This window comes from Chelonoidis abingdonii, chromosome 1 (assembly GCF_003597395.2).
Source record: "Chelonoidis abingdonii isolate Lonesome George chromosome 1, CheloAbing_2.0, whole genome shotgun sequence".
In the NCBI taxonomy this organism is placed as follows: Eukaryota; Metazoa; Chordata; order Testudines; family Testudinidae; genus Chelonoidis; species Chelonoidis abingdonii.
The window spans coordinates 98,107,302-98,168,433 of NC_133769.1; the positions used below are offsets into that span (position 1 = coordinate 98,107,302).

The 61,132-nt window shown below is 44.4% G+C and overlaps 1 protein-coding gene across 2 annotated transcripts; it reads right to left on the reverse strand.

Moving 5' to 3' along the window:
- Positions 1–16,795: 16,795 nt before the first annotated feature.
- On the reverse strand, positions 16,796–55,680 carry GRAP2 (GRB2 related adaptor protein 2). 2 transcript variants are annotated; one of them, XM_075068156.1, is made up of 10 exons: positions 55,632–55,680; positions 55,481–55,552; positions 37,339–37,598; positions 30,820–30,922; positions 28,108–28,199; positions 23,727–23,846; positions 22,335–22,503; positions 20,218–20,343; positions 18,580–18,699; positions 16,796–18,129 (listed from the first exon to the last, which is right to left on the reverse strand). In XM_075068156.1, the coding sequence occupies exons 3-10, from the start codon at positions 37,404–37,406 to the stop codon at positions 17,950–17,952; spliced, it is 978 nt and encodes a 325-aa protein (XP_074924257.1). In that variant the 5' UTR covers positions 37,407–37,598; positions 55,481–55,552; positions 55,632–55,680; the 3' UTR covers positions 16,796–17,949. The 2 variants fall into 2 exon arrangements, with proteins under 2 accessions (XP_074924257.1, XP_074924258.1); XM_075068157.1 differs by lacking the exon at positions 37,339–37,598 and having other exon boundaries at positions 55,481–55,666.
- Positions 55,681–61,132: the final 5,452 nt, after the last annotated feature.

Consider the following 61,132-nt stretch of genomic DNA (forward strand, 5'->3'; position numbering starts at 1 on the left):
GGGTGGAGTTATGTAGGACCCCAAAGGCAAGGACCAGAAGTCCAGTGTTCATGTGATGGATAAGGGGAGGTAGTCTAGGGGAGGTATTCTAAGAGAGAAGTGATGGGGTCAGACGTATAAGTGCGGGAGATAATTTTAGCAACCATGTTTAATGGATGGACTGAGAACCAACAGGGATGCTGGGGTGGACAAGGCTGAAGAAATCAAGACAGGACATTATCAGGGCACATGTGGAAGTTGGTTTTCAGGATAGAGAGGAAATGTCAAAGCCTCAATGTTGGAGGAAGAAATAGTAAGAATATGACATGGCTGGATGTGTGGGGAGAAGGGGTCAAAAGGGAGCTTTAGGTTACAACCCTAGACAACAGACCGGAGGGTGGTGATATCAAGAATATCAGATGTAGGGATGTTTTCTAAGGAAAGAAAACAAGACCCATTCAAGAGGTGATATTGGAGAGACAGGCTGAAATACATGCTTGGCCAGAGACCAAGTGGGTGGAGAGGTAGATTTGTGAGTCATCTGCATAAAACCTGTTCATCTGTCATCTTGATGAGGCCAGGGGACGTATTTCAGCTTTGCAAGGCATACCAGGTTCATAGGGCCAGGATCAAGAGACTTTGCCCATAAGATATGTGTTCAGTTTGAAAGTGAAAGTGCCGAAGAGGAATTCTGAAAGACCAGAAATCAGCTGGCCAACTTATATGAGGCAATCACTATGTCAAAGGCACTGTTCACTCCAGCTGAGAAGACTATGGACCCCAGCCAACACTGGAATAGAAACCTTAGGGAGTTGGTGCAGGTCATGCCTGAGTAACAAACAGAAAAGGCAACAGTTTTAAAGTTTTTCTGTAAGCCTGTTTCAGAGACTCCACAACCACGGGATAGGGCCTTACGGGTTACAGCTAATACTGTTTATTAATTTAGATGGTTGCGCGTTTCATGAGTGTCAAGCTGCATCACAGGAATACAATGCTATAGGATCAGGATCGCTCAGCTATCACTTAAGGCACCCATATGTTCATGGAACTATAGCAGCTGTTTAACAGTACACAGCAACAGTAGATAGGCTGCAGGATAAGCTCCCACAGTAGAAACTGCAAGGGAATTTTAAAGTAAATAAAATATCATTAAAATTTGGACAAGACACTATGGCTAGCACGGTGGGATTTCATCTTACCTTATGCCCACATTATGGTTCCATACACAAAAAGCAAAACTCTAACCCAACCCTGCTTAGCATCTAAGATCTCATGAGACCATAAAACCCCCAAAATGGGTTATGGCTTATGACAGTTTAAGTCTAGGTCAGCACTGGTGGAAAGATCTGGTTATGAGCTTTCTGAAAACCAAAATCCCTTTGAGTTCTGGACTGATGGACTTGAGAGACTTTGGGAGTATCCAGTTCATCCTGTGATTGTTTGTGCAGAAATTCTCTTTGCATGTCAACTAATACAGATTTGTTGGTTGTCTTTCTTTAAAGAAAGTGATATGTCTTAAAGTAACCAAGCTTTTCAGCTGGTGGAGTTCAAATATGCATCAAATTAAGAGGTTGAACCAAATTGTGCCAAACTCAATGGTATCTAAGCATCTTAGCTGTGACCATTAACACTGACAAACTGGTCCAACAAGAAGAATTTTTCCCATGGAGAGTTCCTTCTTCATGGTTACATCCTTCAGACAGCTTATTCCTCATAATTTTCATTTTTGGGGCTGGTGACAGATCCCAAACTGACAGCCTGTGGAGACTGCACCTCTACACAGAACAGGTACAGTAACACATACTTGGGATCTGTAGCAGGACCTTACCCAGTCTGACTTCAGGCCCATCCATTGCTTCAGTTTCCCCTCTGACCTGGGGAACCACCAGCTGTTCCTAGCATTGCTGGGTTGCAGAGGTGACATAGATCTCCACCAATGGCTTGGAGTTCACTTCTGGAGTTTATCAAAGTCCTAATCACAAAAAACACCTGTCCCACCCCAGACTCTTAGCAGATATAACTATTCCTCTCAGGGTTTGTCTTGTCCCACAACAGTCTGTAGCCCTTCTCCTGAGTTCAGCTTCCAACCATCCTGGACTCCAGTCAGCACTGTCTTCTCCCTTTTGACAGGGATGGCTGCATCACCTCACAAGGTAATAGTATGAGGGAAACCACCACCTCGTGTGTTCCCAACCCTGGGATTCTCAACAATTCAGCTATCTGCCCTATAATCCAATTGGCCTTATCTTCCCTTCTCAGGACCTCTTCTTATCTATACAGCTTGATCACCTCACTTACTCCTTCCCATCAATTCTCCCACCCTTCCTAAAGTCTCTCTCTAGAATGTCCATCACCTTTCCATTTATCTCCCAGCAGGCCTGGTTTAGTCACATGCTCCTCCTTGTCATGTGACTTCCCCTCATTTCCTTCTCCTGGGGAGGTATCTACGCCTGGTAGGGCTAAGCACCCAGCACTCTTAAAGGGCCAGCTTATCGTATGATAGGCCCCACCACTCCTCCATAATACTTTTTTCTCTGCCAATTCAGGATCATTTCTAGGGTGAGGCGAGAATTCAGCCTTCATGGCCACACTGAGGCTGCCAATAAGAAGGCCAGTTAGTGCAGAATGTTACAGTGGTTTTTATGATGTAGGCTCCTATCTCTTTGGAAAATGCACTCAGTCTGCACAACTGATTTAGCGCAGGCAACTGAACAAGCCATCGGCGGGGTCTGGAAAGGATCAGAACTAGTGACCTAACACTTTACACTTCAGTAGCACCTTACATCCAAGGAACTAACAGCACTTCATGAATGTTAATTGCACAGCAGCCCTGCTGAGGGATGCATAGGGATCCTTTCACCCAGCAATGCAATGCGAGTGCCTCTAGAATGGAAGGCACCAGCTTTTTAAATACTATATCAACTGTATAGCAACACTAAACAACAAATTACCACAGAAAATGGATGGCCTCCAGCAACGGGCTCTCAGAGCACAGCACAGTTTCTGGACTGATACGGTGATACAATGGATATAATGTAGCTGTAGCCCTGTTGGTTGCAGGATATTAGAGAAACAAGGTGGGTGAGGTAATAGCTTGTATTGGACCAACTTCTGTGGGTGAGAGCCAAAAGCTTGTCTCTCTCACCAACGGAAGTTGGGCCAATAAAATATAGTGACAATATCACAAAGCCACTCCAGATGAATGTGCAGTGCTGAGGTTTTATTCAACTGGAATATGGCTCCTTTGTGCGGGTTTGTTTATTTGCCCAGCTCCAGATAACGTTCATAGACATTACCCTGGTGAATAAGTTGGACACAGCTGATTCCCTGCCTCTCTGAGCCATGTTGGTGATACCTGATCTGCCCTACCCTATTCACCTCCACTTACTTCCGCTTCAAAGGTAAGTAAATGGTGCACCTGAGATGACCTTTAGAATTTTTAATCTTTTTTTTTAATCACTTTAGGTTCATGCAAAGTTATGCAATAGCTATGCTAGATAAAGAACAGCTTCCTCCCCCAAAGAACTACACCAATGTGAATGAACAAGCACCTTACAAAACAATTCAGACCAAAGACAGGATAGTATGCTTGGAATGCTTCACAGACTAGTCAGGGGATGCCTGGGGGGGCATGCTGAATGAAGTGCCCCCCCCCCCCCAATTGGCCTGCCGGGGGCAAGGAGGGAGAGGGGCTCTGAGGAGAGAAGATAAGAGGAGTGACACTGAGGTGAAGAGACTTGTGTTGGAAGGGGAGGGTTGGAACAAATAGCTAAGCACAGAGAAGTGAAAGTCCAGTCAAAACTGTAGAAAGTTCTCTGAATGTCCAGAGGCTCTGGCTTTGGCTGCTTCTGTCCCTACCAGCTGGAGTCTCAAGTTTTGTTTCTTTTCTTCTCCCCCCCACCCCCCTTCTCCTCTGTCCTTTTCCATTGTAGTTTTTATGTTTTGTTCTTTTAACTCGTAATCCTTATTAACTCGTAATCCTATATCCTTATCCTATGATTCTTCTCTCTTTTTCACTCTCTTTCCCTTCTCTTCAGCTAGGAATATTTGAAAGTCAGAAGATGGAAAGGTTAAAAATTCACTGTTCACCTTTTCTCCTCTCCCACTACAAACAACCCCTCCCCTGCCCACCATGTTCCACAAACATTGTAACACACACACATACACACCCCTGCAGAAACACAGCCACCCCTGTACCACACGTCAAACACTAAAATTGAAACAAATACAACATCCCCTACAGCAATATTAAATATTCACCTTGTCTCTCTGATATTAAATAATGACACCTAGCCCTAACGGTAGTGCATTTCTTCTTCAACCCCCCCGTGCAAATGTTTATTAATTTGTCCTCACAATATCCCTGCAAGGTAGGAAATTAAGTATTATTATCCGCAGTCTACAGCTGAGGAACTCATACGCAGATGTTATGTCATTCCTGACAAATACACACCCACAAACCTAAACAAGAACTCTATCTCCAGTACACCTCCCCCAGCCTATGTGAACATATACCAGCCCGTGTTAAACAATGGCTTAGCCAGCTCAGTTTAAAATAAGGGGACTTCTAGAGTTTACTCCCATTAAAAGCAGCACGCTATCACATGCTGCCTGAGAACACAATCCGTGTCAACAGTACAGTCAAGGAACAAAAACCCACAGGTAAAACCGGAGTCCTGTTCCAATATTTATGGGGTAACATTTGATAACTTCTCCCACCCACTTGATCAGTGAAAATACAGGGCATTTCTACTTCCTGTCCCATATAACCTGGGCATCTCCTGCCTAGCAGCTTCAGTAGGCAGGTTATTGAGAGGGAAATGAACCCAGACATGTGCATGGAGAGAGTAACTTGCTGGCTGATTAAGAAAGCTGGGATGGGCAGGGGATCTGATAGAAGATGTGGATGCTGAGCGGAGAGAGGAGGTAATAAATGTGAGTGCTGGTGTCTGAAGGAAGGGAACAGAGCTAGATATGCTAAGGCTGTGAGCAAGAAGCCCCAGAGATATCTACAATGCAGAGGAAAGAGGTGTTACTGAAAGATCCTAATATTTTCAACAATATCTATAATTTTTGATTTTGCATTTGCAGTATTATCATAGTTGATCTGCCTTGCACTATAGCTTAATCCAAACACTTGGTTTAGTCAAAAAGTTGGGAAAATCCTGCCTTTCACACACAAAAGTGAAAGAGCAACTAACCTATTGGAATGTTTTATTGAATTATCTTGAAGTGAGACAAGGTGGGTGAGGTAATATCTTTATTGGACCAACTTCTGTTGGTGAGAGAGACAAGGGTTCCCAGCAACAACATTGACTTGGCTACAGCTACCCTGCAGTTACTACTAAGTGTTCTTTCTGGCTAGTCCTAGGTATTGCGCTGTCTCCACGGAAAGACAGTACACCTCCTTGACCTTGGACAACTGCATTGACAAAGCCATTAAGGAACAAGGAAGAAACACTGCTGTGGGAGCCAAGGGAAGTAAAATGAAGACATGGATAATTAAGTTGGTCTAGGCTGTAAGGCCTAAATACTTGTGCCTAAATACATTGGGTCAGATAATACCTTATGCAGAAAACACCCACATAGGAGACAGAAAGCTCCATTCTTCCTCCCGCTCCAGAGTTTCCACCTCAGAACACGTAAATCAGGCCCCTAAATCTGAGAATCTCCTGAGTTCTATGCAAATTTTTCAGATCACCAGAGGCTTAGGAAGGCCAGGAAGCTTTGTGGCTGCACAAAGTCACCAAGGCAACAAAGTTCTCAAATGAGTCATCCTCCCATGGGCTCCCCCTGGCTGCTGTCCCTGAACAAACCACTTCTTCTCTCAGGATGGGTAGCATAATGCTAAGTAGGTCAGCACAGTATTACTGTCTGGAGTTCTTGGGGGTTTCTGGGAGTGGGGGGCAATGCTGCAGGGTACGAGGTCTCCAAGTTCAGTAGACTTTGTTTTCTTCATACAAAGTAAAGATTGATGTCGGGGCCATGTTAGACAATTCTGCCAAACCTGCAGCCTTAGTGTCCCCATGTCATCCCACCACAGACATTAATTATTATTAACCATTTATATTTTGGTGGTGCCCAAAGGTTCCAGTCAAGATCAGGGCCCGTTGTGCTAGGTGGTGTACAAACGTAAATGAAAGGACAATCTCTACCCTACAATCCAATAGACAAAAGAACAGATAAAGCAGGGGTGGGCAAACTATGGCCCGCAGGCCAGATCTGACCTGCCAGCCATTTTAAGCTGGCCTTTGAATTCCTGCTAGAGAGTGGGGTCTGGGACTTGCTTTGCTCTGGCGCTTCAGCTGGGGTGCAGGGTCGGGGGCCACTCCACGCAGCTCCCGGAAGCTGCAGGATGGTCCCCCTCCAACACTCCAGTGGGAGCTGCAGGGGTGGTGCCTGCAGACAGGGTGGCATGAAGAGCTGTCTGGCCGCACCTCTACATAGGCACTGGAGCAGGGACATGCTGCTGCTTCCGGGAGCTGCTTGAGGTAAGCACCACCCGGAGCCTACACCCCTGAGCCTCTCCCCACACCCCTGCCCCAGCCCTGATCCCCTGCCTGCCCTCCAAACCCCTCGATCCCAGCCCGGAGCACCTTCCTGCACCCCAAACTCCTTAGCCAGCACCTCCAGCCAGACCCTTCATCTTTTCCTGCACCCCATCCCCCCTGCCCCAGTCCTTATCCCCCTCCCACACCCAGAACTCATTTCTGGCCACACAACCAGAGCCATCAGCTCCTCCCACACCCCAAACCCAATTTCATGAGCATTCATGGCCTGCTGTACAATTTCCATTCACAGATGTGGCCCTCAGGCCAAAAAGTTTGCCTACCCCTGAGATAAAGAGTTGGGCCCAGGGATGTAACAGAACCATCAATGAACATGGAGATGATTGGCACAGATTTGCTAGTTTCATCTGTGACTAGTTAGGGAGAAAGGGCGGGAGGCAAGGGGAGGTAGAGTAAGGGAGCAGGAAAAGAAAGAAAGAGGGATAGTCACACCCAGCCAGAGTCAACTGGATGGGTTTTGTAGATTTTGCAGCAAGGGTATCTTGGATTTAAAGGAGGACAGAGTAGTGGGTTTATACATTTTGGGAGGGGGCGGTGTTAAACTTGGCAACGGTTAGGCTGCTGGTGCACTGGTACTGCTGCCTGTCATGCTGACCAATATTGTCTCATTTCCTTGTGCTCCCCCATCTGCCTGTCTGTACCTAGCTGTTGTTCCTTGTCTTATACTTTGCTTATAAGTTCTTTGGGGCAGGAATTCTCTTTTTGAACTAGATGAGCTCTTGAGGTCTGTAACAGGATGGCACCCACCAGCACAGGTGCCCGTTGGTCGAGCGCATGTGTATACATTCTCTGTCTGTGATTGTGGCAGGTCACATACAAACCCCTTCTGGGTAAACAGTCTAACAAGGGCCTATCTCACTACCTCTCTATTGGAATGTCTCTGTAGCCCTCCCCGGGCTCAGTCCCACAGCCCCTCTGGGCTAGCCTTCAAATAGTCCCTTTACCCTACTATGGTGCTGTGCTTCCAGGGCTTCCTCCCTGGAGACTATTCACCTCGCTGGGCCTTTCTGGCCCCAACTCTCCAGCTGGACCACTAAACAGTTCAGTCCCCTTCTGTGGGGAGGGTGGAGTGTCACCATCTAAAGTTCAGCCCCCTTCCATGGGCCTGATGCTACTTCCCTAATGGTTGGTGGGGGGGACCAGGGCTCGCCCACCACTCCAGGTCCCAGCCCAGTGACCCTACAAATAGCAACTGACTGCTGCATTCCTTTAACTAGACTGTAAAAGCAGCAAAGAATCCTGTGGCACCTTATAGACTAACAGACGTTTTGGAGCGTGAGCTTTCGTGGGTGAATACCCACTTCGTCAGACACAGGTAGTGGAAATTTCCAGGGGCAGGTATATATATGCTAGCAAGCAAGCTAGAGATAACGAGGTTAGTTCAATCAGGGAGGATGAGGCCCTGTTCTAGCAGTAGAGGTGTGAAAACCAAGGGAGGAGAAACTGGTTCTTGTATTGGCCAAGCCATTCACAGTCTTTGTTTAGTCTTGAGCTGATGGGTGTCAAATTGCAGATGAACTGAAGCTCAGCAGTTTCTCTTTGAGTCTGGTCCTGAAGTTTTTTGCTGCAGGATGGCCACTTAAGGTCTGCTATAGTGGCGGTTATGTAGTTTGAGAATTCTACAACCGATTCTGCTCTACCCCCTCAGACAGACTAACACCTACAAATCACCACAATGCATTCTCAAACTACAATACCTGCCTTCCTACTGCAAGAACAAACCCAAGAAAGAAACAACAGGACTCGACTGGCCATCACATACAGCCCCCAGCTAAAACCACGCCGCACGAGGAAATTAGGAAAACAATCAACAGAGCCAGACGTGTACCCAGAAGCTCCTACTGCAAGACAAACCCGAGAAAGAAACAACAGGACTCCACTGGCCATCACATACAGCCCCGCAGCTAAAACCCCTCCAACGCATCATCAGGATCTAACAACCCATCCTGGACAATGATCCCACACTTTCACAGGTCTGGTGCAGGCAATCCTTGCCCACAGACAAGCCTGCCAACCTGAAACGTATCTCACCAGCAACTGCACACACGTACCATAGTACTATCTAGCTCAGGAAGCCAATCCATGCACAAACCTCCATGCCAACTCTGCCCACATATCTACACCAGCGAACCATCACAGGACCTAACCAGATCAGCCATACCATCACCGGTTCATTCACCGTCTGCACCGTCCACCAATGTAATATATGCCATCATATGCAAGCAATGCCCTTGCTATGTCATCGGCCAAACTGGACAGTCTCTACGGAAAAGGATAAATGGACACAAATCAGTATTAGGAATGGCATATACAAAAAACGTGTAGGAGAGCACTTCAACCTCCCTGGCCACACTATAGCAAGACCTTAAGGTGGCCATCCTCAGCAAAAAAACTTCAGGACCGAGACTTCAAAGAGAAACTGCTGAGCTCAGTTCATCTGCAAATTTGACACCAATCAGCTCAAGACTAAACAAAGACTGTGAATGGCTGCCAATTACAGAACAGTTTCTCCTCCCTTGGTTTTCACACCCTCAACGCTAGAACAGGGCCTCAATCCTCCCTGATGAACTACTCGTATCTCTAGCTTCTTGCTAGCAATATATATACCTGCCCCTGGAAATTTCCACTACCTGTGTCTGACGAAGTGGGTATTCACCCATGAAAGCTCACGCTCCAAAACGTCCGTTAGTCTATAAGGTGCCACAGGATTCTCTGCTGCTTTTACAGATCCAGACTAACACAGCTACCCCTCTGATATTTAACTAGACTATATCACTGCTATGATTCCCTGGGCACTTCCCTGTGGCCCAAGCACCTTCACAAACACTTCACCTTTATCACAGGGTGAAAGTCTCTGAACAACAGCTTGTTTCAGTCCCAGCAGCTAGCCAGAAGCTCCTTCTCTGCTCCCTGAGTCACTGCTGGCAATTGAGGGTTCTTCTTGCTTCAGTCCCAGCAGCCAACCAGAAGCACCTTCTTGCGCCCCTGGTCCCAGCCAAGAACTGGCTTTTCTCAGTCCCAGCAGCCAGCCAGGAGCTCTTTCTCTGCTTCCTGCCAGCAACTGCTCTGGCCACAGTCCTGTAGCTCCTTCATCTAGCCAGGAACACCATCCACACTCCTCCAGGCAGCAACTGACTCTGGTTCTACAGCTCCTTTTATCTAAGCCTGCTGGGCCCTGATTGGCTGCTCCTTGCAGTCTCTCCAATTGGCAGCCTCTCCCATGCAGCTGCTCAAGACAGCTTGGAGGGCTCTCCTCCACTGACCTTTCTGGGATGGGATGTGGTAGGATTGGGAGGCCTCTAGCAGGGGGCCTCTGGACTTAATACATCCCATCACAAGGTTCCTTCCAGGACTACATTTCTATGATTCTATGACAAGGGCTCCTAGATGCTACAATAATACAAATAATAAATAATAGTAAAAGAAAGCACAAAGGTGTTTGAGGGAGAAGCTGACTGGTAGGTGGTCATGCCTAGGTAGCTGCAGATGGAAGTCAACATTGTACTAAGTTACTAGAGCTATGAGGTAGGACAGGCTATGTTGCAAAGGGCCTTAAAGCCCTTTTGTTTCAAACAGTGGTGAAGGGGGAGCCAGTGGAAGGACTCAGAAAGAGGACTAATGTGGTCATAGTGATGATCCAGCGAGGCCTTATCTACGCTAGGAAAATGCATCATATTGGAAAATATGTTCACACACACATTTTAACTAACATGATGTTCAGCACAGTTTTGGCCTTAGTGCGGGCAAAGTCAGTTGTGTTAAAAATGTGCTGTAGTTAATTCATCAGGTTAACATGTTTAAACATGGCTGATCCCTGTCTACACTAGGTGCTAAGGTGTGTTCACCCTCACATTATTTAAAATACGTTAGTTAACATGTTTTCGAATATGCTGCATTTTCCCTGTGCAGCCATGGTGGGAAAAGATTGTAGCAGTAGCATTTTGAATGAACTTGAGGGACAAAGATGCAGAAGTCAAGGCTAGCGAGGAGGAGGGAACGATAGTCCAGGCACAAGATGATGAAGGCCTAGATGAGCGTTTTGGTCGCATGGACAGTTTTGCCTGAATAATGACAGAGTAAAACACTCAGGATATGGCTCTTTTAAACACTCTTCTACACACATACATAAGGCTCTTTAAATAAAGTGTGTCATTGTTATTTCAAAGAAGAGGAGTAAAGCGCTACACACACCCTTTGCCTCTTTACCTGAAGCTCTTATCAAACTAGATGATGCCTTTCTGGAACAACAGGCAAGATTCTCAGATGGTGTAAATCAGCATAGCTCCACTGACTTAATTAGAGCGACACCTCTTTACACTAGCTGAGGATCTGGCCCAATGTCCCTTCAGGACACAATGCCCACATGTTTCAAACCTGGTTGTGCCTATAGCTGGGCAGGTAAGGCACCTACATAGAAGAGGCTGGTGTGAGATGGCTTCATCTAGAGCTGCGGGTGCTCAGCACTTCAAAAAACTAGGCCATTTACCTTTAAATCAGGGGTTCTCAAACTGGGGGTCAGGACCCCTCTGGAGGTCGCAAGGTTATTACATGAGGGGGTCACGAGCTGTCAGCCTCCACTCCAAACCCCACTTTTCTGCCAGCATTTATAACAGTGTTAAATATATAAAAATCTGTTTTTAATTTATAAGGGGACTTGCACTCAGAGGCTTGCTATGTGAAAGGGGTCACTAGTACAAAAGTTTGAGAACTACTGCTTTAAATGCTTTCCTCTAAGGGCAAACTCCTGCATGAGTATTTTGTGTTAATGAGGGTTATTTAATATCGCACAAAGAGGGCTGCAATTTGCAGATAGCTTCAAAAGTTTTTAAGGTCACCAGGGACTATTATGCACATCTCAGCTGACCTCTCGCAGAACAAAGGCTATAGAGCTTCACCCTGTGTGGTGGAACTAGAGCACATCTTCCAGACAGGCATCCGGTCTGGCTTTAATAATCCCAGCAGCGCAGAATCCACCATGTTTCTTGTTAAGTTGTTCCAGTGGTTAATTTCCCTCACTGATTAAAAAAAAAAAAGTGTGCCTTATTTCTAGTGTAGCTTCAACTTGGACAGCCCATGTCTGTGTCTTGATGGTGCTGTAACTAGAATCTTTTTTTTTTCTGTCCTAAAATCAGAGGGAGATGTGTGATCAGTGCTAGTGTCCATTTTCTGCTTAATAAGTATGTATGAAACATCTGCACTCCGAAAATTGTGCACGTTCAAAGGAGAAGCTCTAGCTGTAATTTTGGTCAGCTGATGTTAAAGATTCTAATGTGTTAGCACTGATGTGCTCCCAGACCTGATTGACACAAACGATAGCTGCACCCAATGCAAAAGAAGCCGCATCAACAGCAAGAGTTACTAATTTAGCTGCGTCACAGGACATCAAGAAATTTCTGGTTATTAATTAATTCTTCTGAAAACTTTTGGGCGTGTTGAATTTACCTCCTAGGTAACATTCTTTGATAATAGCTTCTTCAGGAGATTTACCAGTGTGAACACACTAGAAATAGCTCTTTTTCTTGTAGTAAATTCCAGTACAAGAAATGACTGTTGCTCTTTCATATTTGTGTTTTAATGGACAAGTTTTCACCACAGCTTCCACTGCTGAGATGTTGGGTGGATTCTTTGATTCAGCATTTACAGCAAATTCAACATCATCAGTGAAGAGTTTTATTAAGCAAAATCCTTGGACTTCTCAAATGTTATTCCTATGCATCTAAATGTTTTGAGCCTCCCTCAGATTGTGGTAGTGCTCTTCATTTGTCCTAGTCATTGTTACGTTCTTAACATAGTGTTGCAATAATAGACTTTGTTCATCAATGACAGGAAAACAGCTGGCACCAAAATGGCACCCTATGATATACTGATATAAAAAGTGCAAAGTGGGTGTAAGAAGCAACCAGTGGAAGCACTGTATATCCACTTTGCACTAGTAAAAATGACTGCACAGGTTCACACAGCAGTGGAGAATCTGGCCTCAGGAGCCTATGCCAAAGTTATTGTATTTGTGGTTTTTATCCAGTTTTCGTGTACAAAATTGTAGAATTATGTTCTGCTTCTAATTCAACATTGCATAGCCTAATCAGTACTGCAATGTCTAAAAACATTAGCTCATGCCAAGGTTCATTTCCAATTCCATTACCATGGACTAGTTCTCACCATTTATAATTACTTGTAAATATTGGAGCAATGACAGTGTAGGCACTTCACAAGCAGAGAGGGTGGCATGATCCCTACTCCAAAGAGCTTGCCTGAGTCAGACACATTCATTACAGTACAGTCATAGAAGATACACCAGCTGAACAACCTTTAGAGCAATCAGGCAGGTGTCTATTTTTTTAAAATTGTATTTGTCTTTGGCTGGTTCACTGAAAATCTTCTTAGAAGTGCTTTTTAAATAGGGCTTTGAACTTCAGTTCTTACTATTTTACATGCTTCAAATGTACAGCTGATTCATCTGTTCTGAAGTGCTTTCTTCACAGAGTTGGCCTCTCTTTCATTTGCAGGTCCAAATTCACTGTGGCCACATCTTCATGGACTGTGACGGAGTTCCACCTGCTTGTGCCAGTGATGAGTTTGACTGTAGTCTCTGTTAGATATTTTAATATCTTTTATTTTTGCTTTTAAGTTACTTTTTTTTTGCATAATTTTTTGGGGTTTCTCCTTCTTTTTGGGACATCCCCTTTATTACCCAGGCTGCTCTTCCTTTTGTATTTCCAGCCAATGTCCTTAGCCTCCTGCCATTTGTGAAATTTTCCATTTTCATACTAGCATGCGCTACGTCAGCCGAATGGCTTTTGTTTGCATGATGAAACATAAAATGTGCTTTGAATCTCTCTTCCACATTGAGGTGAGTGCACATTTTTTTACCCATTTGTCTGTTTCTCTCCAGGCCCATAGCTGACAGCTACCACAATCTTTTCCTACTGTCAGTTCCGCTTCTGCAAGTGACTTCTTTCATGCTTCATGCAAATTAAACCCCTTCACAATCCACGTGGGGGTAGGATCCCAGAACTTGGGCTCCTGCCAGAGCCTGAACTTTTATGAATTAAACAGCCCCATAGCCCGAGCCCTGCAAACCTGAGACAGCTGAGATGTGGTGTTTAATTGCAGTGTAGACATACCCTCTGAGTACATTTCCAAGACCTGAAGAAGAGCTCTGTCTAAGCTTGAAAGCTTGTCTCTCACCAACAGAGGTTGGTCCAATAAAAGATATTACCTCCCCCACCTGGTCTCTCTAATAACTTGGGACCAACACAGCTACAACACTACTGGATACTGGGGGGAAAAAAGGGAGATCTGGTCACTTAAGACCATGGTACACCTCTCAGAGGTTACACTTCGGAAGAGGTAGTCCTGGCATTCTACACAGGTGCCCCTAGGAGCAATGGCAAGCACAGTCTCTCTGTGTGCCCTTCCTCTAGTAGCTGCCAGAATGTAACCATCTGTATTCTGTTGTTTCTAATGCATGATATTGTGAGTGCACGTGCACACACTCTCTCTCTCTGTTCTGTTTTTTGTGTTAAAGCTTTTCATGTACTGTGTTCACTCATTAACCACAGAGACATTGTATATAAAACAGGCATTTTCACCCTACTGAGGACAAAAAGCTAGTTCAGCCATTAGAGTGAACCCAGCTGAGCTCTGCTTAACCACTTGCACTTCTGTTTGTTAGCCCTCCAACTGCAATCTGGATTCTTCAGTATCATTTGCTTAAAAAATGGTCTTGCTTTTCCATGCACTCTCCCTGCTCCTGTTCTTGTTTATAATCTATTTTCTTGGATGCTGTCATTTTTGCCTGTGAAAAATACTAAACCAAATACTTCACTGGATTTTTTCCCCTCTTTCAGCTCCACAGTAGGATGTCATCCAGATTATATTCCTGGATTATTGGTTTATAAAATATTTACGAACACCAGGAAGATGTAGCATATGAGATTCTAAGACATGCATGTGCATAATCCCTTTGATTTCATTGCTTTACATATTATTTCTTTAAAATACGTGTGGAGAGCTACCTCTTACACAAGAAATTGTCACTTGCCACTGGAGTGCTTCCAATTTACTGCCAGTATTAATTACTTAATCTTTGTAAAGGGACTTTAACTATGTAAAGCGCCATTTGAGTGCTAAGCAAATGATCCTCAGTCTAATTTGTTTGCAACCACTTCTTCATCACCTGGACAGACTTTAGGAGGCTGAGCAAAGGGGAAAAAATCCTCAGTTTAAATTTTAGTAATAAACGTAAACACAACAATTAATTGAAAAATAATACAACATGGTGGGGATAAATTTGAGAGAACCATTTTATCCTCTTCAGGCAGTTCCAAATCTGAAATTGCTTCTTTCCTTTTGTTGGGCTTTGATTTTTTTCTTTCATCTTCCTCTGCCTCGTTCTTCTCTCTTTCTTGATCTTAAACCTTCCCTCTTCCAAATCTTCTCCTTGTCTTAAAAAGAACCTTGTGAAACTGTGGAGTCACTTAGGGTTAGATTCTGACACCCTTCCATTGAACAGGAGACCTTACTCCATGAGCAGTCCTGTTGATTTTCAAGGGGACTGCTCAAAGAGACAGGATTACTCTGCACAGGGGTGTCAGAATCTAGCCCATATAGAAACACCAGGACCAAAGCCAGCCCAGGTATAGCACAAGGTAACTGAGGAAAATGGAAATGCAACTATTTGTACCACAGCAAAATTTCATTCAACAGAATTGAGCATGTCCCTCTGTTTTGTGCTGTGTTGTAGCTGTATCAGTCCCAGGATATTAGACACATAAGGTGGGTGAAGTAATATCTTTTACTGTATAAAGCTTGTCTCTCTCACCAACAGAAATTGGTCCAATAAAAGATATTACTTCACCCACCTTATCCCGCTATTTCCTGAAACTCATTGTTCTAAACCTGGGTAACCAAATTTAGGGGCATCATTTCAGATTTCAGTAGGGGAGGGGGCAACTTTCAGTGGGGGTCCAGGGACTGTTTAGTTCCTTCAAAACTCTTGGATAAAATGTAAAAATCCATAATTAGGCTGTCCCCTTCACAGAGGGGAGAGACCTCATTGTTCTTTGCCTGGAAAAGCTGACACTCTGAAGCAGAAGACATCAGCCCCCAATCTGCTACTGGGCTAGAGCATTGCAGTGCAACACAGGGGGGCTGGGACCAGTCATGCCCTATAATCTTCAAGGTGTGGGGGAAATGTTGGCTTTGGTTATGGGGATGATTGGGCTCCTCTTAGCCACGGTACCATGAGCCAGCCCTCTCGCCAGGCCCACAATAGAGGAGTCCTGCCTACATCCATTAAACTGAGCACTTTCCACTTGTCACACGTGAGACAGAAGATCCATGGCAGATCATCTGCTTCACTGATTCTCTAGCAACCAATACTTCTGGTCACAAATTTGCCAATCACAGCTTCTGGCCCCAAGTGCTGGGGCTAGTCAGTGGCAATGGAGTGTGACGGCGGATATGGTAGGAGCAGAGAGCTGCAGTCAGACAGGTGGGTCCCTGCAGCTGGGCTGCATAGGTTGGGGAGTGGAGGCTTCAGGCTGCCGACAGGGCTCCAAACACCAAAGGTTTCAGAGAGCAGAGCCGGTCTCTGGATCTGGTGTCCGAGTTGTTCACACATGGTAACTGCTCATACATTTCAACTCTCCCTCCCCCATTTCCCCACCCTACCTAAATGATGCCCCTGACCAAATTCCTGTTATGCTCTCAATACCTATTCCTGCCTCTATAAGCAATATTCTTCTTTATATTTATATTTTTTAAACTGTACTTCATTTGTTCCAGTTCCCTCAAGCATTCCAGGAAAGCTCTTTACTACTCAAGAACAGCAAATGTCGCACATCTTGTGACAATTGGATGCCATTCAGCCTGGCTTCTCTTTTCTTTTTTCCTCATTGGTTTTAATTCTTTATCAGGTCCATTTTTACTGATGGGTCTCGTTTGTGTTTTCTTTCATGCCACATAAACTGAAATCAGCACTTCCTTGCTGACTCCTGAGGTCTTAAACATAGTAGGAAACTATTTTATTCAGGCAGCTTGCTAAATTTCAACTTGCATGAGTAGCAGTTACCCAATGCTCTCACTCAAGATTTTGATAATTTTAAATGTGTATTTACAATTCATTTATATCACACTTGGTGATTTCTACAATTCTCTCCTTTTTAAAAATTTCAATCTTGTTTTCAGTGTGTTGGGCATTTACCTTATTTAGTTCAAAGGAAACAGGTATATAGAGGAGACTGTTCTTGACTGCAACTTTATTCACTGCATTTCCAGAAGTAGAGTAGTAGCCCTGCCTGGAATCTGGCATCAAAATAGTGCTAGGTAGAGATTGCTTCTGGCACTATAGTAATATTTGTAACAAGAGACCTGAGAGATGGATACTCAGGAGGGTTAAACAGAAGCTAGGCATGGGGAAGCTGGAGGCCATGAGAGGGGTGGGTGGAAAATCAGGGATGTGAAATTGGGACAATTTCTAAAGATATCATGGTGCTACATAACCATATACAGTTGTCTTCTGCCCTCCCTGCAATAATCAAATACCTTTGCAGGAAAGTGTGTGCATGTATATTTGTGTGTGTGTGTTCACATAGATACACAGAGGTGGATGATACATGTTACCAGCAACTCAAGCTTATAAAAACAGGGATTCCAGATTTCCAAAAATATAGGAGGAGGATTTTTAGGCAGCAACATACCACAAAAAAAATTCCAATTTAACCAAACTATTGGTGACATCCACCATATTTCCAGCTGGTGACTATTGGTTTGGCTGAAAAGCCAGGCCCCCTTACACAAATGTTTAATGGAAAGTGCAGGATATCTCGGAAGGCAGCTTGGACAGTGGACAGGAGGACATGTGGTATGGGCAGGAGTGCATGAGGGCAGATCTATAAGAAGCTGCAAAGAACTTGGTTTCTCTCCCTCTCCATATATTGGTCCCACATTGCTCTGTACACCACTTTACAGGACCAGTTTACCAGACCACATCCCTTCCTTTGCTAGATGGCATGTTGCAAGGTCCAAAAGGTGGTGCTCAGATGTTGGAGGAGGTGGGGCTGCCTACAAGCTGAAACCTGGCTTGCTTGAGATCGGTTCTCATGTGACTTATCTAATTTAGCAAAGTCTGAGTTAGCAACTTTTTCCCAAAATGATGGCAGTGCAGGCAGGATCCAGCAAGACCTCATGGACGATCCAGGATTCTTGCTCCCTCTAACACTGGGGTGTAAAAGGAGAGAAAAATCCCACCCCTCTACAGAAGTCCCTTTTATATTAACTAATCAATAGGTCAACTGCCAATAAATTATTATTGTAATAAAAACATGGTATGTTCCGACTGCATGGAAGATGCTCTCCTTGCCCCCGACTCGCCAGAGCATCTTGGAATGCTGCAGAATCACCGGGTCACTGGTGTAACATAGTTGGAAGGGAAGAGACCCAATTTGCCCCGCAGGCGCCCTTTCCACCAGCATGGGTTAGAGTTATCCAGGACTTCTATGATGTCTCCACTGCGGAATCCTAGCTCATCACACTCCAATGCCTCAAAGTCATACAGGGCTTGGACCCATAGTGTTTGCTGAGGAGGAAGAGACAGGAGAGGTCAGACACAATTCTTATGAATCTCCCCCTCAACACGAACCAAAAGGAGCAAGAAATGTAACACTGGGATATGAAAGCATGATACCAGTATGGAATTCAATGGAAGAGCCATCAGGACCCCAGAAAGTAGAGCCTGAATAAGAGAGACACCTGAGGGTAAGTTCAAGTTATCAGGAACCCCCAGTATCCCTCTCAATATATTCACGCCCCAAAGTAGCACTCAAGTGGCTGGGGCATACAGGAATGGAGCACACGCCACGGAAACACCTTCTAAAGTGACAGGGATGTGCAACATCACATCAGGTATAATACACCGTTCCTCCTTCTGACCTCTCACAGAGAACAGTAAACTTCCTAGCCTCTATGGTGGTTTCCTTGAGAGAAGAGATCATGTAGATGACAGGGGCATATAATGCAAACCATCTACCTGTGAATGTTGAAATGATGGTTCTGTTTGTCTCCGGTACATGGATGCTGCACTCCCTTCTCCATGGTCTCTGAGACGATGAAGCCCATCCTTCCTGTCCAGGCTCCCACTACCTCTGTCCTAGAAAGTGAGGTGCAAGAGAAGCCATTAATATACTCCGATGTGCAACTGGACTGGGGTAGGGATTCAGTTACTGGGTACCAAGGTTTCAGGATCCAGCCAGTGCATATGTCACCTAATACCTCCAAGTAATTTCTTGTCTTCATTATAAGGTCTTTGTTTCCCAGGTGTTCATTGGGCTGCAAGCAACACACCTGACAGGAAAGGACTCCTTAGTCTGTGCCCTTTGGTTTGGACCAAGAATCTCGAGCTGAACAGTTGGGTACAGCTTCCCAATTTCCTCTCTCAGTACCTAGCATTTCAAATGTCCCTTTGGTCATGCCTGCACTTTAGTCAGCCTAAAAGGTCAGTGTGACTGGATCCCACTTTGCATGTCAATTGTCCCTAGCTGGAAGTGTCAGTGTGAGTCAAACTCAATCTGGCTTTAGAGACACAGGATTCATTTTTTGTTGTGGTATACTTTTCTCTTACAAGTATTTCTGCTCTGTATCAAATATGACTCATTGACAGATTTGTCACAAAGGGCCCAATTTTGTGACAAGTTGTATTATTCTGCCAACAGTCCCCTTCCTATATAACGTTGCTCTTGAATGATGGGGTATAGAACTGGCCACTCGCAGAGTGTCCTTTGCCCTCCTTTATTAGGACTCTTTTGCCTTGTGAGGCTTGGTTTTGGATCTCTTCCCCTAGTGGGACAAGTCTTGTCCTCAGATGAGGCCAACACTGTTGCAGCATCTCCTGCTACAGACAGGAGGCAGCCCCTCCTCCCTATGGTAGCCATTTCCTACCAAAATTAATATGGAACAATTGTAGAGGAAACACCATGCACTGCTCTTTCCTCCCATCCCTACAATAAAAGCATTTTTTGTATTCACCTTCACCATCTCTGCCCAGGCCCAGGACTGAAGGATGACACACTGGGAGCTCCCAGCAGAGAAAGAGAGAACCCAGGACTCACATCAGAAACAGGAAGCATGTGGAACGTGCTCAAAGAAACCAAACTTTCCCAGTGGTAACCAACTCATTTCCCATTCCCAGAGTGCACCATAGTGCCGAATCTGATCACCACAACACAGCAAAAGAAACGGGCTGCACAGCTGGGCTTGTCTGAGAGACTGCACAGACGTTCCTAGACAGGAGTGTGAGTGAGTGTTGGTCTGTGCTCCCAGTATGACTTTCAGTCTTGTCCCAAGCTCAACATTTTGCCATACGTGGCCATTCTTGCAAGACTGGGTTTGCTGTTCCCAGCCGTCCAGTTAGAGTGTCACTTGCCTGTTGAGTTCGGATTTTTACAGGTCCATCCCATAAACTCTGATATTTAGAGGACAAAATAGAAGTTCACATATTTATTTCAGTCCACCAGATGTCACCATACGTTGATGCTACATCACAATGTGAAGAAGCAGTCATGGCAATGCACTTAAACAATTAGGTAAACAGCCTGGCTCCTAGTGAGCAGAGACTAGCATGTTCTGCAGTCCAGGCTTATCCCAGCTAACCCCTCTTTCCCAGTGATACCTGTTGCTGCACGGGTGGTGAGGGATCTGTATATCTCTTGGACATTGATGCTCGGATTTCTCCAGCTGCTCCACTCAGACGGAGTCCTTCCTGTGCCCCCCGTTCCAGGCTCCCACCACGCCTCTCCTGGGGGGAAGAATGATAAAGGTCAGGCCAAGTCTGCTTCCCAAAATGCCCTTGCTGCTATCCTGGCAATCAGTACTCCTTCCTTTCCCTCTCCAGATCTCTGTCCTCCCACTACTCTCCCTAAACCTAGGGCCTATGCAAAGGACGACTCCTGCTCCTCTGAACAAACTGACAAATCTGGGATCCTGGATTTTGTCTCTTCACCACAGCCACTCCCCCTCAGAAGTGCAAGTGGGGATTTGGGGCTCTGAGTCCAAATACATGGATGGGTTTGGGGCCTGCATTTGTCCCCTTATTACATACACAAGGTGAGTTGGGCCCCAATATTCCCACCAGTAAACAATCATGTGTGGCTGAGGCCCCACCTCCCCCTTTACAGAAAGAGAAGAGCATGTCTGGGGCCTATTTACCCACTGCAAATAAGAGTGGTTGTGAGACCTTGGTTAACTGCCCAGACCCAGACTTTCAAGGGCTCAGCACCCATAATGAAGCCAGATTTTTGGTAGAGCTCAATATCCAACATGCACCCGCAGGGCTGAGCTCTTTTGAAAACTCTTGCCTCAGACTTAATTTGTCTCTGCACCTGGTTCTACTTATTAATTCTTATTATCATTGCTGAAGTGCCTATGAGCCCCAGTCGTGGCCCAAGTCCCCATTGTGCTAGGTGCTGTACAAACCCTCATCACAACAGCAATGGAGTGGAGCATTGGCTGCAACCTCCCCTCCCGTATTCTTTCATTTACCTGTCTACATCTTGGCACAAATATCATTCCTTTCCCCTTCCTCCCTCTCTCTGCTCTGAGCCACCTTCAACAGGTTGTTTTACTAGTACAATATCTCCTGCCCTGTGCAGGCTATCCTCTGCTGTCAGCTCTCTCCTATATGTGGCCTCCCTTACAGCTAGGTAATGCTTTTTAAAAAAGCCAGATAAGTGGTCTAGAGGGAGTTAACAACACAGAACCCTTTATCAGATTGAAAAATGAATGCTGTTGCCCTTTTGGAGCTGAAAAGAATGTTCCACACGGAGCTGATAAAACTTTATTGCCACAATGAACAAGTCATGCATTTTCTGCTTTGTCTCTAACCACACATCCTGGTAATTTAATGCCAGAGTCCGCTTCCTGGTTAAGCAGCACTGCAGTTACTGTAGTTACCATGTGTTTTCTCTCTCAGCATTGTGTGTGCAATGACGGGCAGCCTGTGCTGCGTCATTCCCTCATTTTCCTGGCACAGAACCACCAAATGGGCATTTGGTGAACAGGGATTTCCCTGCTTCCACAAACATCTTTTGCTGCTTCTTCCTTTAACTCACAAACTGTACTCACATCTCTGGAATTCTGGGACAACTTTATGACCCTTTTTTGCCACCCCTTCTACATCCTGTCCCCAGTTCCTCCACAATACCCTGTTATGTTCCATAACTAATGAGAGAAGCAATTCCTCAATGCAGCCAAACCTTCAGCTATAACAGTGGCAGCACTCTAAGTCCATTCAAGGAGGGAAAGGAACCAAATTCAATTTTTTCTTACAGTTCCACCAATAAACTCAGTCTGCCCTGTGATCCCCTTCCTGTTCTATCCCTGATCCCCTAAACACAGCAGTGTTCCTGCAGCTATTCTGTACCACCCCTTCCTAAAGTTAGACCTGGCTCCCCTTATTCATGCTGATTCACCTCAATCCTGACCTGCAGCATGTCCTGCAGTTCAGTCCTTGGGCCCCTACACAGCTCTGGCAAAGCCTCTCGGTCCTGATTTTCAGCATTCCCTGCTGCAGTCTTCAGCTTGTCGTAAATGGAGACAGCGAATCTCACTAAGTTATGTAATGTGTTTATGATGCACTCATTCAAAAATCTAGGCTGAGAGGCCCTCCAATCTAGAGACCTGACTGGGATTCTACTGAAGGTCTCCAGAGGCAACATTCTACCACTAAATTCATCCCATAGGATGGCTTTCTCGTGTTCTTCGGGGATGGTTTGAGAACCCTGGGCATACCTTTTCTTCTTGGCTCTCATCTCTTAGGAATATCAGCTTCTGCCTAGAGATAGAGGAGGTCTTATAGTACTCCACCAATTTGTTCAGTGACTGGAATTTCTCTGTCCATAAGTAGTAGTTCCCCTTTGTATCCCTCATCACCCTGAAGTGCTGGACATCATCCTCATGCCTGTGATCAAGGGGAGAAATGAACATCAGATGATAATTTGGTTTTCCTCAAATACCTTTAATCCAAAAGCCCTTTGCAGGCTCTGGAAAGTGAAGTCACTGGCATTGCACCTGGACACACTGGATCTGAACATAACCCTGTATGTAAAGGAATCACTCACCAACCAGAAAAATGCAGCCACTTTGAGGATGCATGGCCAAATGGGAGAATCAGTACAGGGCACTGGGGTTCAGACCTTTACTTTCAAAATAAGGGTCATGGGATCTTTTATGACCACTCATGGTTAGAAGCTCGATTCTGCACCTTATTTAAAAGAGGGTAAGGCAGCAGCACGGTGCCCATTAACAAGTGGATCTATGTTGGCTTTAAGCAAAGAGTGCCACCAGATTATAACCTTACCTGAGGTATTTTTCCTCAGGTTAATCCCTAGACAAGATGGGGTGAAGGACTGAGATTTACCCCTTCATACTTGTTGCATAACGTCCACCAGCGCCCAGTGGAACAAGGGATTCCCTCTGAAGAACTGTCTGCAGTCCCAGTGCCATGCAGGGCCCTGCTGGGTTCACGCAGAAGGGGACAGTGTTGGGTCTGAAACAAAGGCCGAGAATGGCTGGACTAGAATAAGTGGCTGAAAAGGGAAACAAGCATAGGGAGTAAGAGGCCCAGGGGGCTGGGAAATGGGGTCTTTTTGATTTATTAGTCAATGTTCATACAGCATTTCAGTATTCCAAGTTGTACATAAATGCTAAGGATTTTTATTATCATAATTGTAAAGCGGCTGGTTCCTGTGCAATTTGGTCAACAGTGATTGAAAGTCATTCCCGTCTGGTGGCTGCTCAGTGGCCTATGTGAAATTGAATTAATGGTGCAAGTCACCTCCTAATGGATATTAAATAACATTCTTGGCCAGTAACTAAAGCCATTAGGCAAAAAAAAAAACATACCTGAAAGGCACATTTTGCATGGTGGGAGATGGTCCACAGAATAAGCTCTGCTCTGCTTCAGAAGGAGCAGGACAACTGGGGTTGTGATTTGGGGATAGGGTATTTGCTGTGTCACTTTAATGGAAAAAGAAACATCTGAGAAGCAGATGCCTCCCTTGTTCCCATTGACTGTCACTGGCACCACGCAAGCTTCCCAAGGTACTGCCATCCTGTCAAGGGGAGGCTAGGGACAGCAGCATTAACCAGAAACAGCAGGAAGACAGTGTAAGTAGCAGGTACCTGACAGAGATGGAGAAGTCACCAGGGGAGTTCTGACTGGCTCGGATGATGAAAGAGCCAACTTCTTTGCTCATGAGTAAGTTCTCTGCCTCATGGCGGGATATCCCTTCATTAAACCAGCTGTCAAGGGGAATAAATCACATGCATGTGAATAAGGAAATGGGTTGGAGAAAAAGAAGGGAAGAGGTGAGAGGAGGGTTGGGAATGAGAAGGGAAAGGGACTAGAGGCTTAGGTAGGATTGTCTCCTGCTAACAGTGCATGTTCTCCAAGTATGGTGTATAGAAACAGAGATGGAGAAAATGGCCCTTTATGAAGACCAACTTCCTTCCCCCTTCCCCTTTCCAGTGTCCAAAATGAGGAGCTGCTGCTGCTCAGAAAAGGATCAAAGTGGAAGTGTTTCAGCCCAGCTATTACTCTGTGTGTGTGAGAGGGAAAGGTTAGTGAAGACCTAATTCCTATGTGAGATGCATAATGAACGGGCTGATTCCAGCGCTCCAAGTGTGCCAGGAAAAATCTGCTAGCGTAACACCCTGTGGCATAGGCACCTCAGCAAACTCTGTAAATGCAGCATGAAAGGAGAGGACTTTGGTGCCAAAAATACAGGCCTGTATTTGCTTGTTGAACTAACAGAGCAAGTCCCACAGCTCAGCCAGTAGATGGAATTGACACATACAGTATCACCAACTCTCAGGATTTTTTCCACTAGTAACATAATTTTGTCTGGGGCTGGAGGAGCCAGTCTGGGAACGACCTTGTGTGAATTTAAGCCCTCCAACTGGCTTCCTGCCCCACTTGCCTGCCTCCTGATACTGAGCAAGCAATCAAAGCTACTACAGGAAGAGCTACCCTCTACCCCATAGCAGTGTGAAGTCATTCTCACAGGAGGGGAGGGGAGAGGAGGGAGCAGAAGCAGGGCCGGCTCCAGGTACCAGCGAACGAAGCAGGTGCGTGGGGCAGCCAATGGAAAGGGGTGGCACCTCTGGCTTTTTGGTGGCGGGTCCCTCAGTCCCTCTCGGAGGGAAGGACCTGCCGCAGAAGAATGAAGCGGTGGGGTAGAGCTGCTGCTGAAGTGCTGCCGATCGCGGCTCTTTTTTTTTTTTTTCCCACTTGGGGAGGCAAAAACACTGGAGCCAGCCCTGAGCAGAAGCCCCTAGCAGTTCCGGATGGTGCCTCTCCTTCCTCTTCCCAGCCCTCCTGTAAGCAACTGGCACAGAATAGCGCTTCTGCTCCTCCCCCGTATCCCCTGCCACCGCCAGCCGGGTAACAGTGGAAAGGGCAGAGGGGAGTGACAACCCCACGGCAGACCCCCAGACCTGGGAGAAGGGGGTGAAGAACACCAGGAAGAGAAGAAGTGAGGCTGAGGGGTTGAACTGACAAGGTGTGGGTCTGGAGGAGGTCTGAATTGATGTCTGCTGAACAGAGGAGATCTGAATTGATGGGAGTGGAAGATAAAGTGGTGGGAGGGGCACAACTGATGAGGGTGGAGGTGGAATTGCTGGGCAGTGGGTGGGCAGATATGGAGGTAAAAGCTCCTGCAGCAGGTGCCAAAATCACCTTATTTAATCCATTTGGGAGCATGGGCAACATTAATTGTCACACACACCCCGGGGATGGGCAGGGGCAGTTCAGAAATCAAAGACAGACCAAAACAGGAGGAGCACAGGCAGCCGCACAGCTGAGAGAAGCGGCAGTTTCTGTTTCAAAGCGCTGCTTCTCTCCGGCTGGCTGTGCGGCCTCCTGGTGCTCCTCCAGAGTCCTCTGGCCTGTGCTTGCGGTGCTCCTGCTGCCCACACCACCTGCCTGCTCCCCTGAGGCTGCGGGTGAGCCTCCCTCCCTGCTCTCCCCTGCCCCCACCCCCCGCAGGGGGTGCGCAGGTGCTGAGCTGCCCGGTGGTGCAGCGAGCTGAGTCTGTGAGGGAGGGGAATAGCGGGGGAGGGGCCAGGGGTGAGCCTCCCCAACTGGGAGCTCAGGGGCCAGACAGGATGGTCCTGCAGGCCGGATGTGGTCTGAGGGCCGTACTTTGCCCACCTCTGATGTAGCTCCTGCCATATCCTAGCAACAGTAGCAAGAGTTTTGGGGCTGTCAGGACTAAAATAGCAGGGGGTGCTGCAGGGCAGGACTAATGTGGATTGACAGGCAGGTGCGTGGAGTTTTGCCACAGCCCTTGTCAGCTTTAATCTGTATCATGCTTTAAGAAAGCATGAGAGAGGAAGCGCTGACCAAACATACAGGCTATCTCTGTACTTATGGCAGCATGTAGAGTGCAGGCACTACAAGGGTAACTGCATGCCACATGAAAAGCAGTCTGCACCACACTTGTCACTGCAGTGTGTGTAGGTGCATGCTGCAGTGAAAGGCTCTGGCAAGGGGGAAGGAAACAGGGACTGGGTGGCCGGGCAACAAAATGGCAGATGAAGTTCAATGTTGATAAATGCAAAATAATGCACATTGGAAAACATAATCCCAACTATTCATACAAAATGATGGATCTAAATTAGCTGTTACCAATCAAGAAAGAGATCTTGGAGTCATTGTGGCTAAAACATCTCTGAAAACAGCCGCTCAGTGTGCAGCGGCAGACAAAAAAGCTAACAGAATGTTAGGAACCATTAGGAAAGGGATATATAACAAGACAGAAAATATCATATTGCCTCTAAATAAATCCATGGTACACCCTCACCTTGAATATTGCATGCATTTTTGGTTGCTCCATCTCAAAAAAAGGTATATTGGAATTGGAAAAGGTACAGAGAAGGGCAACAAAAATAATTAAGGATATGGAACAGCTTCCATATAAGGAGAGTTTAAAAAGACTATGACTTTTCAGCTTGGAAAAGAGACTGCTAAGGGGGGATATGACAGAGATCTATCAAATCTTGATTGGTGAAGAGAAAGTGAATAAAGAAATGTTGTTTACTCCTTCACGTAATACAAAAACTAAGGGTTATCCGGTGAAATTAATAGGCAGCAAGTTTAAAACAAACAAAAAGAAGTACTTCACACAATGCACAGTCATAGACGCAGACTCCGTGGGTACTCTGGGGCTGGAGCATCCATGGAGAAAAATTGGTGGGTGCTCTGCACCCACAGGCAGCCAAGCTCCCTGCCCAGCCCCACCTCACCTCTGCCTCCTCCCCTGAACACACCTTCCCTGCTTCATCTCCCAGCGCTTGCCACCACAAAACAGCTGTTTCGCAGCGTAACAAGTTGTGGGAGGGAGAGGGAGGAGTGGGAATGCAACGTATTCAGGGGAGGAGGTGGGGCCGGGGCGGGGATTTGGGGAAGGAGTCCAATGGGGCAGGGACTTTGGGGAAGGGATTGGAATGGGGGTGGGGCAGGTCTGTGGGTGAGGGAGGCATGAGCTTCCACCAGTGCCAGGAGAAGTTGGTGCCTATGTGCACAGTCAATCTATGGAACTCTGTCAGAGGATGCTGTGAAGGCCAAAACTATAACAGGGTTAAAAAAAGAACTAGATAAATTCATGAAGGATAGGTCCATCAATGGCTTTAGCCACCAGGATGGGCAGGGATGCAAGACTATACTCTGAGTGTCCCTAGCCTCTGTTTGCCAGAAGCTGGGTGTGGACAATGGGATGAATCATTCAATGGTTGCCTGTTCTGGTCATTCCCTCTGAAGTACCCGGCATTGACCACTGTTGGAAGATAAGACGGTGGGGTAGATGGACATTGGTCTGATCCAGTACGACTATTCTCATGTCCTATGGGAAAGGCTTTGGCACGGGGAAGGCAACAGGACACTACACTGGTAAAAAACAGCAGTTTAGATATGGGCAGCATTGCTTGGGCATGTAGAGATAGGGTTACCATACGTCCAGGTTTTCCTGGATAGGACTTCTTTTTTGGTTCTCCAATCTCTGACCAGGCAAATTTTTGAAATCTGAACAAATGTCTGTGATTTTGAGCTAGGGAGCCAGAGAGCAGCAGCTGCTGGCTGGGTGCCCAGCTCTGAAGGCAGTGCTGCTGCCAGCAGCAGCGCAGAAGTGAGGGTGGCATGGTAAGGTATTGCCACCCTTACTTTTGTGCTGCTGGTGGTGGTGGCGCTACCTTCAGAGCAGGATGGCTGGTGAGCGGTGGCTGCTGTACCCCATCCCAGATCCTGGCAGTATCCTCTATCTGAGAGACGTGAAATATAGTAACCCTATGTGAAGAGCCCATGTAGGGTATACACCCTGGAGGTTCAAGTGTGTAGGGCACTCTCCTCTCCTCATCAAAGCCATGCCTCACCTTCTACGCTGCTCTTAATGCCTGTGCTAGCGGAGTGTGCAGTGTCTGTACATGCTGTCATAAGTGTAGACTTACACACATGACAAAACTCCCTGAAATTTTCAAGGGAAATGCACCTGATCCCAGTTGTACTTACATGGGAATGTGAATATCTATGAAGTTCTTGGGGACATATCCTTCGTGACTTCTCAGCTCAGCCCTGTACCACTCTTCCTGGGAGCTTAAAATCTGCAGCAGAGACAGAATGAATGAATGAACCACCTTGGGAAAGGCAAGGTAACCAGAAGGAGAAGTTACTCACAAAAGAAAGAAAAAGAGTTTGGAATTATTTGGAAGGATAAAAGCCGACTAGACTGGGTTTGTTGGTGTTGAGAGCTGTGGAATCCCATGGCACCCCCCGTTTTCTTCCCCCCACATACACACACTGCAGCAGGGCTGAGAGCTGAAGGCCAGTGCAGTGCAAATAAAGCAATGAGGACGATATGGAGGAATTAGAGGGACTGCTTGTTAGTTTTATCTGTATTCCTGGATAAATGTTCAGGAGGCTGGAAGATGTAAGCTGCACAGCTCTAATACCTTCGTGATGGAGGAGTTTGCTATGAAGGACTTAGTGGGGGTTTAAGGAGTTCTTTGTGTTGTTTTTAATGGTTTGCCCTGGTGGGTCCCAATTTGACAAGAGATGAAAAAAGCTCTGAAAAATTCTGCTACATAGGAATGTGTGTGTTTGTGATTGCGTGTTTGTTACTGGATATCATTGCATGTGCTAGAATTAGGGGGTTGAATCTTCAGCTGTGCAGAGCTCACACCAGGGCATTTGAAGGGAGGAGGCAAAGGTGGTTCAAAGCCAGGTTTCTGCCTCCCTAGATCCTAGGTGTTGCAAGGGGCCAGCCTCAGCAGTAATGCAAATTGGAGTAGCCTCAGGGCTATATCTACTATCGCTACTAGGGTCATTCCACTGATCAAGGATTGCTGGACTGAATTATGCTCTTTCTCCACCCCATGGTGCCCTTGACATGGCCTGAAGGCAGAGGTGAGAGAACAGGTGGCATATAGCTACCTGTGTTGCCAGTGGATATGATTTTATTGCAAGCTTTGTGGTATATGGTGTTTTTCTTAAAATTCCAGTTCCAGGAGGCAAGTGAATATGTGAGAATCTTAGCTTTCATTTTTTTTAAAAAGAAGTTTCTAGCCCTTATGGTTGAAAAGCTTGAAGTATGACCCTTAGGGGCTCAGGAAACAGAAGGCAAAAAAAAAAAAAGTTTCCAAAATATGTAATTAAAAAAAAATGGTTAAGCCTTGTTTTTAAACATTCGGGGTTGACAGTACTGAGACCTCTGGGACTCATTCTCCACTGCTTTGCCCCTTGTGAAACCTTTACACCTGTGGACAGGGAAGGAATGGGCAGCTGAGGATTTCTGAATGGGTAGCTGAGGATTTCCTGGTTTATTGCCAGTTGATTCCCCCATACAGCGGGCCTGATTTAAGGTCCCTTTGTGCTGCTCCAAACAAACCAAATGGGATACAACTCTTTTCTCCTCTATGGCTCAACAGCTACACAGGGTACGACTGCATATCAGCAACCCTTTCTCCCCTCCTGCCTGGAGTTTGCTCTGCTAGCAGCTAGGTTTCCGGTGCAATCCACCTGCAAGCTCTTGGTGCGCAGAGGGCAGGCCCCTCTGTGTTGGTATCTCACAGCAGGGGTGGTGGGGACGTGGATTTCCTCCTGTCTCTGCTGGTTCAGGGCCTCAAACTTCCTGTTCATTTAATCTCCACATCAATACTGTTTACCTTATCTCCTTCACCAATCAGTTAAGATAAACCCCAGCAGAATGCACAGGCAGGGTAGGGAGGACAGCTGGGTGTGTGTATGCGTGCATGTGATGTTACACACTTCGATTTGTCAGATCTTTGACTCTTGACTGCTAGGGAGTTGTGTTGCCTCAAAGAGAAAGATCTAATGAGAGGACAATCTCTGGCTTTCTTGTGAATTCCCAGTGAAAATAAACAAGTGAGTAGAGAGATACAATCAACCCAGTGCAGAGGTGGAGGCAGCAAGGGCATGGGGACAGAGTTTGAGCTGAGGAAGCATCAGGAGTACTGTGTAGGGCAAGTGCTCAACCATCTGAAAGGGGAGAAGGGGGATTTGTCCATAGCACCTCTCATGTTACTTTGGAAAGATCTCTCTCTTTGACCAATGTGAGTCATGTTCAGGCATCTTTGGCTGTAGCAGAGTGACTATGATGCACGGTGTTGTAGATTGAGGAATGGGTAAAAAATATTATGTGGGGTTGTGTGGCTTCATCCTCATTGCTGATAACAAGAACAATTCTACCATAACAATACAAAGATTAAATAGACTGTGTTTCTCATACTATATGTCTGACGTTTGCCTGCCACTTCTTCCCACTCTCGCTCTAGCATTCCTCTGCTTCTTCATTTCTGAAGGGCGTGTTGTGTATTATACTAGCTCAGGGGTTCTCAAAATTTTTCATACAGAAATTATCTTGTGGATACTTTCCCTCCCATTAGCAATTATATAATATCCCTGTGGCAACTACAGTAATTCCTTACAGGGAACAGTAACATCAGAAAAGTCCCTTAATGTACTTTAGCCATCTTTTATGGCAATCTAACAGCTGGAAATGAGGAGGATGGCAAGCACTGTGTGACTAGCCAGTTCTCCATGAACCTCCAGCAAGCCCTCCATGGAACACTAGTGGCGTCTGGCCCATAGTCTGTGAACATCTAGCTGGGCTATGTTATGGAGGAAGGCACTGGTGCAGTGGGATCTGGCAGGAGTCACATGGTTAAACAGTCCTCCTTTGGTGGGGCCTCGGGCTGCACTTACCTTCAGAACGTCCCCGGTACGGAAACTCAGTTCATCCTCTCCAGAAGCATTGAAATCAAATTTGGCAATGGCTTCCATACTGTGCCTTGGTGACAGGGCAAAGCTGGAAGAGATACAAGTATGTCAATATCTGGGAGGAGCTGTTACCTCTGAATCTAGCTCATAGAAGGGGTTGTTATCTCCTCTTGCTCAGGACACTGTGAACTATTCGTTGGTGCTGTGATATCTTCTCACTCAGGGTACCAGCGGCATTGAGACCAACCTGTTGGTTAATCTGTAATAGTCCCTTGCTAGGGGCAGTTGGCCTGTATCCAGTGTTGTGATTTCTTGTTCAGGCCCAAACAATTATTGGACTGAATGAAGTTACCAGCTGGGAACGATCCCATTAACTGGCATGGCTGATGGGCATCAGAACTAGACTCAGATTAGTGGTTCATTTTTCATCACGAGGGCTCAAAACATACCAAAGCAGAAGCTGTGTCCCATAGACCATTGTCTCCACCCAATAATCTTATGATGAAAATGTGCACCCCCACTCCCAAGCAGGCTGATAATAGGGATGACCTCAGTGTAAGTGATAACAGCATTGTTCTGTTAGCTATTCCCTGTGATGTAAGTGACCCCCTCACCCAGAGAAGGCGGCACTCATCCTCCACAGTGGCCTACTTATTATCCTTGTGAGAGAGACAAACTATGGGCAAAAGGAGGATCTTACAATACAAAAAATCTTTTTTGGATGGTGAGCTCCATGTTGAAGAATGAAAGAAAGACCTTCTTCTACAAAGACTTTTTGGCATGGATAGCCTTGATTTCCAGTGAGAGAAAGAACTTGTGTACAGAAAGGTTGTATTCCCTGTTTTAGAGGTGTAGTACTTACTGCTTAAGCCACATGAGTACAACATATGTTTCCAAAGAATCCAGATTTCTGGAGCCTGAATTCACATCTTACGTGTGTTTAGTGTAGGTGAAAGGTACCACACCATTATCAACAGGCCTGCAAACCAAAGTCTTCCTTTTTGTAGCATGGGAGGTAGCGGTGCAAGCTTCACTTAATCAACACTTCTTGCTAACATAATTGAGATGTGTGCTGGAAGGACCATTTTTAGGATCAAAAGGAATGCTCAGTTCCCATGGCTCACTGACTCTCTGACATGTCTGCTGAGGCTGCCAATGGCAGAGTAGGAAGTAGCTCAATTGTATTGGTGTTTTTTGTGATGTAGGTACAGGTCCTGCCAGGAACCAGTGGGAGATAACCCTGGAAGTGCATTCACAAAGGCCACCAAACAGCTCTCAGATGGGAATAACTTTCAGCACTTCCTCTAACCCAGGCTGGACTGCAATCAGTGACCTGGAAGTTAAAAGCTCCATAGCTTATCTTCACTCCCCCAAGGGATCCAGTCTGTACAAGCAAGGAAGACTCTCCAACTTGCTTTACCTGAAAAGCTATTATCCAGAGGACCTCAGAAAGAAATCTCACCAACAGCTTCTGTAGAGAAACTTTGGTTTATTGAGCTGTCTTTCATTGCAGAACTGAGAAAGACCAAAAAGCGTTAGCTCCAGAATTATGCAAGAAAAATGTCATGTTTAAAACTGATGAGCCACTAAAGATTGATTCTGAGAATTGTCTTCTCTCATTCCCAAATATAAAAGGATCTTCACATGCTTTTCTCCAGGGTTTCTTTCAGCACTTTCTTTTTTGCTGCTTATTTGAGGTGAAATTGAATTTGTGTGACCGAACATGAGGCAGGCAGAATAGAGGCAAGGTGTGTGACGGTCCACACACAACTCTGCAAGTTCAGTGGGATCCTGTCTTACAGACATCTGTGTTATTTCAGTCCTGGGAGCTCTCACACAGCTATACAAATGTAGTTCAGTTCTGACCTGCCGTATTTCCCTTGCCCCTCCAAGTTTTGCCAATGCACTTCAGTAGTGAACTGTACTATTGTAATGTCTGCTAGTGTGCCTCAATCTTGGCCTGCAAATTCTCCCACCATTTCAATCCTGTTCATCTTCTTCTCTCCTTCCCGCCTTCCCCGGATTTGTTGATGCACCTTAATTCTGACCTACGACACCTTTTGGTATCTCAGTCCCAGGTCCTCACACCGATCTGCCATTGCACCTCAATGCTGAGCTACAATTGTCCCATGCTATTCTTGGATCCCCAATTTAGCTCTGTGGATGCAACTTAGCCTTGACCTGCAGCACCCCTTGCTATTTTAGCCACTGGAGTTCCTTACCTTCAGCCTGTAATGTCACACAACTGCATGTGGTGACGATGATTGTTATGTCACAGGGGGAGGATTAGGATTTCAAATGGGGGAGCAGGTTAACCATTGTGTGGACTATAATAACAAAGATTTTGTTTTCATGTAAACATCCCTTATTAATAATGATTACTTAGAATGATGGGGAGAGTACTAAAGAAAATGCCAGCAACCAAAGCAGAGTTGCTTTAGTATGGCATGTTTTTCAGTGTTTTACCTTGAGGCACTGGGCTGCTCTATAAAGATCACAGATGGCTGGGTGAATATATCCTCAAACTACAAAGTGCAGAGCAATAATCTCAGTTTGAGACAACCAGTTAAAAACAACAACCTCTTGGAATACAAAGCCTTGCTTTGATTTTTGCCCTTTGGTGGAATTAGAGATCTCAGTGATTCTTTCTCTAAGGAGGGAGAGTGTTCATTTCATTTTTCAACTACCAGACAGTTAAATGTGATATTTGACACCCTCCCCCTCAAAAAGAGCAGAGCTGGGGAAATAGTTAAAGGCTCATCTCTCACTTATTTTCAATTCCAGAAATTCCAACCTTGGGCAGTGACTGAGACACAGACACCTCTTCAGACAATCTAACAGATGGATTAAATGTATTTTTCATTGCCAGAGGCTGGATTTAGGAGTGACTCAAATACCATACACAGTGTCAGCTAAGTTGATAAATCAGTACTGCAGTAATACCATGGCCTTAAACTCTTTCCCTACCAACTACTAAAGCACCACTGGTGAATAATCCCTGTCTTTGAACCCCAGCCTAGCATTTTTCAGCACCTGAACTTCAATCCAGCCCTGCATCTCTGATCCTATTCCTGCCTTCTCTTGTATCTCCAGTTTCCTTATACTGTTCAGGTCAGTGCTGGGCTTTTTAAGAAAGCTTTTCCACTAGGTGCTCATTCTTTCTCTCTACATGTGTTTGACTTCCATCAGCACCTGTGTGACAGAGAAACGTTTGATTTTTTTGTTATTACTTACATTTCTCAGGAATCATTTCTCCTAAAGGATATCAGAACACTTTACACACTGTGAGCCAAATTCTGCCTTCAGTTACACAGCACAAATCCATTAGCTATAGAGAAACTGAAGGTAGAATTTAGTTCTGTATATACTGTATTTGGTGAAAATCACCCCAGTACAGAGGGAAAGCTCAGGGCCTATGTATCACTTAGTCCCACTAAGGCCTCTGACTGCTAGAAGCTGGGACTGGATGACAGGGGATGATTGCCCAGTTCTGTTTGTTCCCTTTGAAGCATCTGATATTGGCTGCTGTCAAAAGACAGGATACTGGTCTAGATAGGCTATTAGTCTGAGCCACTGTGGCCATTCCTATATTTGCTTAACTCCTATTTAAGGCATGAATGTGAATTAACTAGTGCTGTCTTTCTGCACAGAAATGAATTTTATTTTTAGTGATCACCCCCTATATCACTGAACTGCTGATGCATCTAGGCTAGAATGCAGGTGCCATTCTGTGCTATCAATGCTACACCAGAGTGAAAGGAGGGGAAGTGAAAACTAACTTCACTATTTGAAACTACACAGGACATATTTTAGGTCAGTAGAATACGTAATTCCGTGAGCTGGAATTCAGCCAGGACACTGAGGTTAACACCTGCACATTTATGAAAAGTGACAGGGGCTATTTAATGACCACAAGTGATCAAATGATAAATCTCATCTCATCTGAAATACAGCACTCCAATAATAGAACACCCCTCCTAACCCCTTGCTGGGGCGTTGGCTCTGTAGAAATGACTCAAGAGGAAGAACACCACCTACTAAGACACCAACACCACTGTCTGCATCACTGGGGTTTTCTAGGCCAGCCTTTCATTTATTTATTGTCTAAGCTCAACTTTGTTTCGCTGAGTGTGATTGTCATAAACAGATAGCTAAGGGTTAATGTTTCTTTTACCTGTAAAGGGTTAACAAAGGGAACCAAACACCTGACCAGAGGACCAATCAGGAAACTGGATTTTTCAAAGTCAGGGAGGGAATTACATGTGTGTAACTTGCTGGAATGTTTCAAATTGGATATCTTTTTGAATCAGACTGTTTATTCATATTTTCTTATAAGCAATAGCCCTGTATTGTCATCTTGATGCAGAGTTTATATTCTTATGTCTTTTTCTTTCTTTTTTTTTATATAAAGTTTTCTTTGTAAGACTTGTTTGAGTTTTCTCTCTGGGTAGGTTAAGGAACAAGGGGAGGGAATTCTCTTTGTGTTAGATCTCTAGAGGGTAAGCTCCGCAGCACCAGGGAATTGTGGGAGGGGGAAAGAGAGATAAAATCATCTCTGTTTCCTTGTGTTTGAGGTTTGTCTCTTTGTGGAAGAGAGGGGACAGGCTTCTTGGTATTGTGATGTAAAGAGATTGCATCAATACTCTCAGGTTAGCCCAGAGAGGAAAGTCTGGGTGGGAGAGGGAGGGGAAGGGAAGTGGAGTATTTCCCTTGCCGGTAAGACTCAGAGCTTCTGGGTCTTGGGGTCTCTCCAGGGAAGGTTTGGGGAGACCAGAGGGGGCCAAAACCCTGGAAATTTTGGATAGTGGCAGCGAGATAAGATCCAAGCTGGTAATTAAGCTTGGAGGTTCATGCTAAGCACCCAGATTTTGGACGCTAAGGTCCAGATTTGGGACAGAGGCTTATTACAGTGATAAGATCACAGCATGGCATGACTGCAATCGGGGTGCATATTCAAAGATGATGACCTTAACAAAAGCTTGATTTTCAAGCCTGTGACTTATATAAATCAGACCCACAGCTTCAACCAGTGAGCTTTCATCAATAGATGTGAAATGGGATGTTCTCAGAGGTGAAAGTAAGCCGGTCTGCTCCAGCATCCCGGCAAGAGCCAGTATGCTGTGCTGGACCGCACCCTGATTCCACGGCGGGGATTGAAAGGGCTCAGAGCTCCCTGCCTCTGCGGGCAGCCCAGAGTCCTTTGAATCCCGGCCGCGGCTGGGATTTAAAGGGCTGAGAGCTCCCCACCGCTGCGGGCAGCCCAGAGCCCTTTGAATCCCTGCCACAGCTCTGGCGGCCAGGCTGGGGGCAGGATTTAAAGGGCTCAGGGCTCCCCTCAGCGGCAGGAGCCCCAGCCCCACAAAGCTCGGGGTTCCCCCCGGCGGCCAAAGTCCAGGGCCCTTTAATTTGCCCCTGAGCTAGGGGAGTGGGGGTGCTCCCAGCCACCTCTTCAGCTGGGAGCCCCTGGTTGATTTAAATACCCTGGAGCTCCCAGCCACAGCCGGTGCCCCAGGGCCTTTAAATCTTGAGAGACCACGCCTCTTCAAAATGAGGCCACGCCCCCCTCAGGACTCCAGCAGTAACGGTAAGTCTTGTAAGTTACTTTCACCCCTGCATGTTCTGGTCTGCCTTTTTGGGTCCTGCAGGTGTCAGAGTTTAAAGTCAGAAGAGGCCACTAGATCATCTAGTCCAATGATACTCAGATAGGCTTGTGAGCCACAAGTTGCTCTTTAATGTATCTCCTGTAGCTCTTTGCAGCACATGATGTTACAATTATTAACCAGTCAGGATGCTTTTGCTATGTTATTAACCAATTAAGTTATCAACTTGCACCAAGTTATTAACTTATTGGCTGTGAAAATTATATCTATATCTAGATATAAAATGTTCGTCTTTCTCCAGAATTAAGACAAGGACAGCTGTGATGAGAGTGTGATCCACATGGGGAAAGGGTTAACATCTCAGGACAAGGGTGGCAAATCCTAGAAGGGAGCCCTACAGTGAAGGAATCTCTATGCAACCAGAGAGGAGAGCCGCTTCCAGTCTCTTTCCTGGTTGGGGGTTTGCCACCACTGTCTCATTTTCATTTTTATTTATGGTGTAGAAAGCCATTTTGTTTTATGGCTAAACAAGAAAGACATTTCAAAGCAGGACATTTCCATGGAAATTTCCATATATACATGTAAACAAAATATTTCCTGTCATACTGTTTAAACATGAATAGTATATAGTAAATGAATCAATGAATTCACACTGTTGTGGCTCTTTTGGGTACTGTTGATCGTTGATTTGGCTCCTGAACCACTGAGGTCTGTGTATCACTGATCTAGTCTGACCTCCTGTATCACAGGCCACCAACACCACCCACACACTAAACCCAACAACTAAAAAGAGAGCAAAATATTACAACCCAGGGGACACTAGTCTATTATATGCGACAGGAAGAGACTAAAAGTGTGAGGTGCATCAACGTTCAAAGCAGGGAAATGATTAAGTGAGATATACTTGGATAATCCTGGCAAATGACCTGCATGCATATGCTGCAGTGGAAGGTGAAAATCCCCGAAGGTCATTGCCTATCTGACCTGGGGGGAAATTCCTTGCCGGCCCCACAGATGCAATCAGTTAAACCTTGAGCACATGAGCAAGAACCAGCCAGCCAAGCAGCTGAGCGGGAGGACACTTGGTGACACCTCAGAACCCTGCCCCCCCCTGCCCACATGTAGGTTTGATGGTGAGTAGGGCTGGAGTCCAACATTCAACATCTGTACAGGAATGAGAGATGACACTGTATGAGTAGGGGCCAATTATCCAGAATGAGCGATGATATATACTGTCATTGTTGTCACCAGCTAAACCACATCCAAGAGGCATTGGGAAATATTCTGTTCCAGAAATGCAAGCCTCTCACCACTGCATTAATAGAACAGCTCCATTAACTGTCAGAGGTGCTAGTGCCTCCAGCCACCACAAGGCATGTTCATTACACATGGATAAACACACGAACGTATTAAATACAGCAGTGGACAGTGATTGTGGTTATATATATATATATATGCACACCAACCATTTCCTCTCATAATTTAAGAAAAGCCCAGTGTATTCCATCCAGTGGGGGTGGAGGCAGTACAAGTGGTTTCCATACCTAAAGGAGCAGCTCCCTTAGGTCAGGCCGCTGAGAAATGGTATATATGTGGTAAGTAGGAGGCAGTGGTGAGTGCATGAATTCACACTGTACATACCAGTCTATCCATCTCATACTGTGGAAGATCTCACCAGTGGCCATTTCTGTGCATCACCCATAGCTCAAGCAATCTTTCGGGATGGTTCCATATCTGCTCTCACCAGATTCTCTGTTCTACGCTACATTAATTTTCCTGTCCTGTGAATGGCCTGAGAGATTGAGAGAATACTTTACAAAATCGAGTGAGCTGTTTGCTCCATGTTTACTGCTGTGGGACCTAATGAGTGCCCCACTGAGAGACCTGCTGTGAGCAGTCACTCACCCTGGCTGTCTGGCAATGTAAAAAATTGTCTGGTTTCCTGTTAGCCAGCCAAAAGCACTCCATGGAACTTTCCTGCTTTCAAATGTTTTTATTGTCTAGCCATAAAACAAAATGGCTTTCTATACCATAAATAAAAATGAAAATGACCCTGTGGTGGCAAACCCCCAACTAGGAGAGAAACAGGAAGCAGCTCTCCTCTCTGATTGCCTAGAGATTCCTTCATTGTAGGGCTCCCTTCTAGGGTTTGCCACCCTTGTCCTGAGATGTTAACCCTTTCCCCATGTGGATACACTCCCATCACAGATGTCCTTGTCTTAATCCTAGAAAGAAATGAACATTTAAAGGTCATGAAGACTATCCAGAGTTATAATTAAGGATAACAACCTTTTTTGGAAGGGATATTAAGCTGCATTCTTCTGGGATTAGCTAATTTGTACAGTGCCTTGCCCAATGGTGGTCCATGACTAGGGCTCCCAGGCACTACCACAATACAAATAAATAATAATAATGAAGACCAGGATGAGACCTATTGTGGGGGACAGATTATCCCACATCTGCCCCCTGTGGGGTTCTTACATCTTCCTCTGAAGCATCTGGTGCTGGGCACTGTTACAGACAAGATACTGGAGTAGATGGATTATGGGTGTGATCCAGTCTGGAAAATCCTATGTTGAAAAAGTATGATTCAGATACACTTGCTTCTATTCGAGTGCTTATCTGAATGATCCAGACTAACTGAGTATGCAAAAAGGGGGCTGGCAATCTCATAAGAACAGGCTTTTTCATCATCACTTGCTTCTGGATAGGATGGCACTGTCAGGTGAAGAAGCTTTTTCATGGCATTTCAGCAGTTGCACTTTCTAACCAGGGAGCAATCAGAAAAATTTTTTTTGACCAAAAAAAAAAAAAAAAAAAAAAGGACTTTTTCCAAACGCCAAATGGTTTTATCTGATGTTCTGGGAAAGGTTAATTGGTCTGGTTCGGTTTCAGTTTTGTGCGCTTTTAAACTAAACCGGGTCACCCCATCCTTAATTAGCTAGCCTCAGGGAAGCAACATTGTCAAGAAATAGAGGAGGAGGGTAAGTGGATGCAAGCTTGGAAATGAGGGGGATTCTCAACTGTCATGTATTGTAGTGAATAATAATTCATCAGCAGTGGATGCTGGAGCATCAGGTTGCAAATCCACATAGAGCTGAAAGACATGAATGGAAGCTGTCCAGCTTTTCCTGATCTCCCATCTATTCCTGTCCCATGGTCAGATGTGCTCCACACATGGCAATTCATCCTCTTTCACAAATTCCCTTTCCAAGGACAGCTGGCTAGGCTGTCTGCAGTGACAAGTCATTAATGGACAATTATTTTTGCAGTTGGAAAGCAAGTGCACAGAGCAGGTGATGTTATTCAAACTCCTCTGCAGAGCTCCACCAATATACTTCAGTCCAGATTGGTGGCACCTCCTGCTATTTAGGTTCTTTCTCCCCCAAAAGCCCTGCCCCTCATTCTTCACCTGCAAGCACTCCTGCCCAGACAAATCCTAGAATTCTCAAACAGCTCAGTCAATGCACCATGATTCTTAAGTACAAAGATCCCCTGCTCTTCTAATCCTGACCTATCACACTCATAATCCACATTTAGTTTGGCTGATATGACAAAGGCCTTGTCTATGCAAAACTTTGTTACCGGTATTACTATACTGTTTAGGGGCATGGCATCCCTCCCCATACAGGAACAAGCTATAACTGTATAAGCACCGTTATATCATTATAACTGCGTCCACAGCGAGGGCAGAGGGGGGAGGTTGTAGAACTTTAACAATACCAGAATAACTGTGGTACAACTTTAGTATGTAGACAAGGCCTTAATCCTGAACTGCAGAGCAATTTGCTATCCCAGTCATGTGGCCTCTCCCCACTCCTCTGTTAATCCACCTCAAAAGATATCCTCTGCCGTTCCAATTGAAGAACACATTGGTATGTTGGAGGGATTTTTGTTTTGCAATAATATGTTGCTATGTTCCTCTACTTTCATTTTTAAATGAAAGTAGAGGAACATCTTTCAAACCATTGACAAACATGACAAGATGAAATATTTTCTCTCCATCCCTCTGATCCTGCCAAGTTCCTCTTCTACGTTTCCCTTCCCCTCACAGCAGATTACTGAGGCCTGGTCTGCACTACGATTTTAGGTCGAATTTAGCAGCGTTACCTTGATTTAACCCTGGACCCATCCATACGACTAAGCCCTTTTTTTTTTTTTTTTTTTGACTTAAAGGGCTCTTTAAATCGATTTCTTTACTCCACTTCTGACGAGGGGATTAGCACTGAAATCGTTCTTGCTGGGTCGAATGTGGGGTAGTGTGGATGCAATTCGATGGTATGGGCCTCCGGGAGCTATCCCAGAGTGCTCCATTGTGACCACTCTGAACAGCGCTCTCAACTCAGAAGCATTGGCCAGATAGACAGGAAAAGGCCCGTGAACTTTTGAATTTCATTTCCTGTTTGGCAGCGTGGTGAGCTGATCAGTACAGGTGACCATGCAGAGCTCATCAGCATGATGTGCACATAGCCGGGGCACATTGCCCGGTCCATACTTTGTGAGAAGTCTATGTCCATGTCTATGTCTTCATCACTCTCGTCACCTGCCATCGCCTCCTCATCTGGTTTTGCTTTTGCAGCTTCTGGTTCTGCATATACTCCAGGATAATGCATGTGGTGTTTACAGTGCTCATAATTTCTGCGGTGATCTGACTGGGCTCCATGATCCCAGTGCTATGGTGTCTACGCTGAAAAAAGGCGCAAAACAATTGTCTGCCACTGCTCTGATGCAGGGAGGGGCGACTGACGACATGGCTTACAGGAAATTAAAATCAACAAAAGGGGTGGCTTTGCATCAAGGAGAAACACAAATAACTGTCATACAGAATGGCCCCCTCAAGGATTGAACTCAAAACCCTGGGTTTAGCAGGCCATTGATTTCACAAAACAAATCAGGTCAATTTCTTGTTTTGATCCACTCCATCTATCTTTTACATCTTAGGCTGGCAGCAGACGGTGCAGTACGACTGCTAGCCATCGTCATCTCCTGGGTGCTCAGCAGAAGATGCTGCATTATGATTGCTAGCCATCATCATCTCCTGGCTGCTTACCAGAAGATGGTGCAGTACGACTGCTAGCCATCATCATTTCCTGGATGCTTGGCAGAAGATGGGGATGACTTGGTTGAGTCACTCCCATGTCTCTCCAGGCACCCCGACTGACCTCACCGAGTTTGGCTAAAAGAGCACCCAGGAATACGATGACGATGGCTACCAATCGTAATGCACCATCTGCTGCCAAAAGGCAATGAACTGCTGCTGTGTAGCAATGCAGTCTCACATCTGCCAGCACCCAGGAGACATACGATGACGGTGAGCTGGATGGGCTCCAGGCTTGCCGTGGTATGGCGTCTGCTCAGGTAACCCAGGAAAAAAGGTGCGAAATGATTGTCTGCTGTTGCTTTCACGGAGGGAGGGAGAGGGGGGCCTGAAGACATCTACCCAGAACCACCCACAACACTGTTTTTGCCCCATGAGGCATTGGGATCTCAACCCAGAATTCCAATGGGCAGCGGAGACTGCGAGAACTGTGGGATAGCTACCCACAGCGCAATGCTCCGGAAGTCGATGCTAGCCTCGGTACTGTGGGCGCAGTCCGCTGTCTTAATGCATGTAGAGCATTTTGAGTGGGGACACACACAACTGACTGTATAAAAACAATTTATTAAAAAACGACTTCTATAAATTCGACCTAATTTCGTAGTGTAGACATACCCTGAGTTATTAGTGTTTCACTAGCAGCTTTATCCATTCTAATCAGTTATGTCCTCCTGAATTTGTAAGGTGATTACACTGAACTGTTCTCTTGTCATCACAGTTTATCACCTTGGCAGCAATTGTGAGATCACAAAAACGGAACCATGGCAAAACTGAGTGGGGATCGGCTGACGAGGAGGCAGCAACTAACTACAATGGAGAATGGGATGTTTTGGCCCCTTTCTGCCTAATCCTTTAGTTCCCAACCATCCTTCTGTATTTCTGTTAGCTTTACTGAACTGCTCCACTGCTGCCCAATAGTCCAGATACAAGCAAGCGTGGTGCACTGGCTGTGCTGCCTAATGCTTTGAACGCACCCAAGCAAACCAGGCCTGCTGTGCCACAAAATTCTCTACATAAATGATGAGTGAAATACACTCACTGTGCCACCAGATCTTCCATCTCTGTCCTAATATGTAGCTGACTACAATGCAACATCGATGCCAGACGGGTCAGCTTGGCGCAGCACTGGGATCTGTGGCTTCAGGAGTATGAGCTCTGCTCAGAAATCCTAATGATTTTTTACAGGTTCATATTCTACATTCAAGCAAGACTGATTAAAAAAAACCCAACAACTCTCATCTTTAGCTGGTATAGCTCTGCTGAAGTCTATGGGTTATGCTGAGTTACAACAGCTGAAGATCTGGCCCTGTGGTTTTAAAATACTCTTTCATTTACTGCTCAAAATCTGAAAAATATCTGCAGCATATGGGTGGAAGGGGAGAAGGAGGTGATGCTGCTGACAAAGAAGGAAGCCCTCCTCTCCCCCCCATAGGCCTCTTATAAAGTCCCAGAGCCTGGTGCAAAAGGTGCCCTGTGCTTGCAAAGAAAGATAAACATGACACTAATACCAGTGACAGACTCATATATTCAAGCGATGATGATAGTTGATCCTGTCACTGCAGTATTCTCTGATATCAATTTGAACTGCAGATAAGCTAAGCGGGGGCGGCATGGCCATCAGGACAGAATTAAAATGTGCTGCACGGGCGGCTGATTTTCTTCCCTGCTGTTGCAGGAGAGAGACAGAGTGAGAGACAGTTTTCTTTGGTGGTCGGAACCCAAGCCTAGCGCACTCAAGCAAACATTCCATTCCAGGATTTAAATTATCCCTGATGAGTGCCCTGTGATTCATTGGGCTTTGTTGAACCTCCATATGAAGCTAGGGAAGGTTGATGTCTCCCTCCTTTTCCTCTCCCCACACCCTGTTTCTCCCCTTTAATCATGATAAATATATTTTAACTTGCTTGATTAAGTCAGCCAGGCAATGCGCCCCTAATCTGCAGTGATCAGGGTTCTGGAAGTGTAACGGCGAACATGCTGTCTTTCTATCAGACAGAGAAATAAGGGGTTGCTAATGCAGCCCCCATTAACAACTTTGTACAGAATCATTTTTTCCTAACTGCTCCTAAAGAGAAGGCACTTGAGGAATACTGTCTGATATGAACATATTCTGAATGATCTCTTTCTGCAAAATTGACCAGCTCCCCTCACTAACCCCCCAAATAAATACATAAAGTATGAAAAATGTAGCCACTTCCTTGTATTCAAGAGGCTTTTTGATCTCATCATAACTTATCTAGTTAACTGTCTCTCAATTTTTCTCAAGGTTCCTTGTAAGTTTTAGTACGGTCTGTTATGTATTTTAATGCAAGTCAGTGTTAGCTGAATACCAATCATGTGCTTCAGTGCGTGAAATGTGCACGCATTTGTACTTGTGCTGTGCACACATGTAAATCTGCTTTTGTATGTATGGTGTTTGCACTTAGTGTGCATTTAGGCCACAAGTGTGGAAATAAACTGCTTATATCTCTGAGTACATATAGATATGTGTAAGGAAATACTGTGTAAGTGCATGAATGTACGTCTGAGATTGCTGTCATGCATATATGGGTTTGCATACATGCGTATATACTCTAAGGGCCATAGCCTCTGCTCTGACTGATCAGTGGCACAAGGCTGAAATACAGGGGATGAAAGGTGTCATTTGGCCATCTTTGCACTCTGTAGCTCAGTGGTGGGCAACCTGTGGCCTGCAGGCCACATGCAGCCCATCAGGGTAATCCACTGGCAGGCTGCCAGACAGTTTATTTACATTTGCACAGCCACCCACATCTCCTGGTGGCTGCGGTTCCCTGGCTGCAGGTTGCCCACCACTGCTGTAGATCCTGGGGCTAATTAGCACAAATCAGGTCTCCAGGGTACATCTGAGCCCAATGTACATTTAGACCAGCCCCAGGGCTGCTCTAAAACATAGCAGCTCCAAATGGCCATTCTGGCAGCCCATGACCAGCTGGACATAGAAGCATTCTTCCTATATTCCTTACAGAAGAGGTTGGGATAGAAGGTGTCAAAGATGATGCTACACTTCACAAGGATTCCGCAATCCAAAGAAAATCCTTCAGGGTGCAGAAGCACTAGCATTAGAGCTTCTTTGTGCTGCTGGTATGGTGCAAAGCAGCCAGAGTAGGACTCAGGATCTGGCCCGATGGGCCAGATTTTCAAAAGATTTCAGTACCTACAATTGGGTCCAGATTTTAAAAAGAGCTCAGCTCCTCTTTAGGCACTTGAATATGGGACAGATTTTCAAAAGTGTTCAATACCCAGTAGTTGCCATTGTGACACTCGTGGATGGATAAAGAGCTCAGCACCCAGCATGTACACTTTTCTGAAAATATAGCCACTTATTCTGGTGCTAACTGAGAACTGAGCTCTTTTGAAAATTCTGGCTTATATGTCTGTACCTGCATATGCACTCTGTGTGTGCATGGATGGTATCCTTACTGTGTCTGTGCATGTTTCTCTATTTTATAACCAATAATAATATCTGTAATTATGATTATCCTTATTTTAGCATACCTATCTTATGTTTTCAAAGCATAAGTTGATCTCCATGAGGGTCAGGAAAGAATTCCTGTCACCATCAACAACTGACTGGGTACAAAATAGGAGAATTTCATTTCTCTTTGAAATTTCAGGTACTGGACCATACACAAAATACAGTACTGGGCATTATAAACCAATTGTCTGATCTGGTAAGACAAATTCTGTATTTCTACTGCACCCTGATATATAGGAATACATTACTATGACACGTCTGAACGTGGTATGAAAGTCTGCTAATATAGACAAGCACATGAGATTGCATTTCAAGTCAGTTACTGCACGTGCTTCACCATGCTAGCAGATACAATTTTGTGTAAAATAGGAAGCAGAATATCAGTAAGGTAACTGCTATTTTCCTTACTTTTTCATACGATTGAGTTTGGCAACACAGACAACTGTGAAAAACCTGTAACTCTGCAACTAAAATTACAGTCTGTGCCAGGAGATATAATTTTGCACAAAGTGGAAGCACAGTTAACACAATAAGGAAATGTAGCATTCCTTTATCCTTTTAACTGTAGTTCTATTTTTGCACTAAATTGCCTCTGATTGTACAAGCTGTGGTTTATTACTGCACAGTTTTCTCTTTTTCTTTCACCTTTTTTCCTTATATTTTATCCTTTCTTTTTTAATCTTTAACGTAACAGTTAAAATAAGATTAAATACCACAACCTAGGTCAATACAAAGTTAAGTATGAGAATTTAGCACAAGTATAAGAAATCCCATAATTAAGGTTCATAATAGCAATTTTAACTTGGCAACATTGTACATACGAGGCCAATTTCTGCTCTCAGTGACATTTGTTCAGACCTGAATTTGATCCACTCTGTATACAAAGGAGCACATTGAACTGCAAAAACAGCAACTAAAACTGCTACTATAGATATGTACCAAGTGGTAGAATTAATGTTTCCTTGGGGGCCTTAATTTATAAATGTTCTGACTTCTATATTTACACTCTGAACCTCAGTGTTCCATTAACACTGCTTTTTGTCTGAAGGCTTGCTTCTCATTTAAGTATAGGCTCCATTACAATGCCAGAGTGGTGTAACAGGGCCATATGTTGAAATTAGAATCAGGCCCTGAGAGAGTGTTTTTGCATGTGTGAATGCTTGTGCAGGGTTTTTAAAGTAATTAATTACAATAACGGATTTTTTAAAAATTAAAGGTGCAGTTCCAAGAAGAAATCCATTTTCTTTTCGACCAGAAGGTAAACGTGGATACCTTCTTGGATTTGTCCACACACAGAAATTACACCAATTTAACTAAAGGCATGGCAATGATTTAGGGCTTGTCTACACTTGAAAGTTAATTTGGATTAAGGGAGGTTGTGAATTTAAAGAGCAATAAGAGTGTTCACACATGGAGTTAGTCTGAAATAGCTATTCTGTAATCATTCCATGTATAGATAAATCCTTAAACCAGGTCAACTTCTGAAAAGAGACAGGCCTTGGAGATTCCATGATTCCCATTCCCACAGTGTGAGCAGTGATGTTGCAACTGGGGTGACCAGACAGCAAGTGTGAAAAATCAGGACGGGGGTGGGGGGTAATAGGGTTCTATATAAGAAAGAGCCTCAAATATTGGGACTGTCCCTATAAAATCGGAACAGCTGGTCACCCAACTAGGTCACCCTAGTTGCTGTGGTCACCCTAGTTGCAACCATCACAGTAGCCAGTTTAACTGAAGCCTTGTCTGCAACCCCTGCATAACATACAAATATAATTGCTAATTTACCCTATCTGTGAGAAAGTGATCAATTGCTGCTCTGTACCAGGGAACCACAAGGTTTCCAGTCCTATTTAATAGAATGCATGTGGCAAAAGAGGGAACTCTGCTTAAAGGTTGTGAATGAGTCATTTGACATTTCAGGCTGACTGAAGTCATTCCACTACATTTATTTCTGATCTTGATGTGCTACCACATTTGCTCGTTAAACAGAATGGGAAGAAAAAGATTGAAATTATCTGCTACAGAATATGTATGCAAGACACATAGGAGGTACCAGCTAAGGCATGACTTGATGCATGTGTGAGAATGTGAGCTTGCAAGTACATCTGTTTGTGTGAGAGTGTCAGTGCGTGACTTTGATGTTGCCTCTGGGTGTGCGAGCAACTGTTCTGTTATGCATGTATGTCTGAGCATGAGTGGGCATCTGTGAATTTGCTTATAAATTTACTTCACACATAATTATGAGCCGAAGTGCTGCATACATGTAAGCACAGGTCTGAGAGTTTGCATATGAATTGCCCTGTGTGTGCATGAGCACAGGCAGTTGTGCTCTATGCATGCACATGGAGGACAGTGAATGTATGTGTGTGTGTGTATTAACATGACCAGGAATACGGGCATTATGGCCTGATCCTCCAAGGTGTTTAGGCATCTAACTCCCATTGAAATCTGGTCCCAACTGAACATTCAATGGGAATCTATTTAAAGACCCCCGAGGAAAGGATAAAGGACAATTTTTTTCAAATCTGACCTAAATTTAGACTCTTAAATTCATGTTTAGACTCCTAAAACAAAGTGGCTTGATTTCCTGAGGTGCTGACCCCCTGCACCTCACACTGATTTCCACTGGAGCTGTGGGCATTCAACACCTTTGAAAAATCAAGGTCACTTTTATCCAGGTGCCTCAATATGGGTTTAGGAACCTAACTTTAGGCCCCCAGTTTTGAAATTCTGGCCAAAAAATTGAATGTGTACTGATTTTAAAAAGTAATAGATAAGGTAATAGCAATAGATAAAGACTTTGCTGAAATACTGCACAGGAAATAATTTCAAAGGGTGGAGGAGGTGAGTGGAAAAGATACTTATTTGAGTCTAATCAAGGATATGTCACAAGAAGAGAAGGAAAATATTACTGAGAAGAATAACTCAATGGAAATCCATGGACTCATTCTCCAAGAGATTAGATCACAAACAGATCGAGCAGGGCAAAGGTGGTGAGGATTGGGCAGAGCCCTGGCATCCTGCCTCAGGCTCGAAACAGCCACATCAATTTTTGCACAGAGCTTAGAATGTATTTGTGCCGGCAGCAATGGTTGCAGGGACACTGGAATAGACTTGAAGCATGCTATATGGGCAAAGGACACTGTCAGGATAGACGTTATTTTTAAAATCGCCTAGTAACTAATATTGTCTCTAGTTGTTAAGACTTAAATATTGTTAAAAGGCTTACTGTTTTTTTTCCCACCAATCCTGCAGTTTATTTAATCTGCATTTCATTAAGCCAGCTCAGTGAACTCAGCCTGGTCGTTTCTACTCTGGGTATAATCATTTTTGCCCAGCGCTGCAGTTTGGGTTCACAGTGTTGCAGGGGGATATTTAAATCCAAAAATAAAATGGTTTTAATTGAAATTAAACTATACATTCATGCCATTCCTTCTGATATTAAGTTTCATATTCTCTACTTTCCCCCCATCTAAACATTGGGCTTAATTTAAGGTGACTGCATTCTATTAAATAAAGCCGGTAAAAGGGCACATTCAGTTCAGGTTCAGAAAGTCTAAAAACTATGTTCTTTTATTTATTTGGGTGGCAGCAAGAAACATTAATTCATTGTTAATGCAGATCAGCCAACAAGACTATGCTTGTATTGGCTTTGTAAAATGGATAAAGTGGAATGAGGTGTAAATCCAATTCCAATAGGTTATCACGATTAGAGAAACAAACAGCCATATTAATAAGTCCAACAGACACATACAGGCCTTAAGGCAGTGGGAACTCTGCATTTCCATCATGCTGATGATTAAACCAGTGGAGTCTCCCCAGAGGGGAACTCCACACAGCCACATGCACCTTTCATGAAAATGCACAGGCCACACATAGGGGGCAAAAATGGGTGTGTTGGGGGGGGAAATGACCAACGGAGACACCCGTAGTACAAATCCACAAGGACAAAGAATCACATCTGCTACTTTACCACATACTCAACAATAGCCTGATGTGACCCAGCTGTATGCGTGTCCTGAGCATTATTTCCTTTATGAGGTAAGGTTTCCATCCCCCCAGCTCCCTCAGTTATATGAGCAAAACCCATTTATTCAGTCTTTGTCCACATGTTCACCAATGGGTATGTGTGACCTTAATTCTAGTGACTTGCGCATATGAATTGCAATATATTTAGGTGATCATACACCAGTTCTCAAATAATGCAACAAAATGTCATACTTTTTTTATCACTTGTGCTTAGTATCTTCCGCTACTCTGTAGTGCTCTGTGTTTGCCAGAGTCCCCTCCGAACAACCCTCCCAAACAAAAACATTAAAAACAAAGCAAATCATGGAATTAACCGGATATTTGCAGCCCATCACACTGCTGATCCTACTTTTGTGGTCTATCCCTATCCCCTCCCCTGTGTTATTCTTGTCTATTTAGACGGCAAGCTCTTCGGGACAGGGACTGTCCACTACTCTATGGGGCTAGCTCAATGGAGCAATGACACTTTACAACAGCTGATTTGCCCCCGTGTTTGCTCAGTGCCGAGCACACTGGAGCCCCATTCTTGATCAGTCCATAGGCACTGCTGTAATAAAAATAATAAATTAAAAAAATAGAGTCCCTGAAAGTTGTTTATATACCAGATGTTCAATAAATGAGGCAAGTGTTCTTTTCAGTGTACACCTTATGAGATGCATTTTACAAGGCTGTAAAACACTGGTATGATGTTATATTCTATTATTTGAGAACTAGCCTTCAATGACACAATTACACGCTATTATACAGCATATGAACAAGAGGCTAAAGTTCTTGTTAGTATTTCCTGACGTTTGAATGCTTAACACTCCTTTCATATAACATTTTTTTTAAAATAGAATTTTTTATGAGTTTTTGAAAGAAAAAGGAAAATCCAGTATGGGAAACTATTTGACTACACACCACCAGATGGCTCTATCTAATCTACTTTACAAAGTCTGCAGGAAGGAGCCTCAGGAGCTGCAAACTTTAGAAGTTGAGCAGCCTGTACCCTTCAAGATGCATCACAAATGTGGTAAGGTCTCTGCAGCAGGATAGCTGCCAGTGACTCTCTGAAGAAGAGCTCTGCATAAGCTCAAAAGTTTGTCTCTTTTATCAACAGAAGTTGGTCCAATGAAAGATATTATCTCACCCACTGTCTCACTAATATTGTGGGAACATCACAGGTACAATACCACCGCAAACAAGTGGCTCTCTGAGCAGACTAGCAGTGAGTCTTAGAAATGATACTAGGATGAAATTCACCCTTCTGCAGTGAACGAGCACAACGGCCATGGGCCATTTAAATGACATTTCGGCCCTCAAAAAAGGATTTAGTGGTACTTCGGTGGCAAATAGAACTTATGTTGGTTCCTGACACCAGAGAGAATTTTATCCAAAGGCAATAAATCTAAAAACATCTACAATATTGCATTTCTGCATTCTAGATGAAAAAAATAACCTACTCTTACTGTACACTGGTCTCAATTCTCCTATTTTCTAATGCCATTTCTTCCCCCCTCACCTAATCTATCTGCCACAAGATATGGAAAGGTGCAATGGTCAATTTCAATATCATGTATAACATGCTATAAGTGATTATCTTGCAGGCATTTTTTTAAAACCTGAAGCTATTTCAAATTAGTTTTTATAAACAAAGGTAACAATCTGTGCAGCATATATCAAAGTCAAAAGCTCTAAAAGCAGTCACTGACTCTCGGTACCATATTTCTGAGTTGCTCCACCTGAGACAATTTGGACTTTGCCCAAGTGTTGAGCACCACCATTCCAGATGGTCAGTGTGAACTGCAGGTGCTCAGACCTTCTGAAAATCAGCTCAAGGTGCTTAAGGCTGGTCACCAAAATGTGACATACCCCAAATTTGTGGTCAATTTTGAAAATGTGGGCTCAGCTATTGTTTACACTGAGTGAGAAAACATCATTGTAAAAATCCCCTTCTGCCCCAAATCTAAAGAAACAATTTTAAATAAAAATCCAGAGGTGAGTGGGTTGATATAGCAATAATAAATAATAATAAATAAAATAATAATAATAATAATAATAGAAAAATCACCTTTCATCCTGACAGACCCCAAAGCATTTTTACAAATTATGGATTAAATTCAGGCCCTACATATTTTTGTTGTACTGATGGGCTGCAAACTTAGGGAAAATGTCCGCACAAATGCTGCCTGTCATAGCCCTACATAGAATAGTACGCTCCCGATACCTCTTATGCAAGATTATTCCTGCTAAAAGTAATCTAATCAAGATGTAGGGCAGCTGAGACAGGCAGCATACATGCTACAACATGTTAGCCATGTCCCCTGACCACTACATCCACCTCAAAGCACCTGTTCTGAGGCTGCAAGTGACTGGCAGACCATTAGTTGCACCCTGCGTGGGAACCTCTTTTCCCCTCTGTGCACATATCATTTTATCTGAGGTGGAACACAGCACCTCACAGCAGTATAAGAGCAGAAGTAACAAATGCCCATATAAAACTAAAAAGTTAGATACCCAGAATCTGTCCAGGAAAACAGATTAACATTTTAATTCTTATGTACAGGGCTAAAGGATATTTAATAATAATAGGGTGACCTTCACTTCTATTCCTCATTTGAAAGAAGGATGCTTGGGCAATCAGTTCAGTAGTGACTTGGAGGAAAATGTGCCAACTACACAAAGTCATTAACATCATTTCCTGAAGTGCTGAGGTTTCCTTGGATGTTTCCTCATTCAAGGACTGACCAGATCCTACCTGATGAATTCACAATGTACCTAAAAGAGCTAAAACTTTGGTTACCATCATGGTACTCTCCAAATGTCCCCATAAGTCTTGGGAAAATGCATAAAACTATAAAAGCTCTTCAACAGAATGTGGAGACAGAGGGAATTCTCCAGCTCAAAATGGCTTCTCTAGTGATTATTATTAGGCTTGGCAGAATTTGATTTTTATTTTTTTCTAATTTTGACAATTTTAAATATTCCCTCCTTCTATTTTTATTTTTACACTTGTAGGAGATAGGGGTTAGGGCAGTGCTGACTGCAGGGCGCTCATTGTGCGGCCGAGGGGCCAAAGATACTGGGGCGCAAGGTGTGGGGGAGACACATCTATACAGCCCTAAGAGAGAGAAACCAGGTTTTCAGTTTGGAATTTAGGTACTACAGTCATTTCCTCTCATCACATAACATTTCTTAGAGTTAACCTTCACAGGTCAATTCCTCATCGTTTTGCCATTCTTAATGAACCTGTTCCTCGGACGTTAACTGCCTCTAGTTAGACAGTGGTTAAGTGGTGCACAGCATGGGTCTCTGCTCTGCAGAATAATTAAAAAAAAGTTTATCCTCCTTCCCCCCCAAAAAAACTCAGACTCTTTCAAAATCATTCTCTCTCTCTCATTTATTTTTAACATCCTTCTAAAAACAGTGTTTACAGTGTCTCTCCTTCAGAGACAAGGAGCTGGGTTAGAGCCATAGCAAAAATATGCATCCCCCTCCCAGCTACACATCTGCTGTAATGAGAACACAGCAATAGCTGTAGCAGAACAGACATTGGTCCATCTAGCCAAGTAACCCATCTCCATCAGTGACCAAAGTCAGAAGTATTTAAATAAGGCATCAAACGCTGGAATGGTCCTCTAGCTGTATCATGGGGGATCAGTTTATGCCCTGAATTATGAGGGGAATAGTCCTTGTAATGTTTAGCTTAGCTACTGTCACTGCAGATTCTATCTGTATTCATATGTACGTCTAATACATTTTAAAAAAATGTTTGAAATGCAAGTACCAATATAAAATGTAAAACAAGTCAGTATTGTCTAGTGGTTAAAAAACAAGATCAGGAGTCAAGGTTCTCTTCCCAGCCTGGCTACTGATTTGTTGCATGTCCTTAGACAAGCCACTTCACCGCTGTGTGCCTAAATTTCCTCATCTGTCAAATGGGGATATTAATATTTACCCACCTTTGTAAAGCACTTGGAGATTTTAGGATAAAAAGCATACACAGTGGGTACAAAAGGTTATTGTAATATAGCCTCCACTGGAACTAAGGGGTAATGATAATGGAAAGGCACGCTTACTAGGACTGACGAAGAATTAAGTTGAATGAGTGAAGAAGTCTCCTTTCTATAGCTCTCAAGTGTGCTGCAAAATTAAAGATTCTGAAAGAAAGCATGGGATTTGTGGGACTGCACATAGATTGATTGGACTGTGTCTGCGGCCGTGCACGATCCTCCAGTCAGGCAAATGATGATGATTATACGCTTCATACCATTTTAATCAGCTGAAAGTTGGCTGCCAAGTTAGGTTTCTTTTAAACCACAACCAAGGCCTGGAGAGAAGGAAAAATGGGAGAGGAGGACAGTAGTCTTAACACAGTTAAAAAAAATCCGAAATATCTGGAAGGATCAAGAGTAGCTAATACTACTATGTGAATGGCAACACATTTGCCACTGTTTGGGTACTGTGGCTAACTTCCAGTGATTATGTACAACAGACATGGACTATGAAGGTAGATAAGGGAAATCAATATTTGGCTGTGAATCACACGCATCTAAACCAGCAGAAAAATTCAAGGATAGGAGCATTATACAGGAAAGAAATGGGAAGAAGGGATGGAGGGTTATTTTCATTCTGCCCAGAAATAACAGTAGAGTCAGAAGACACTGCCTCCAGCTAAAAGTGTAACAAAACAAGACAAAGCAGCTGGCTGCGGGGAAAGAGACATTCTTACGATCTGAAAAGAGAGAAGCAATAAAACAGCAAGACGGACAACTGAGATGAGCAGCTGAGGCACTGGATACTGGGAGATATTCAAAACTTTGAATTGGCAGAGCGCGGGACAATTTTTATCTTGCATAGGAACATCCCTCAAATGGAATCATTTTAAGGAGTAGAGAGCATCTAGATAAAATACTATTAGATTTAGAGGGGCTATAGTCCACCTAGCCTTCCCGTCCAAATCTTTCCTGTTCTGCTACTTACACAAATGATAGTAACACATAGTTGTATGGACGGTTGTTGTAGTTCTGTTGGTGCCAGGGTATTAGGGAAACAAGGTGGTGAGGTAACATCTTTTATTGGACCAACTTCTATTGGTGAGAGAGACGAGCTTTCAAGCTCACGCAGACCTGAAGAGCAAGAGAAGTTGGTCCAATTAAAGGTATTACCTCACCCACCTTGTCTCTCTAGTAACACACAGCGGCTAGCATTATGACACAAGTGCTCTGTTCTGTACCCACAAACCTACCTAAATTCCCTTACCTGGTGTGATTGCCAAGGATGGATGTAAGAAAGGCAGAAATGCAAATTAAAGTCAGTATAAATAAGAACCTCAGGTCTGCGTTAGAGGGCCAGGGACGAGCTTTACTTTCCTGGATCTACATTGTAATAATAAGGAACATGCGTTCCCCACACCTAGCCCCTGATCCATTTCATCTGTACCCCACACCATTCATTTACCAGCAACCTGGCCAGTAGGGAAACATTCTTTTCCAGACAAATGTAAATAACAAAATTGTTCCCACCGTTGGTGCTGAAAGACCGTTTGGAATTTTTTTTTTTTATTAATTTTTCTTCTGATGAGAGGTGCTGGATTAAAGTTTGGAGACTGAAGTCCTCCAGCTGTTCCCAGAATGGGCACACCACATGGGCAAAGCAGTGTGAACTTTCGCCTCATATACTACTATCACCATGTATCTCAACCCTGCCCTGAAGGGACAGTGCCTCTTAATAAATAGAGCATGTAGCAATTACAGCACTTTGAATCTCCAAAATGCTTTACAATTACTGACTAATTAATCAGGAGGGAGAAGTTGGGGTGAATTTTAATGGCCCAGTCACACCTTGGCTTCTTTGCTGAGATGGCTCTTGTTGTCAATGATGATGGCGGTTCTGTGATGTAGGAGTTGGAGTTCCCCAGCTCATATCACATAGGATACTACAAAGTATGAATGTTCTATTTGTGGGGGGCAGTTCAGACAATAGTGCCAAAACTCTGGCTGCAGGGGGCATCTAGCTCATGGAGGGCCCTATCCCAGCCAGGATGCTCCAGTGGAATATTTTGTAGAGAATAGCTGCTTTGTGCTGACTGAGAGCTCTATCAAGATAACATTAAGCCCCTGGGGAATCTGGATGTTTTCCCTTTTATCACAGCCCTGACTGAAAGACAATGCAGTTTTTTTCCCCTTCTGATTTAAAGGAAATCTCCTGCCCTTATTCTTCCAACACTCTCAATACACACACCGGTTCTGGACACATTCCCATCCCTCCCCAAACTGCCAGGATTAGAAGTTTGATGCAAGTGTGGCAGATGTGCAAACAAACAATCTCAGGCCTTACCGCTGGGGTGTCAGTTGCATAATGTTGCAAAGGGCCTCAGACTCACTTGAACTGGCACCATTTGTTGTTAAAGAACTGAAAGCAAATGTTATAATAGTCACATACCTTTGAGAGTAGGGAAGACTGAGAAAGAGTCTTTGCTTTGCTTCTGGTTGTTATATTCCAGACTTGCAGACTCTATGATGAAATAAAATGATATTGAACAGCCTGCATTTCATAAAGCCAGCTGGTTCTTGTCTTCAGATTAAGCGCTTACCAAGGGTAGATGCTTGTGGAGCCATTCAGGACCATACAACAAACCTTTCATCCTGTGCACCCTCCTCTCTTCACCATGAAGTTCAGCCAATCAGGCAGTCATGTGCAAACCACAAACCACGCAGGAACTAGTAGACACGACAGCTCACAGCCCTGGGCGTGGAGCTTAGTTAGCTTAGTATGGTTTTGTTTTTTCACTGCCAGGGCTAAACCGATATCATAGGAGTTTTAATGAATGCTACTGCAGTTCTGTGCTCTAATTGCATTTAATGCATTCTCCTGTGCAACCCAAGACCTACTTATTGCTTTGGGTTTGAATTTAGGACTGACAGGTCCCGAGTCTCCTTTTTGAACCATATGGGGCCATTAAAATTTAGTCTGATCACCTCTCAGTCAAATCAACATGGCAATGTGATAGCCATAGTGTAACCAGTATTCTAATCTGTGGGTATGTCTACCACCAAAACTCCCCCTTTGACTTGATACCGTCCATCATGTGCATGTGTGTGTGTATGTATGTGTGAGTGTGCATATGCCTCTGTTAAGAGAGTGAGAGAATTCACAGGCAGCTCTGAGGTGGGGGGAGCACACTACAGTGAGAGAGATGGGTGGGTGGAAAAGCAGCAGAACTATAGACCAATATTTTAGCAACCTCTGAAATGAGTGAGACTTGGGATGTGCGTTTTGGCTGCGTGCAAGGGGGTGTAAAGCTCTCATTTCCAGTAAGTGGCGGTTTAGTTGGGAAAACACATTAATTCATTTATCAATGTATCAGTTCAGGCAGGAGTTATTGTGTTAACTGGGAGATCTGGATGAGGGGATTGAGATCTGGAGAAGGCAGCAGTGCTGACTGTCCAAGTGGTTGTAGTGGTGCTACGACCTCTCTGCACCTTTGAATGTCACCTTTGTTTACACTGTGCAATGTTTATGGATTAAAAAAAGTATAAAAATTGTAAAAATAAAACTAAAATCATAAAAAAGGCAGGGGGAAGCTTTCCTCTTGTATTAGGGAGGCCTGAAAATCTATTGATGGCTGAAATTAAGGGGTGGAGCCTAGCAGAGGTTGAAGTTCTGTCAGTCAACTGTTCCCCTCCCCACCTCACCATTACAAAATGTGGCAGAGCTGTCCCTGCCCCTTCCAGCAGGATTCCCAGGGCTGGTAAGACAGAGGAGTAGCTAGAATTCTGATTGGATGTGAAGAAGGGGTGGGGGTTGGAAGGTGATTGACAGCCGCTTTGAATGCAAGATGAAGGGAGAACATTGGGTATGAGCATTCTGATTGGAGGAGGACAGGGAGAGGCAGGCCTTTGCAGCTGATTGATGGCAGTTTGAATTTTAAGTGGGAAAACGATGCCTACTGGTCGCTACTGTTCAGTTTTCCTCAGGTAATGAGGGTGGGGTCCGAGCCCAGCAATGTGAAGCCTCTGCCTGGCCATGAACTCTGCTGCCCTCCGTCAATTAACCCCACTCGTTAATGAGAGTGGGGCGGGGCCTCTCCCTGTTTAAAGCTTGTCTTGCTCCTGCTTGGGCATCTCCAGGGCCAGAGAGAGTCACATGCCATGCCCTGTTTTTACCTTCAGTTGTGTGTGTTGGGGGCAGTGAGAGCATCCCCTGTTCAGGAGCCTCCCGTGGCTGCCCTTTCCTGGATGTCACCTGCCTTCACAGCCACCCCCTCAGTGGGCCACGTTACCGGGAGCAGCCACTGATGGCAAAGGACTGGCAGGTCTAGCCTTATGCTCCTCAGGGAGTAGGGTTGGATTTAGGATTGTGAGGACCTGCCCCCCAAGGGGTAGTTTCTGGAGTGGAGAGGCCCCCCCTCAATCCCGCCCTTCCCATCCCTCAACTCTCCTACCGCACAAGGCCAGGGACAGCTCCAGCTGAGCGATCACCTGTCATAACACCCATCTGCCTGCAAATAAGAGTTGTCCTGTCAACCATGGGCTCCCTTAAATGGCAGGTTTAATTGACCCAAAGTCAGGTCTCACTGAACTTCCATGCTGCCGTGTCTGGAAACCACCATTACTTCAGGCAGGTATGGAACCTACATAAGAAGTAAGGAATGGCCATACTGGGTCAGACCAAAGGTCTATCTAGCCCAGTATCCTGTCTTCTAACAATGGCCTATGCCAGGTGCCCCAGAAGTAATGAACAGAACAGGTAATCATCAGGTGATCCATCCCTGTCGTCCATTCCAAGCTTCTGGCAAACAGCGGCTAAGGACACCATCCCTGCCCATTCTGGCTAATAGCCATTGATGAACCTGTTCTCCATGAATTTATCTAGTTTTTTTTTTGAACTCTGTTATAGTCTTGGCCTTCACAACATCCTCTGGCAAGGAGTTCCACAGGTTGACTGCGCGTTGTGTGAAAAAATACTTCCTTTTGTTTATTTTAAACCTGCTGCCTATTAATTACATTTGGTGACCCCTAGTTCTTGTGTTATGAGAAATAACACTTCCTTATTTACTTTCTCCACACTAGTCATGATTTTATAGACCTCTATCATAACCCCCCTTAACCATCTCCTTTCCAAGCTGAAAAATCCAAGTCTTATTAATCGCTTCTCATACAGAAGCCATTCTATGCCCCTAATAATTTTTGTTGCCCTTTTCTGAACCTTTTCCAATTCCAATATATCTTTTTTGAGATGGAACAACCAGATATGCACACAGTATTTAAGATGTGGGCGTGCCATGGATTTATATAGGGGCAATATGGTATTTTCTGTCTTATTATCTATCCCTTTCTTAATGATTCCCAAAATTCTGTTAACTTTTTTGACAGCCGCTGTTCATTGAGTGGGTTTTCAGAGAACTAGCCCCAGTGACTCCAAGATCTCTTTCTGCCATAGTGAATAATCAGACCCCTGGTCTACTTTGCCTAGTACCTTGTCTCTGGCAGCAGCTAGTACCAGCTGTTTCAGCGCCAGAGGAAGGTGAAAGAAACGCTGCAGCAGGAACTTCTGGAATAACCTGACATAAGGAGAAGTTTCTCCTTGCTAGTGAGAGATTGCATTGATAGCAGGATTTAAAACTTGTACTTTTTTTTTGTAGACCATGAGCCAAAAACATCATTATTTGATGAAACTGAAATAAAATCATAAAAGTTCCTGAGAGGGGATCCCCAGATTTCTGGATTTCATGCACTCACTGTCACACTTGTGTTTCAGGTCTAGTTTCTAAATGGGCATCCCTTTTCAGGGATCATCAGCACTGCTCATCACTTGGCCAAATAGATTATTGTAGAACCACATTCAGACTAACCTCCCAGATGCAAACAGGGATTAAAGTGCGGTTCTTTTAGGACTCCCAGCCATTGCTGAGTTTGGGAGTAATCCGGCAGATCTGGACAAAAATCAATCTGTCTCTCTCATGTGGTGGCACAGACACACTAACCACAGAGATGGCTGGCTCAGGGAATGAGAGACAGGATGCGAGAACCAAATATTGATTTTTTGATTAGTAGCACAAAAGACTAATTATGAGGCAGTTTCATTTACATAATATTATGTTTATGATATGAACTGGCAAACAACAACAACAGACAGAAAAACAAAATCACAGCTACATCCAGTTCGTGGTCCTTAACTATTAATTTCCTGGCTGTATAGTTTAGCTTTAATGTTATTTAAATGAAATCGTGCACGTCAAGTTTTCTGTTTTTAGCAGAAATATATTTTAGGTTAATGATCTGGGTTTAATTTAGGTTAATGATCTGGGTTTAATAAATAATTGTTACATAGTTTTAATCAGGTATACTATTCTTTAAGAGATGACCCAGGGTTTTGAGTAAATAAGTAATTCTATGTATTTTAAAAAGCATAATATTTATTATGTAGACCTAGAAATCCTATGTAATGTTGCCCCCAAACATTGTACTGTGATGTCGTGACCCAACTTTGCATTGATTTTTACATCCTCAATATATTTCTTTACATTTAATGTGAGTAGTAGGTTTGTACTGATGCTGCCCATGCTGTTCCTGTTCTGTGAACAGAAGACTTCAAGCTGTCACTCTTGAACCTTTCACTATCAGTAAACTCACTTTAAAATAATAATAATAAAATAATAATCATGATCATAAAAAATCTGCATGCCTAGCTTGGAAGTCATAGAACACCATGCCAAAAATCAGATCAGCCTCATAGAAATCAAGATGAGTGGGGACCCAGTCCAGGAGGACAAAGGAACTGGTGCTAAGTGTTCCACTCCAGCAGGTTATGATTGTAATAGAGTTATCTAATCAACTTGTAAAAAACAGATCAATATGTGCCTCTATATAACCACTGTCACAGTGCATCAGTGCACCAAAACAAAGAAAGACACAAAGACAAAAGAGAAATCCTGCTATGACTGAAATTTAATAGGTTCATTGAAACATATTATAAAATCAGTTTTTTCTCTGCAGGAGTGAGACAGATAAAAATTGACTCCATTTGAAGTGCAAACAAGAAAGAGAGGCAGGGAGTTGTAAACTACGTAGCACCCTCCTCAGAAAGATTCTTTTTTCTCTCCAGGTTCCCAGCATTTTCAGCTATCGCTCTCTACAATATCTTAATTAAACCAATATATTTTCTATCCAACTTACTTGAAGCTGTGCATATTTTGATAAAAAGGTTAATTATCTTCTTTATTTTAAAAATTGAAAAGGTAACATTTTGGTTTTTGCTTCAAATTCATGCCTATCCCTATCCTTATGTTAAAAATCAAACATTGAATGAATCAAAATAGATAGACGTCGGACTGGACAAAGGTGTTGGTGGATGGGGGGAAGCAAGATGGAAAACAAACACATTTGTTATGAATTTTAATATTTTGCCTTTTGTGCACATAAAATCTGATTACAGATTGTCTCCCTCATTGAGGCTGGGCACTTGTCAGGGCTTGAAATCAATTTGATACATGATCATGACAGACTTTGCTGGTGACTCAGTCAGGAACTGCACAGAGACCTACCCACCCTCATGCTAACTAATGAAAAGAAAGGAGGGAGATGGGTTCATCTCATAAAGCTGTGAACTGACAATTCACAGGTTTTGTTTAAATTGTTTGGAGGCTGTGTTCCCTTTTCATGTGATCATTGCCTCAACTAAAATGCACCCCCCTGTTGCATATGCCAGCTGTGAAAGCTGACAGATTCAAGATGATCAGTAGAGAAACTCTATTCAGTTTAGCAGAGCAGTCCTCAGGCAAATGGAACCCTGTTCTTCCTTCCTCTCCCCTCCCTCTCCTATTTAGAGGAGCAGAAGAGAGAAGGGCCACTGCAGAATGACATGAGACCATTTCTTTTTTCCTCCCTGCACGCATACACTGCCTCCTCAGTATAATTTAGCTTCTGCTGGCCCAAGTCTGAATCTAGCATTTGAACTTGGGTCTCTTGTATGTGTGCACCAAGTACTAACTACAAGAGCACCATACAGGCGACCTGGAGCTCTGGTTTAACAATGAAATGTATGGTCTAGATTTAATTAAGCTTGCTGGATAACGAAAAGTTCTATCCTTTC

Excerpts from the sequence above, each read along its gene's own strand:
- GRAP2 (XM_075068156.1), bottom strand. The coding sequence starts at position 37,406 with ATGACCTTCGGGGATTTTCACCTTCCACTGCAGCATATGCATGCAGGT. Across the intron at positions 30,923-37,338 it reads CATTTGCCAGGATTATCCAA|CTTTGCCCTGTCACCAAGGC; the intron begins GTATATCTCACT and ends TATCTCTTCCAG. Across the intron at positions 18,130-18,579 it reads CATCATTTCAACATTCACAG|CAAACACTATGGGTCCAAGC; the intron begins GTAGATGGTTTG and ends CTTCCTCCTCAG.